This window comes from Vulpes lagopus, chromosome 6 (assembly GCF_018345385.1).
Source record: "Vulpes lagopus strain Blue_001 chromosome 6, ASM1834538v1, whole genome shotgun sequence".
NCBI classification, from domain to species: Eukaryota; Metazoa; Chordata; class Mammalia; order Carnivora; family Canidae; genus Vulpes; species Vulpes lagopus.
Genome location: NC_054829.1, coordinates 55,129,835 through 55,201,923, shown reverse-complemented (window position 1 = coordinate 55,201,923; position 72,089 = coordinate 55,129,835). Strand labels below are relative to the sequence as shown.

General features: G+C 33.5%; 2 protein-coding genes across 2 annotated transcripts; both read left to right on the top strand.

The window, feature by feature from the left end:
- The first annotated feature begins 11,509 nt into the window (after positions 1-11,509).
- LOC121493857 (elongation factor 1-alpha 1-like) lies at positions 11,510-12,448 on the top strand. Its single transcript, XM_041760175.1, has one exon. It carries the CDS (start codon positions 11,522-11,524, stop codon positions 12,446-12,448), a length of 927 nt encoding a protein of 308 aa, XP_041616109.1. The 5' UTR covers positions 11,510-11,521.
- A 27,275-nt stretch (positions 12,449-39,723) lies between these two features.
- On the top strand, positions 39,724-40,164 carry LOC121492561 (transcription factor 7-like). Its single transcript, XM_041757812.1, has one exon. The coding sequence runs from the start codon at positions 39,724-39,726 to the stop codon at positions 40,162-40,164; it is 441 nt and encodes a 146-aa protein (XP_041613746.1).
- The last annotated feature ends 31,925 nt before the right edge of the window (positions 40,165-72,089 follow it).

Genomic DNA, 72,089 nt, shown 5'->3' with positions numbered 1-72,089 from the left:
CAAATAAGAAGCAGATCTATCCAGATAAAAATGTGAAGCATTTTCCCTTCTATAATCTATCATGTAAAATTTAGAAATTGTATTGCAGGAAAAAAGAATGATTTAGTCATTGATCACAAAAGGCTTAATGTTTGTGTAGACATTAACATACCCTTGTCCATACATAGAATATATTTACCAATATTTTGATTTGAAGTGATATTGCTGACCAAGATTAAAGTTAATTACATAATGATGATTTTGAATTATTGTAGGAAAACAATTAGTAGAAAATATAAGGAGCAAAATACTGTAGTTTTAGCTTCTGAATGTGTTAGCATGTGTGTGCACACACACACGTGCACTCACTCATGCCTTGTTCATCAGAATTCATCCCAGAACAATATTTTCAAGCAAGTGATTATCTAACTCACCTAATTATGTATGAAAATAATATAATTTCCCCTAAAGGAAATTAAAATAAAGAGGTATTTCTACTAGTAGGGTTTTCAGATGTTTGAAAGATACTAACATATTCATTGGTAAGTGAGGGAGGCCTCTGTCTGGATATTTCAAATCCAAAACAGTATCAGAAACTGAATGTGGCTAGCACACAGATGAAGACTTCGATTTGTGAATTATGAATTTGAGATCTTGCCCTTTATGTTTGTTTGACAAATGCCAACTATTTTCAGTATGACTAAGATTACATCTCTCCTCTGAGGGACTGGTTAAGGATTCTTTTTGTTGCTCTGGAATAGCAAACCCCATTTAGGGATTGTTATAGTGATAACTAAAGGACAAGTGACAGATCCCTGATGAGGACCTAGATGTACACTACAGCAGTCATTTATAAAAATGATTAAGCAATCATTTGGCCATCTTGTTTTCCACTTGTTCAATGTTGTTTAGTTCAGAATTGAGTGGTTAACTATTTGTAGGATTTCTTGTTAGTTTAAATTCATATTGTATGATACAAAAATTTATGATTTGGTCCAAGCTAAAATAGAATTGTTTTATAGTTATTAATGAATGTTCTTGTTAACATCTACTTCTCTTTACTATATGCATCCTCCTTTGCGTTAACTGATTTCTCAATCAGCCAAGATAATTAGCTTTGGCTACCCCTCATCATGCCTGTTCCACTTCATATTTTCATCACTTCTTTCAACAAAAATTCTCCAAAATAGAGCAGGGGAAGCGTTAACATATGAAATGCTTAAACTTGTGGTTTGTGACTTCAACATACTACCTTTTTTCCAACAAGCATATTTTTTCATTAGCCATCTAATTACTATATTAGTGTTGCAAGTGAAGTAAATTAGATAAATACACAGAGAAAACCAACATAAAAGCAAATAATATTTTACCTCAGACTTTAAATCAGTGAAAGGAAATGCAGTTTCAAAAAATGAAAAATGCATAATTAGACTGTCAACATATCACATGATAAAAATATTCTAAAATATGTTTATTATCAAATTTAGCAAGTAAGTTAATGGAAAAAATTATAACAAGAACAATATAATCTCTCAACTCAGAAATAACATTTCTATTATAAAATAGAACACAGTAGATGTGTTCAAGTTGCCAATAAAATTAGGACCTTAATGTATTAATATCATGAGTTTATAAGTCTTATGGTGATTAGGACTAAATATAACAACTTAAGTTTTAGAATTATATATCTAAAAAACAGATAAAGTAAGTAAAAAAGGTAGAACAAGCTGCCTAGAGAAAAGGGATTTGTTCATTTCTCCAATTTTATGTTTTACATAAATTTAAACCTGTAGTCTTTATTTTATTTTTTAATTGAGTGTTTTTGACAATTGTGAATTCTACATATTTAATGTGTACAATTTGATTATTTCATAGAAATTTACCATGTGAAAAATAAATCACCACATTCAAGCTAATTAGCATACCTATCACCTCAGATTGTTACTTTTTTGCTGTTCTTTTTATTTCTGTAATGAGAATATTTCAGATTTACCTCCTGATAAATATCAAGTATATAATAAAGTGTTGCTAAGTATAGTTTGCATTGTTGTACATGTGATCTCAATAGCTTATTCATCTTGCATAACATTTCACCAATTTCTCTCTCCCACAGCCTATGATAACCATGACTCTATTCTCTGTTTCTGTGAGTTTGGTTATTTCATATTCCACATGTAAGTGAGATCTATGATTTTTAAATATGTGTTTGCTGGGATTCAGAAATGCATAAGCCTATTTATGAGATAGATATAGGTAATTTGAAAAATTATTGCTTCATTAGGTTGTGAAAAATGAGCTAGTAAAAATCATCAGAAAAAATTTTTTGAATACTTCAATTTCTAGAATGATATAATTTGATATGAACTAACTTTCTGGTATAATTATTAAATTATTTGAAATAACTAACAAAAAGTTATTAAGAAGAAAACAAAAATGAAAGAATGAAGTTGGAGAAGAACCTGAAAACTGAAGCGAAAGAAATTACATAATTTATTACCTTGGGAATAGAAATCTATGGATTATTAATTCTTTCCTCAGACTCTCAACTTGCTTAGTTTTTAGTCATCATTATTTTGGTGTCAAGCCTAAAAATTCAATGCCTAGTTAAAGATCTTGATGATTTTTTTTCAAAAATTCAGTTTTGTTTTATATTTGTCCTGAACCATTTTGATTTTATTTTTGTGTAAAATGTGAGGTTTAAGTTAATGTTTCCTTTTTGTGGGTGTTTAGTTGATCTAGAGACATTTGTTGAAAAGGCTATCTATGTATCCTTTCTACATTGAATTTATTTTACACCTTTGCCAAAATCAGTTGGATATATTTATGTGGGTCTGTTTCTGAGTTTTTAATTTTGTTTTATATTCATCTATGTGCCTTTTTCCTCAACCAGTAATTGTCTGTCTTGACTATTATACTAGGTAATAGGCTTTAAGAGCAGATAATTATTTCCTCCTTATTATTTTTTAGTATAATTTTACCTATCCTAGTGCCTATTCCTTTCTATATAAATTTTAGAAATAGCTTGTCTATATTTGCAGAAAGTTTTCTGGAATTTTGACAAGAATTGCATTAGCTCTATAAATCAATTTGGAAATAATTGGCATTTATACTCTGTTGACTCTATGAATACAGTATGTCTCGATTTTTTAAGCCTTGATTTATTTCAAAATAATTTTGTAATTTTCAGCATATAGATCCTAAATGCTCTGTTAAGTTTATACCTAAGCATTTGATTTCTTTTGGAGTAATTATAAATGTGTTTGCATTTTAAATTTGCTTTTACACCTTTTCATTATTAGCACTTAGAATTGAAATTGAATTTTGTGTATTGATATTGTGCCCTATTGGCCTTGCTGACCTTACAGTTCTAAGACTATTTTTGTAGATTTTGGGGGGATAGTCTATGCATACAATATCTTCAAGTAAGAACAGTTTTACTTCTTTCCAATCTGTATGATCTTATATCATTTTTTTTAAGTTTTTTTTTTATTTTATTTATGATAGTCATACAGAGAGAAAGAGAGAGAGGCAGAGACACAGGCAGAGGGAGAAGCAGGCTCCATGCACCGGGAGCCTGATGTGGGATTCGATCCCGGGTCTCCAGGATCGCGCCCTGGGCCAAAGGCAGGTGCCAAACCGCTGCGCCACCCAGGGATCCCCATCTTATATAATTTTTAAAAAATATTTTATTTGAGAGAGAGAGCATGAGCTAGGGGAGGGGTAGACTCCCCACTGAGCTGGGAACTTGATGCAGGGATCCATTCCAGGACCCCAGGATCATGCCTTGAGTGAGCTGAAGGCAGACACCTGGCACCCCTCTGTGATCTTATTTCATTTTTATGCCTAATTGTAATGGCTAGTATATTAGGTACTTGGTTGAATAAGAGTGATGAAAACAGACATTCTTGCTTCTTCCTGATATTACAGGGAAAGTGCTCAGTCTTTTATCACTAAGTATGATGTTGTTGGTTTTTGTACATGATCTTCATCAAATTGAAGTGGTTCTCCCCTATTCCTAACTTGCTGAGAATTTTTATCATGAATGGTTGTTGGATTTTTACCAAATGCTTTTTCTGCATCAACTGATATTATCAAATAATTTTTCTTCTTTAGCCTATTGTGATGGTGGATTACAGTAATTGATCTTCAAATGTTTAATGAACTTATTTTTCCACCCCTATATTCTGGGCTGGCTCATTAACCAGTGATAGAAGCAACCCTTTCCATTGATGTCACATGGACACATACAGGCTAGCTAGTGGGGTGATGGAGACTATGTATACTAGAGACATAACATGCCACCTGTGGCTTTCTTAAAAGCCAAATCCCACAAAAGCAGCAGCTGTTTGAATGAACTTATTGAGAGTAAAACAACTACCTGCTAACCTGCAGACTCCTGAGCTATTAAATGCTTCTTGTTTTAAGCAATTGAGTTAGGGGTAAATTATTATGTAGCATAGTATACCTGATGTAACATCAGCCTTGTAAAAACAGTATCAGAAAGTTTGTTTTCAAAATAAACTGAATTTCAATAATTTAGATAGTCAAAGAAAAAATAGACAAAAATTATCTACATGCCCAAGATGATTTGATGTTAATAAGTGTAAGATGGATAAAAACATAGTTTCCATACATATTTTCTCTTCTTTTGTGGAGCCAATATGGAGAATCATTTTAAATTATTAACTATTAAATCCATCTTATAATTTTTTTATTTTTATTTTATTTTATTATTTTATTTATTTTTTGAGAGAGAGAGTGCAAGCAGGGGGAGGGCAGAGGGAGAGAGAGAGAGAGAAAGAATCCCAAGCAGGCTTCACACTCAGCACAGAGCCCATCAAGAAGCTCAATCCCTGAACACTGAGATCATAACCTAAGCCAAAATCAAGAGTCAAATTATTAACCGATTGAGCCACCCAGGAGTCCCTAAATCCACCTTATAAAAAGCAAACTAAATTCCTTGACAAGGTGAAAACATACATACATGATTTAAATGAAGTAATATCCAGGTTCAGATGTACTACATTCTCAAATACTAAAAATAAATCTGTTCTCATCACGAAACCTTTATGATGAATGTAAAAGGCAGGAAGATAAGCAAAGAGATTAAGACAGAAAAAGGCATTAATATCGTAAAGCCATAGAAAGGAGACTGAGAAAACTGTAGACTTCTTACTTGACATTAAAAAGAAAAAAAGAAAAATCAATACAATACTTAGGACAAGCTTATTGATTTTTTAAACAACCATTATTGGGATGCCTGGGTGGCTCAATGGTTAAGCATATGCCTTTGGCTCAGAGTATGGTCCTAGGGTCTGGGGATTGAGTCCTGCACTAGGCTCCCTGCGGGGACCCTGCTTCTCCCCCTGCCTACATCTCTGCCTCTCTCTCTCTCTCTCTCTCTCTGTGTGTGTGTGTGTGTGTGTGTGTGTCTCTCATGAATAAATAAAATCTTTAAAAAAAAAAAACCATTATTTATATACTAATTTCTGTGTTCTGAAGCGCATCCACAAAATGCCATTGGAGCATCACAACTACTCATTAACATATTATTTTATCCCCATTCATAAATTAAGGTACTGATAGTTTACGGGATTTTGAATTGCCTAAAATGTTATCATATTCAAGGAACAGAACTGGAACTGGATAGAATTCAAGTGTTCCAAACCGTATCCAGTGTAATTTGTTTTGTCAAATTTCCTACATCTGTGTCCAAGTTGTTTTTTGAAACATTTTGTGCAATGAATCAGAACCAATCTTGGGACATATAATATTAACAAGTCAAATATCCATTGGGAATCTATCAATCTATATCGATGTATGATTAAAACTGTAGGAAATAAATACACTCACAAGTTTTGCAGGAAATCAGCCAGCTTGCATTATTTGTATTTAATTTTATTTAAATGAGTGTTTTTTTTTTAAGATTTTTAATTTATTTATTCAGAGAAAGAGAGAGAGAGACTGAGAGGGAGAGACACAGGCAGAGGGAGAAGCGGGACTCGATCCAGGATCACACCTGGGGCTGCAGGCGATGCTAAACGGCTGCGCCACCGGGGCTGCCCATGAGTGTTCTTTTTATCTTAAAACATTTTCAGCTAATTTTTGCATAGAAGAGACCACATTTAATTGATTTTATTGATTTCATATGAAAATAATATAAACTCACAGCATGACATTGTGTTTAGAAATATACACATGTGCGGAATAATATACTAAGATTAGGAAATAGAAATTTAGAATTCAATGAAGGGAGTTGCAATTTATAATCTGAGTAAGCTACAGCTGGGATGCAGTGTTCAGTTCTGTATACTGCTAATAGCTTTTAAAAATAGTCTTTACATCAAAATCTATTAACTAACTAATGTATATTAGTCAGTGTGTCACTAGGTAAGTGTACAAAGCAAGACAAAACAATATCCTTGTTCTCAAGATCCCCATGGTCTAGTTGTGATGTTGGGTAGAAATGCAAATCTTTATTTGTGAAATGATATTAAAAAATGATATTAATAGGGGTTTAGTACCTGATTAAATTAAGTAGAATGAATTTGGGTCCTCATACAAATAATTATATGGAATATGGAAATAGTTAATATATATTGTGAAGATTGGCAATTGCCTTACAATTTAAAATATTTTCATATAGAAGAAAGCTTATACTATGTAATGCTAGCAGCTGGAAATTTATGAGTTTTGTTTGTCTTTGTTTATTTTATTTTTTGTAATTAAGTACAAAGATGTTCTGGGAGGTCCCTAGGCCTCAACATAATGGAAGATATTTCAAACAATCAAAATGCTCCTGAATTCATTAGATTACTATTAGAGAGAGTAAGCTCTCTGACAAGGGTCATATTCAGAGAGAAACTGAATTATCTTCTGATAAAGAAATTACAAACTGAGTTAGTGCTTGGTCTGGGTTATATTGAAAGACTCTTCTAATTCATAAATTCCATGAATCTGGTAGACACTTGCAGGAAATCCATTATGTCATTTATTATAAATTAACAGGCCGAGAGCTGAAAGATTAAATGACTGTCAATAAATTTGTCATATCCTATTAAGAATGACAAAAACAAAATGCACTTCAGGAAAAATATGTGAATCTTGAATAATATTTCAAGTTAATGAGTCTATAAGGGGCTGTAAATATTGTTAATTCTATCCTTTGTTTCCTCTTTCAACTCACTCAGGAAAAGTAAACGCATAATTGACACTGACTTAAGAGTTTTGAATGAGTATAGTTAGTCAGAATAATTAAACCAGCCTGAAAAAATGCATAGTTGATCCTTGAACAACACAGATTTGAACTGTGTGGGTCTACCCAAAAGAAGATATTTTTTTTTTACAGGACTCTGTAAATGTATTTTATTTTCTTATGATTTTCTTAACACCTTTCTTGTCTCTTATTTTATTATAAGAATACAGTAAACCATGCCTCCTTTTGCCTTGCATCTTATATATGTCTTTATTTTATTTTAGTTAAAAAGTAATGTGTGCTATACAAAAGAGGCCAAAAAATACATAAAGAAAATATCAATCATCTGCTTTTTCTATTCTTACAATCCCACATCTTTCAAATTAGCCAAAAATTGCCAATCCGTTTACTTTAGTATTTTTTCTCATGCTTTTTGTATATGTGTATTATATGCATGAACATATGTATTTTTATTTACTACAATTTTATTTCATAGTAATAAGTACATTCTTCATGCACTCACTAGCAACTTTTCACATAATTTAACAAAATACCATAAACAAAATTTCACTTGGGCAAAAATAGTAGTAACTAATTATTCTACTTAACTAATTTTTTGAGAAGGCAAATATAATATTATTTAATAACAGTTCCCCAACAATCAATTGTTCCTTTTTTTCACACCAAGAAAAGTTCCCTACTGCAATATTTTTTAGTATGAATTACAAAACTGGGATTATTTGGTCATAGTACATATGCATTTTTAATTTTTAATATTGTTTCCATTTGTTTTACAAGTGTTTTAGCTTTTTAATTAATCCACAAACACCTTTGCATAAGTCTATTTGCCCTTTATTCTTCAAGAGAACATATAGTAATCTGAGATCAGCACAGAATTTGATAATTGGGGCAGCCCAGGTGGCTTAGCGGTTTAGCGCTGCCTTCAGCCCAGGGTGTGATCCTGGAGACCGGGGATCGAGTCTCACCTTGGGATCCCTGCATGGAGCCTGCTTCTCCCTCTGCCTGTGTCTCTGCCTCTCTCTCTCTGTGTATCTCTCATGAATAAATAAATAAAATATTAAAAAAAAGAATTTGATAATTGAAACCCATGATACATTTGGGCACACTTTTAATTTTTTTGTTTCTTTTTTAAAATTTTATTTAAATTCAATTAACTAACATATAATGTATTATTGGTTTCAAAGGTAGAGGTCTGTGATTCATCAGTCTTATATTATACCCAGTGCTCATTACATCACATGCCCTCCTTAATGCTCATCATCCAGGGATCCCATTCCCCCCAACCCCCTAGCCTCCAGCAATCCTCAGTTTGTTCCCAATGATTAAGAGCCTCTTATGGTTTGTCTCCCTCTCTGATTTCCTCTTGTTTTATTTTTTTACTCTCTTACCCTATGATCTTGTTTTGTTTCTTAAATTCCACGTATGAGATCATTTTGATAATTGCCTTTCTCTGATTGACCTATTTTGCATAGCAAAATATCCTCTAATTCCATCCATGTTGTTGCAAATGGCAAGATTTCAGTTTTTTTGAAACTTCTTTTAATGTAGTTTGTTGACCTTGTTGTTGTTTTTTTAACTATAGCTTGATTGATTGATTGATTGATTTTTGTTTTTATTGAAGTTTGATTTGCCAACATATAGTATAACACCCAGTGTTCATCCCATCAAGTGCCCTCTTCAGTGCCCGTCACCCAATCACCCCATCCCCCCACCCAACTCACCTTCCACAATTCTTTGTTCATTTCCCAGAGTAGGAGTCTCTCATGTTTTGTCACCCTCTCTAATTTATCCGACTCATTTTCCCTACTTTCCCTTAAATCCCTTTCACTATTTCTTATATTCCCATATGAGTGAAATCATAGAATGATTATCCTTCTCCTATTGACTTACTTCACTCAGCATAATACCCTCAAGTTCCATCCACGTTGAAGCAAATGGTGGGTATTTGTCGTTTCTAATGGCTGAGTAATATTCCTTTGTGTGTGTGTGTGTGTGTGTGTGTGTGTGTGTGTGTGTGTATACATACCACATCTTTATCCATTCATCTGTGTTGGGGTTAGATGTAGACTTTGGGAGCTGTTACCAAGAGGTGTTATTTTCTCTTTAATTACTTTCTGTTATTCAAAAGCCTTGATAATATCTTGAATATCATGAAGCAGTTGCTCAATAAGCTCCATTGAATTACTGAAAATTGATCACTTGCCCTTAGTAAGTAAATTCCCATTACAAACAACACAGCTTATTATGGTCAACTATTAGGTTGTTTTGACTAAATATATTGGTAATAGGGATCCCTGGATGGCACAGCGGTTTGGCGCCTGCCTTTGGCCCAGGGCGCAATCCTGGAGACCCGGGATCGAATCTCACGTCGGGCTCCCAGTGCATGGAGCCTGCTTCTCCCTCTGCCTGTGTCTCTGCCTCTCTCTCTCTCTCTCTCTGTGACTATCATAAATAAATTAAAAAAACATATAAAATATATATTGGTAATAAGTTTTAAGCTTAAGTGCCTTTTTTCAACATGAAGGGCTACCCTGATCTATGAGTCCTTTAGTTCATCTTGCTTGAGTCCTTTATAGAAAGTTCAGAATGTAATGTTTTAAGAATATTTTATTTTCCATTTGCCACCATGTTTTCTTCAATTGGAAATATAATCTTGGAATTTTAATTTGAGAAACTTCTTCATTTACCAGATCATCTCTGTTTTACTTTACTTTTGTTTTTGTTATTGACAATATTTAATCATGGGTAAATTTTCTAAATACATTGATGGGAGGAAATGATGATGGCTATGTTAATAAGTGGTTCATTGAATTTTTGAACCAGCAGAGCAATAGCACATTATAGCCTATCTCTGGAAGAAATATATCAAGCACCACAGGTTACAGGTGTGAAAAGACAGCAAGTTTTGATATTTGTTGGGTAGTTGGTGGGGTGGGAAGAGGGCATGAGTAGGGGTGAACCAGTTCACTACCCAGGTGTGATCTACCATTGAGAATGAAACCTGGAATCATGAATTTTTGGCTAAAGTGAAATGAACTCCTAAAATAGAGATGCTGTATCAGAACAAAAGTGGCTCTGGACAAAATCTACCTCCAGTAAATGTCTGACCTAAGGCAAATTATCATGATAATTTTCTTCATTGTGATTCTGAGAGCCCTGTAGACCATTATAATTCTAAGTTACCTAAAATCAGTTATTACATTTAAAAAGTCATTTTCTAAAATAGACCTAGAGTAATTAAGCCTCTTTTAAAAGCAGGTATAGTTATGATTTATACAGAAACATTATGAACTAAAACTTTTTTAGGAGGTAAAATGTTATATTCTGTGAACCTGTTGGAACCCAAAAGCTGCAGGTGTTTCTTTGAAAAATGACATTTCCATCATTTACCTGACAAGCAGAGCTGAAATATCAAAGTTATAAACATTCTGCTTGTGTGCCAGCTGCTGTTTCCGTGGAAACAGCCTGAGTTGTAAAAGGAAGGTAAATGTCTTTAACATAAAATTTCGAGGTTTTGAATATTTTACTAAATATGTATTTGGATATATCTGACATTTTTGAGATAATTAAAACGTTTATTTTGATTATTTTATCCACATTTATATATATGTATATAAGATCAAATATTATTAAACTATTAAGTAAGGGGTGCCTTGGTGGCTCAGTTGGTTAAGTATCTGTCTTTGGTTCAAGTTACAATCCCAGGATCCTGGGATCAAGCCCCCATATTAGGCTTCCTGTTCAGTTAGGAGGCTCCCTGTCCCTTTCTCTCTGCCCCTCCCCCTTGTTTGTGCTCTCTCTCTCTCTCTGTCTCAAATAAATAAAATTTTTTAAGCCAGAAGGGCATGCTCACGGGTCTGCCCATTCTTGGAGATACCTGCTTCAAATTCACCAACACCAGCAGCAACAATCAGGACAGCACAGTCAGCCTGAGATGTGCCTGTAATCATGTTTTTGATAAAGTCTCTGTGTCCTGGAGCATCAATGATGGTCACATAATACTTGCTGGTCTCGAATGTCCACAGGGAGATATCAATGGTGATACCATGTTCACGTTCAGCTTTCAGTTTATCCAAGACCCAGGCATACTTGAAGGAGCCTTTTCCCATCTCAGCAGCCTCCTTCTCAAATTTTTCGATAGTTCTTTTGTCGATCCCACCACATTTGTAGATCAGATGGCCAGTAGTGGTAGACTTGCCCGAATCTACGTGTCCAATGATGACGATGTTGATGTGAGTCTTTTCCTTTCCCATTTTGGTTTAGGTTTAGCAGTGGTTTTCATGACATCTGTGTTCTGGCAGCAAACCCATTGTTGGTGTTAACAAAATGGATTCCACTGAGCCACCCTACAGCCAGAAGAGATACAAGGAAACCGTTAAGGAAGTCAGCACCTACATTAAGAAAATTGGCTACAACTCTGACAAAGTAGCATTTGTGCCAATTTCTGGTTGGAATGGTGACAACATGCTGGAGCCAAGTGCTAACATGTCTTGGTTCAAGGGATGGAAAGTCACCCGTAAAGATGGGAATGCCAGTGGAACCACACTGCTTGAAGCCCTGGATCGCATTTTGCCACCAACTCTTCCAACTGATAAGCCCTTGTGTCTGCCTCTCCAAGACGTCTACAAAATTGGTGGTATTGGTACTGTACCAGTGGGTCGAGTGGAGACTGGTGTTCTTAAGCCTGGCATGGTGGTCACCTTTGCTCCAGTCAATGTTACAACTGAAGTAAAGTCTGTTGAAATGCACCATGAAGCTTTGAGTGAGGCTCTTCCTGGGGACAATGTGGGCTTCAATGTCAAGAAGGTATCTGTCAAAGATGTCCGTTGTGGCAACGTGGCTGGTGACAGCAAAAATGACCCACCAATGGAAGCAGCTGGCTTCACAGCTCAGGTGATTATCCTGAACCATCCAGGCCAAATCAGTGCTGGATATGCACCTGTGCTGGATTGTCACACAGCTCACCTTGCTTGCAAGTTTGCTGAGCTGAAGGAAAAGATAGATCGTCGTTCTGGAAAGAAGCTGGAAGATGGTCCCAAGTTCTTGAAATCTGGGGATGCTGCCATTGTTGATATGGTTCCTGGCAAACCTATGTGTGTTGAGAGCTTCTCTGACTATCCTCCTCTGGGCCGTTTTGCTGTTCGTGACATGAGACAGATGGTTGCTGTGGGTGTCATCAAAGCAGTGGACAAGAAGGCAGCTGGGGCTGGCAAAGTCACCAAGTCTGCCCAGAAAGCTCAGAAGGCTAAATGAATATTATCCCCAATACCTGCCACCCCAGTCTTAATCAGTGGTGGAAGAACGGTCTCAGAACTGTTTGTGTCAATTGGCCATTTAAGTTTAATAGTAAAAGACAAGACAAGATAACAATGCTTCGTAAAACCTTCAGAAGGAAAGGAGAATGTCTTGTGGACCATTTTTTTTTTTTTGTCCGTGTGTGGCAGTTTTAAGTTATTAGTTTTTAAAATCAGTACTTTTTAATGGAAACAACTTGACCAAAAATCTGTCACAGAATTTTGAGACCCATTAAAACAAAAGTTTAATGAGAAAAGAAAATCTTTTAAAAAACTATTAGATAACAAATGCTTTTATTTTAATTTTAATCTTGCATGATATAATGTCTAACTTATAAAATTAATTGTACTAATCACAAATATGTTGATATTGATTATTTAAATATTAGTAAATATTCATCAAAATCTTAGAAAACAGTGGAAATGGCATATGTAATATTTTATATTGTTTATCTAGATTATTTATTTTTATTTTTTTAAAGATTTTTTTTATTTATTCATGAGAGACACACAGAGAGAGAGAGAGAGGCAAAGACACAGGCAGAGGGAGAAGCAGACTCCATGCAGGAAGCCCGACATGGGACTTGATCCCAGGACTCCAGGATCATGCCCTGGGCCAAAGGCAGATGCTAAACCTCTGAGCCACCAGGGTTCCCCTAGATTATTTTTATGAAGAAAGAATCAAATACATTGTTGGATTTTTTTAAAAGATTTTCTTTAGTCATGAGAGACACAGAGAGAGGCAGAGACATAGGTAGAGGAAGAAGCAGGCTTTCCACAGGGAGCTTGATGTGGGACTCAATCCCAGAACTCTGGGATCACCACCTGATCACCACACAGGTTCCCCCCATTGTTGAATTTATGTTAATGGAGTCCAATATTTTCATCTTCTATTTCTCTGCCAATACACACAAAGTTTGATATAGGCAAAAAAGTTATGGCATGATGTCTGATGCAAAATAGAAGCTAAGTATGGAGTAATCTTGATATTTTCTTGACCTTTATAAAATTTAAATTTGTAATATGTGATAAGTCAGTGAAAGACTTTTGCCTTCTTCAATATACCTTCTTTTTTTTTATTTATTTATTCATAAAAGACACACAGAGAGAGGCAAAGACATAGGCAGAGGGAGAAGCAGACTCCTTATGGGCAGCCCGATATGGGACTTGATCCCAGGACCTTGGGATCATGACCTGAGCCAAAAGTAGATGCTTAATCACTGAGCCATGCAGGCACCCCAACATATCTTCTTATACGTGGAATTTATAAAGCAATAACTTTTATAACTTCAGGAAAGATTAAAGTATAACTTTATGATGCCCTTTATGTATAAGAACCAAGGATATTTAAAGTAAATATATGTGCCAGGCCCTAAGAGCATAGCACTGGGTCATATTATTAAAAGATATGCTTTACTCTGTTATCAATAAGGCATTGTTAAATGTTGCTTCCATTATTGCAGTTACTTGGGAGATGAGTTTTTAGTAGCAATGACAGTTATTTGAAGAGTTTCCTAAAGCCCAATAGATTAACTTCAATTTCAAAATTTATAATCATGGATGGGCCGAGCCTCTGGCAGACTCTGTATCATTATCAATTCTTAGTTAACTTTGTTATAATCCAAAACAGTACATGTATTCCTCTCATAATATTTGAAAAGGAATTGGTTCTATTGCCTCTTGTTAGGTAAACTAAATGGAAAACATATTGATCTTGGATTAAAGCATTTTTAAGTTTCTTAATACTGTTCATTAATATTTTCAAAACGCTGGGATAAAAATATATAGTATTAGAATTATTAAAAATCAGATAAACATATACATATAAACATTTTAACTACATTGGGTGATTTTTAGTGGCTGTGTTAAATATACATTTTAAAATAAGATGTTTAGAGATGCCTGGGTGGCTCAGCAGTTAAGTGTCTGCCTTCAGCTCAGGGCGTGATCCTGGAGTCTCAGGATCGAGTCCTACATGGGACTCCCCGCAGGAAGTCTGCTTCTCCCTCTGCCTATGTCTCTGCCTCTCATGAATAAATAGATAAAATCTTTAAAACAAAACAAAAATAAAAAAGATGTTTAAAATGAGTAAAGATTATTAACTTTATAGCAATGAATTTTCTTATTCTTCAGGTTTTCTATGATTACATCTAATTCTGAAAGTGCTATAAGTTAATGTTTCTGTATTAACTCTGATTCTTTTCTCTACTACATTATCGAGGTATAACCTGTATCTTAGGTTGAGAAATGTGAATTTGTTGTAGCCATAGCATATAATTCAGCAGCAATTAGAAACTCAGTGAGATTCTACATGTAATATTATTTTTGTAAATCAGCTTAGGTTTTATTAGGAATAAATGTCATAAGACTTCTACCTTTTTGACCTTTTCTATGCTTTAATTAGTTAAGATCTATTTCTTTTTCTCTTCCCACTTTCTGTATTTTCCCTTCCCGTAATAACCTGGAATAATGCTTTGACCCCACTCTGAAAAAATAAAATAATATTACTCATTTTCAATCTGTATTTCATATTACTGATAAAAAATAAATCATTTATAGATAATAGTGTTGGTGGAAAATATAAATTGCAAGTTTTCATTATCATCCAAAGTTGTTATATATTAAGTATATCATGTGGCTCAATCAGTCACAAACCATTGTTTCTGCTATCCCCTTCCTTCTCTATTCTTACTCTCTATTATAATACAGTAGCTTTGGAATGGCTAGATGGCTGGTCACTTCTGAACTTGGATGGCTACAGTCCCCTCACTCCCAAACCATGTCTCAGCCCTTCTTACCTTCCTACGTGTATCCTCTTCTCTACTTTTAGTTGTGGAGATTGTTCTGCCAGTCTTTGAGTCATTTCCTGGATTATTTACAATGATATGAGCATTATCTAGTTGTATCCCTAGGATGAGGTCCTCCTACTCCACTATCTTCCCAGCCTGTTATATCTCATATTTTAGCAATCATCTAAGTTCACTTGATTTTTAAATTTTTATTTCTTAAGGATTTGATTAGTTATTTTAGGGAGAGAGAGAGAACACTGCAGTGGAGGAAGGGGTAAAGGGAGAGAAAGAGAATCTCAAGCAGACTCCCCTCGGAGCACAAAGTCCTGAGATCATGACCTGAACCAAAATCAAGAGTCAGGTGCTTAAAAGACTGAACCACCCAGACACTCCTAAGTTCACTTTAAAACTAATGTTTGTCTTAGTTCTAACTTGATAATTCATTCTAATATGCACATATTTTATGAAATTATAGTTGTCTGCAGGATTTTCATTTTAAAATTAACAACTAAAGAAAACCTTAAGAACTCATCACAATTACATTTGAATATGAACTTAGGTTTGTTTTCTAGTTTTTCATTTCACTAGAGATGTCAATTTGTTAACTACTCAGGGTTAAACAGAAGGAATGATAAATAGTGTTCTTTGTTGTGAATATCTGAAAAAGAAATGATTTTATTATTAGAAAACTCACAAACATCCTATTGTTTTCAACCATGAGAGTAATCTACTTAATAGAAATAGAATTGTCTGTGTGTTGATTATGACTTACTTGAATGCAATCTGCATGACAGCAGGTTTCTGTCAATTTTGTCCACTTGTTACATCTAATGTGCCTATAACAGTGTCTAGCATCTAGGAGAAATTTAGTAATTTTTGAATGAATGAAAAACTCTATAGTTTTAAGTTATTTTGCTAACTATACTTTGATAGATGAAGAATATGCTATGAGCTTAGTGTATTTATATATACATATACTTGTTGCATGTGTAACTTATACACACACACACACACACACACACACATATATATATATATACACTTTCTTTTCAACTTTGGGAAGTGAAACAACAAATTATTGAGTTAGAAGTGACAATCTAGGAAATTAAATTATATAAATCAGATTTAAATGGACCAGGGGGATTATTGATATGGGACAGTCTATTTTTGAGCCAATGTAAGTCTTACAAAATAATTCTCTAATGTGATTGCAAAATGTGTCTTAGTTTTTGCTTGTCTCTAGTTAGTGGTAAAAAAAAAAAAAATAACATCTAGTTGATGAATCACTATTCTATAGCATGCAGGGAAATTTCTATTACATGGTATCATTTAATTATCAGCACATATAAAAAATAATTAATCTCAAACCCCACAGGCCTGAATTATATTTCCATATATTATATTATATCATATGCTTAGTTCCTTATAAATAGCTATTTAAATATTGTGAGAGTCTAATCCATGACAATCTGAGTTTCTGTTTAATATTTTGAGTATCATAGATACTGATTGAGACTAACAGGAAACTCAGGAATTAAAAATAAATAATATATAGAGCATAACGTCTGACATGATAGTTTGAGGAGCTACAGAAACCCTCTGCTCAGGGAAAGTAGTGAAAATGATTAAAAATACGAAAAACATTGAAAAATCTATGGAAAAATCTTAAGGGCAAAAGGCAAATGAAGAAAATCTATTGAAGAAACTTTCAAAATTCAGTATGAAAGTTGAATCTGCAGTATTTGAACAAAGACCATTTGTCTTCTCCTTCAGCTCAAAAAGCAAAGACCCTAATCCAGACTAATGCACATAAAAGCACAGGACTTCCTTTCTTCTCAGGTCTCAGTTGGAAGTCTTTCTTCCCAAGTAGAGGACAATGTTGGTGTTTCTTTTCTTGCCCCCAGCTATGTGGTGCTGAGGCTGTCTTAGATAAGTTCAGTTAAGAAATGGGATTCTTTTCTTTAACCAGCCATTATTCATGGAATGGAGGCTATTCCTTGGGTATGGTGCCCTGGGAATACTGGGGCTCTAATCACTCTTGATCTTGCTTTTGAGGCTGTTATTCCACACCAGAAGAGATGAACCAAAATGACCTCAGAGTGTTGCTTCTTCTCCAGCAAGCAGTCAGCTCCTAGAGCAGATGTGACCATCAAAGAAAAGCTTGTCATTGTCAACCTCAGCTACAGAACTTAGTGATTTTACTGGTCAGAGAAGAATGCCTTAAAAGAGAAAGTGCCCTGATCTTTTACAAAAGGAACTTATTTCATTTTCATCAAGGTATGGAGAAGTTTAAATTTAAGGGTGCTCTCAAGCATAGTAGAGATTATGATGAAAGGCAATTGGGAAGGGTTTAAGAGACTGGCTAAACTGTAAGCCCAGTAGTTTCAAGAGAGAACTAAGGGATATGACAACTAGAGGAGTCCTCCTGGGTCAAAGTAAATATCAAACACTGAATTCAGAAACCATCTCTTCAAAGGAACCAGAATTTGATGGAATTACTTTTTAATTTATGCCAGAAGGCATTGTTGAAATAAGAGAGCAATTAGCTGGCAGTTAGTGGAACTTAACAGCTGTGCCTGGTCAGGGAAAGAGGAGAGGAGCCCTATCAAAATCACCGTCAGCCCAGAGTGAACCAGATTCACTAAAAGCTCATCTCCCAAAGGAAGAATATCAGAAGTTTAAGACTATGTGTGTGTGTGTGGGGGGGGGGGGGAGGTAGGATTGAGTGTTACTTCACTAAAATAATTCAACCAGTCAGTAAACAAATAAAAAAACAAATGACAGTAAAAGTCCCAGGAGAGAATGAGACCAGTACCCAGAGTTACTACAATGTGTTATCTAAAGTGTTATGTTTCCAACAACTATAACAACAACGACAAAATAGGTTGCATATACAAACAACAAAGTAAAACCCATACACTGGATAAAAAGCAGGCAATCAAAACTGCCTGTAAAAGTGACAGATACCAGACTTAACAGAAAAATACTCTAAAGAACCCATTAGATTGACAGAACTAAAGGAAACCATGATCAAAGAAAAAAAAGAAGTTATAGTGAAGATGTTGCATTAAATAGAGAATATCAATAAACAGAAATTATAAAAAGTTAACTAAGTAGAAATGAAAAGAGTTAAATAGTGCAACAATTGAAATAAAAAATTCCAGAGAGGTTCAACAGATTTGAATTCATAGGAGAAAGAAAATGTGAACTTGAGATAGAGTAGAGGCCATGCAAGCCAAGAACAAAAAAATCAAACAAAACAAACAAAAAGAATGAGGAACTTCAAAGAAATGTGAGGAAGAGGTAGGCAAACCAAAAAAATGCAAATTGGGTATTCCAGGAGTTGAGAGAGGAAGGGGAGGAAATAATGTTTGAAAACTTCCCATCTCTTTTTGTAAAATAATAACCTTCACATCTATTAAACTCAACAGATTCTAAATAGGATAAATGCAAAAAGAGCCACAAATAGACACATCATAATAAAAATATTGAAAGTCAAAGACATGGAAAAAAATCTTGAAATAAGTAAGGAGAAAAATCATAGATCACTTACATGGGAATTTAAAAAAGACCCAAAGCCGACTTGAATAGAATATATCAAAAGACAGCGGAATAACATATTTGAAGTGCTCAAAGTAAAAGAAAACTATCAAACAAGAATTCTGTATCTAGCAAAACTGTATTAAAAAAATGAAAGCTAATCAGTGACTTTCCAAGATGAAGAAAAAAATAAGAGAATTTGTTACTAAAGGGCCTGTCTTATAAGAAATATTAAAGAAAATTTTTCAGGTAGAAAGAAAGTAATCTGATGTGGTAATTCAAATCTACACTAGTAAAGGTTACAATGTAGATACAATGAGCAGTAAGAATCTATACTTTTTCTCTTTTCTTCTCTTTACTGTTTAAAATGCCATTGTATAAAATTATGTATAAAATTATGTATATAATTTGTATATACATATGTATATAATTATATACATAATTTTATATTACACATATAATATATAAAAAGTATATACATGATATATAAAATATATAATACTATATAATGCATAATTATAGCATGTCTAATTTCATATTAATATTTACACAGTATATATAGTGTATATAAATATGTTGGGCTTATAACATAGAAATATAACATACAACATATTTGGCAATAACAGAACAAAAAAAAAAACACATGTAAGCAAAGCTGGTTTAGCCTAAGGAAATGACTAGAGATAGTAACTAATAATTGAAATGATGTATTGTTGGGTTTGCACATTAATGCAATATGCATAATGATAATAACACAATGAGAGAGAAATACAACAGAGATATAAAAGTATAATTTTGTATATAACACTAGAATTAAGGTGGTATAAGTTGGAAGCTGATTCAGATAAGTTGAATGCTATGTGGTAAATCTTAGAGCAGATAGTTTAAAAAAAACCTCAAGAATACAGTTTAATTACTAAATAAATTAAAATGGTATGTTAGAAAACATTTACTTAATGCAAAAGAAGGCAGTAAAAGGGAAATAGAAGAACAAGACAACATAAGACATATAGAAAACAAAAAGTAAAGTGGCAAATGTAATTCCAAATATATCAGCAATAATGTAAAAGATACAAATGAAGGGGGAGTAAAAATAAAATATAAAAAGATATTTCAAACAGCAACCACAAAAGCGCTAGAATGGTTGTACCAATACCAAACAAAATAGACTATAAAACAAGAAATGTTTCTATTGGTAAAGAGGAACATTTTATAATTATTAAAGTGTCAATATAACAATGGGTTATATAACAAGGATAAGCATATATAGCATTGAAAAGCCCCCCAAAAATGTGAAGCAAAGACTAAAATAAATGAGAAAAAATAGACGATTCAATAATAATATTTAAAGTCTTCAGTACTCCATTTTCAATAATGGTTAGAACAACTAGACTGAAGATCAACAAAGAAATAGGAGAAACAAAGATATTATAAACCAAGTAAACCTAACAAACATCTATGGAACATTCTACCCAAAACCAAATATACTTTCTTCTCAATGGCACATGAAATATTTTTCAAGATAGAACACATATGAGCCCATGAAACAAACCTCAACAAATTTAAAAGTATAGAAATAATACAAAATGTTGTCAGAAATGGCAATAACTCATTTTTTATGGCTGTGTAATATCCCATTATATACTTATACGTACATATATATCACTTTTTTATTCATTCATCTATTGACGGACACTTGAGTTGCTTCCATGCGTTGGCTATTATAAATAATGCTGCAATAAACATAGGGGTGCATACATCATTTTGAATTAATGGTTTCGCTTTCTTTCAGTAGTGGAATTCTTGGATCATATGGAATATTGAAACTATATAACATTAAATGTAAACTGTATTCAAATTGAAAAAAAAGCAAAAGAAATTGTACAAAAATGTTGCATTTGATCACAATGGAATGAAATCAGTAATCAATAGCAGTAGAGAAAGTGAGGCACTTATAAATACATGTAAATAAAACCACATGCTCCTAAATAACAATGGGTCAAAAAAGAAATCAAAGGGAAATAAGAAAATCATTTGAGATGAGTAGAAATGAAAATAAAATATTTATAGGATGCAGCTAAATCAAAGCTAGAGGAAAATTTAGGGTAGTACATGACTACATTAAGAAATAAGAAATATTTCAATAACCCACTTATTGAGTAGAGTCTGATAGATATCTCTCCAGAGAAGGTAAGCAAATGTCCAATAAGCATGTTTAAAGATCCTCAGAATCATTAATCATCAAGAAAATACAAATCAAAGCCACTATAAGATACCACTTCACATCCACTGAATGTATATAATCAAAAAAAGCTATCTCCACATTCTCACCAACACTTGTTCTTTTTGTATTTGGTTTTCTTTTATAATTAACATACAGTGTTATGTTAGTTTCTAATGTACTGTTTAATGATTTAACATTATTCAGGGCTCATCAAGATAAGTGTATTATTAATCTCCTTATATTTCATCCATCCTCCCACCCACTACCCCTCTGGCAACGAACAGTTTGTTTTCTGTATTTAAGAATCTGTTTTTTGTTTTGCATCTTTTTTCTTTGTTCATTTGCTTCGCTTAAATTCCATATATGAGTGAAATTGTATGATACTTGTCTTTCTCTGTCTCGTTTCACTTAGTGTTATACTCTCTAGGACCATCCATATCATTGCAAATGGCAAGATTTCATTCTTTTTAATGGCTGAGTACCAATCCCTAGTATGTGTGTATACATACGTCACATCTACTTTATCCATATGGATTTATATTTGGATACATATGGAGATACACACACACATATATATACATATATATATACATATATATATATATACATATATATATCACATCTACTTTATCCATTTATCTATGGATGGACACTTGGGTTGCTTCCATATCTTAACTATTATAAATAATGCTACAATAAACATAGGGCTGCATATATCTTTTCGAATTAGTGGTAATTATACTTAACAATTTTTAAGGAACATCCATATTATTTTCCACAGTGGCTACACCAATTTCCATTTCCACCAGCAGTTCATGAGGGTTCCTTTTTCTTCACATCTTTGTCAACACTTGTTATTTCTTATGTTTTTGGTACTAGTTATTCAGACTGGTGGGAGTAGATATCTCAGTATGGTTTTCATTTGCATTTCCTTAATGATTGATTAGAAGCTGGGCGTCTTTTTATGTATCTATTGGCCACCTATGTCTTCTTTCAAAAGATGTCTGTTTAGGTCTTCTGCCCATTTTTAAATAAGATTATTTGCTTTTTGGGTGTTGAGTTGTATGAGTTATTTATATATTTTGATATTAACTCCTTATCAAGTAGATCATTTTCAAATATCCTCTCCATGGTAAACAATACTTATTGTGGTGAGCATTGCATAATATATGGAATATAAAATCATTATTTTGTACACCTGAAACTAAAATAACATTATGTCAACTGTACCTCAACAAAAAACAATGTTATTATTAAAATAAGCAGAAAACAAATTTACACTTTCCCACATCATGTGGCAATAAGCATCCATTTCCAAAAGGACTCCTCCCTGAACCATATAGATAGGTGGGTATGAATATTTTATGAACACAGTGTTTTGAAACCTGGCATTTTGTCACAAAATGAATTATACATCTTTTGATATCAAATATAGTGTGTACCATAGTGGCATATGTCATGGCTATAGGCTGTCTGGCTCCACTATTTAATCTGACTCCAGTTCTTAGGTAAATTACCTAAAAAGAAGGAACACCCCTTTGAAGGGATCATTTGCTTTAAAAGAGTATAATAATTATATGTCATTTAATTACATTGAAAGCACTTGAAATGATATTCTGACCAATCTTCTTTGTTACCCAAGTTTATATTACTCTATCTTCAAAGAAATTAAGCTGACATAAAAAATAACAGATATAATCATTGTTGCCAGGATGTGGAGAAATCAGAACCCTCAGACTTTGCTGGTAAGACTCTAAAATTACACAGCTGCTCTCAAAAACAGTTTGGCAGAATGAACAAAAAATTGCCCTTGAACGTTAGTAGCAGCATTATTCATAATTGCCAGAATTTGGAAATAGCCCAAATGCCCATCAACTGATTAATGGATAAAGAAAGTATTCCCTACAAGGGAGTGTAATCTGTCCATAGTGATAATGAACTTCTGATACATACTAACACATGGATGAATTCTGAAAAAAATCATGCTAATTGAAAGAAACCAGTCACATACACCTACTTATCTGATTTAATTCATATCAAATATCCAGAGTATAGAAATATGTATAGTATGTTTGGAAATGTATATGTATGGAAACATATATGAAACAGACATTTATATATGGAAATATATATTTATATATACATAAATACATATGTGGGAATATACATTTATATGTGTATATATGGAAATAAAAATACATATGTATATATATATATATATATAGACAGAAAGTAGATTAGTGATTGCTTAGGAGTGGCTGGGGTGTGGAGATAAGGGGGAATAGCTACAAAGAACGAGCTTTCATTTTGAGATTATGAAAACATTTTAAAATTGGTGAGGATTACATGTATTTGTGAATGCAGTAAAACCATTGAAGTTTTCATTTTAAATGAATAAATTGTATATTATATGAAGTAAATAAATAATGTGTCGAACTAGTTTTTTAGAAATTTTATATCTAATTTTATGAAATACAATGTTATCTGTTTTCATATAATTTACTGAATATTCCTTATCTCAATTTCTTGCTGGTGACAAGTATACAGAATTCACAACTATTCCTGGAAGCTGATAGAATTCCGGAGTTCAGTGTCCTACCTAGCCTAAGACATTTGATTTTATGATCTTGACCCGTTGTCTAAGTAATGCCAAAATTTGCTTACTTATTAGGCTTATTGAATACATCAGAGGAAATGAACAGACCAATCTTGTTACAAGAGGGATTGTACCTGGCTCATCTTATTCTAATTTGTTTTCCTTTTCAAATTAGTGAATCATATGTTATTTTTTTTTTTGTCCTATGTGATACAGGTAGCCACAGTTCAATAACTTTTCCCAAAATTTTGAAGACCCAGGAAAGAACAAAATCATGCATATATAAATTATTGTTATTGTAGTAATCTACTCTAGAATTTTGAATGCTAGTTTTAATGCTTATTATTAAAAGTAACTGAAAAGGAAATAATTACTATTATATGAAATAAGTTATTCATGATAATGACTTTATTTATATCTTTTAATGGTACATTGATCACAATACCTCTGTTTAGGGAACTAACTGTATACCCTTAGTATGTACTTAGAGAGGGCATCCTACTATAGGGTATATAATATGTGGCCTATTTGGGGCCAAGGGCTAATGAGAAAATGGTGTAGAGCAACACAATGAGAAACTAATATAGAGTAGTCAGATTTTCATGTAAATAAGGAAATGTCTGAGATTGTTAGTAGAGCTAATGTATGAAGAAAGTTGTGTTATCTATAGGAATATTAAATTTATGGAAGAGGGGGAAGCCCAGGTGGCTCAGCGGTTTAGCGCCGTTTTCCACCCAGGGCTTGATCCTGGGGACCTGGGATCGAGTCCCACATCAAACTCCCTGCATGGGGCCTGCTTCTCCCTCTGCCTGTGGCTCTGCCTCTCTCTCTCTCTGTCTCTCATGAATAAATAAATAAAATCTTTAAAATAAAATTTATGGCACCTGTTTGGCTCAATTGGTTAAGCATTTGACTTTTAATTTCAGCTCAGAACATGGTCTCAGGGTCATGAGATCAAGCCCAGTGTCTGGCTCTGTGCTGAGCATAATAGTCTGCTTAAGATTCTCTCTCTCCTTCTCCTTTTCTCTCCCCACCCCCATCCCTTTCCCTCCCAAAAAAAAAAAAAAATTATGGAGAAGAAATTAAGAGTAAATAGAGACAAATAGTATATAGAGAGGGAAAAAAGGAAAATGGACAAGGAAAAGGAAAAGTCAAAATTCCTGAAGGGGAAACCATATGACATATGAAAAAAATATAGCCAGATACATCTTGATACTATAAAGATTATCCATGTAAATCTTGACATTATTTGCACTTCAGAAATGAGCAATAGGCTTCTTTATATAGATATTTGACATTTAGTTGGAAAAAAAAAATCTTTGAGAATCATATTAAGTGAACTTCTCAATAAAAACATGTTAAAATTCTCTTTTAAGCTTTTTTGAAATAATGGATCCAGAAGGTATTTATTTCTTTAATAATCTTTCTTTCAGAAGTCTCTAAACATTGCCATGTCATTTAACTTATTCTTGACATCTTGACCTTTTTCCCTTTAACAACTATCTCTATTACGAGCAGCAGTTTCACATCAATGCTTTCCTAGCCAGAATGCCAGAAAAGGTTTAATCTGAAGTTTGATTATTTTGAGAGCAATGGTTACAATTCTCTAAATGATATAGATCTTGAGCTTTCATTCATGAAATAATGTTGATTTTAAGGTAATATTTCCAGTTAAGTATATACAAAGTTGAAAGTACGTTAAGCAATGTCAGTGCTCTTCATACATTTTTCTTTTGTCAGAACCCTTGCATTTTCTCCCATAGATCAAAACAGTGCTTGTGAAACAAATCACCATCTTTATATAACAAAAATTTAAAAATGTTCTTAATAATTCCTAATAGAAAAACGATCAATTTAAGTGTTAATAATTTGGCAAGATTACAATGCTTGCTATATTTTCTTCCATTTTGTATTAAAATATATGCTAATTATATATATATATATATATATAATGAAATAAAAGTATTGAATAATATGGGTAAAAATGGAAATGTGAGGTTTAAAGTGTTATATTTGCCTCAGTATTTCGGCATTTACATATTATTTTAACTCAGAATTGTGAAATATGCATACAGCACACCTAAACCAGAATAGCTACATGGCAGATGAGTAGACTAGAAACATTCTTACCCTTTATTTCTTCAGTTCACAGACATAATACCTACCCTTTTCAGAAACTAGGATATCAACTGTCCAATCAAGATAAAGATAAAGATAAAGATAAACCAAGATAAAGATAAGATAAAGGTCAGTGGAATATTTACCCATATCAACAAAGACCCATAAAATGTCATTGTGTTACTAGAGTATCATGTAAATGATGGCTCGCAAGAGAAAAATACCTTTCCAATTACTAGCCTATACTTTATGCATCTCCAGAAAGTAGAAGGAAGAGAGAAACAAAAAAGATCTATAGAAATTATTTCCTAAAACAGGAAAAAAGAAAACCTGCAAACTCTTCAAATGAATAAATCTACTATATGTTTAGTTAATAAAAAGGAATAAATATAGACTATTATGTTGGACATTTAGAAACTTAGAGTGAAAGAATTATCCCCCCCAAAATTCCAAACAATTGAAATTAAAAATATACTGCCATCTACAAATGGAATTCAGTTTGACTACAGATTTCCCATAATTAATGAACTAGTCAAGAAAGCAGTAGATTAGTATCTTGAGGAAGTTCTTTGTAATTTAGAAAGATTATAAAATTCCTGAAGAAGAGACAGAAATTTATGAAGGCCAAACACTAAATATAGGCTTATTAAAAGGCCAAGGCATAATCCCAACATTATAGAATGGTCTCTCCTCCATACATTAATCCTACAGTCTAAACCTCCAGTATAAGAACAGTGGATTACTAATAAAGATTTACATCACATAGATTGTCTCCATGTAGCAATACATATGGAAATCCAAAAGCTTACAAGTAAAGCAAAAACAAGGACAGTAAAGAAATTTGAAATCTCTGGTACCTATAGCTACAATAAATGTTAAACGTGTCTCAAATTCTAGTCAGATTATCATAAATCCTCATACTAAGGGCCCATTTACCTTACTATCTATTATCTTCTGTAAAACATCTTAATTTAATTTTATTTTTTTTAAGATTTTTTTAATTCATTTATTAGAGAGAGAGAAACAGGCAGAGGGAGAAGCAGGCTCCATGCAGGGAGCCCAACGTGAGACTCGATCCTGGGTCTCCAGGATCATGCCTTGGGTGGAAGGCAGTGCTAAACCGCTAAGCCACTGGGGCTGCCCAGCATCTTAATTTTAATTAAAGAATACAATGACACACCAAAAGGTAAGAATAAAAGATGAAGAGACAAAGCAAATAGAACAAAACTCAGATATGAAATATAGATTGGAATTATCAGTACAAGAATTTAAAATAACTATTATTCAGGGTGCCTGGGCAGTTCAGTAGGTTAAGCACCCAACTCTTGATTTTAGCTCAGGTCATGATCTCAGGGTCATGAAATCAAACCCTGAGCGGGTTCCTAACTCAGCAGAGAGTCTGATAGAGATTCTCTCCCTCTCCCTCTACTCCTCTCCCAACTTGTGCTCTCTGTCTCTCTCTTAAAAAAAAAAAAAAAAAAATATATATATATATATATATATATATATATATAATAACTATATATCATGGGTCTAATGGAAAAAATAGACAATATGCAAGAACAGATGGGTAATGAATGACATTAGGGACATGGGAACTCTAAAAAAGAATAAAAATGAAATGCTAGAAATCAATAACTAAGTAGCAGAAATGAGTAATCCCTTCAAAGTGCTCATTCATTGACTAAGGCAAGTATCAGTGAACTGAAGATACGTCAATAGAAAACTCCCAAACTGGGAGAAAATATTTACGTAGTTTATGTCTCCTATAAGACTGATCCTAAAAATATACAGAAAGTTGTTCAATCTCAACAATAAGAAACAAAAGCCTAATTAAGATAGAGTCGAAAGACCTGAACTAAAGCTAATTCATGAAGATAAACCAATGTCAAATAAGTATATGAAAAGTAACTCAATAATATTTGTCAGGGAAATGCAAATTTAAACAACAGTGAGATATTACTACATGTCTATCAGAATGGCTAACATTTTTTTAATGAAAATACAATCACTTACAAGAATATGAAATATGAGGAATTCTTATTTGTTGCTGGTGGGAAGGAGCAATGGTATAGTCCCTCCGGAAGAAAGTTTGGCAGTTTTTTGCAAAGTTAAATATTACCATACCAGCAATTTTGTGCCTGGATATTTGCCCAATTGATCTGAAAACCTGCATGTGAAAATTTATGGTAGTTTCATTCTTAATTGTCAAAAGCCACACCAACCAAGATATCCCTTCAGTAGGATGAATACATAGATACTGCTATGTCTGTATGGAATACCATTCAAAGATAAACATTAATGAACTATTACCATATACATCAACATGGATGAGCCATAAATGCATATTGCTAAGTGAGACAAGCCTGTCTGAAATAGCTGCACACTCTATGATTCTATTTATGTGACATTCTTGAAAAAACAATCCAGACTAGCTGTTGCAATGTGCTTGGTGAGGATTTGAATAGATGAAGTTTCAATAGATGAAGCTCAGAGGGAGTAACTGTTAGTATGGTAAAGTCACTCTGATAACTCTAATAGTCATTACATGACATTATGCTTTTGTTAAAACTCATAGAAATTTATGGCACAAATAACTTAATACATGTGAATAAAGCAAAATTAATTAGGGAATTGGGAGACCTCAGGATGGAATGTGGAAGGTAACAAAAGAATTTAACTGTGTTAAAATGTATGGTACAACCTCACTTAATGGGATTGGGGAAAAGATTTTATCTCTAATTAAGTTTGGAAATAAGTGAACACTTTAAGGGCAAAAAGAACTGTACATTAGCATTGTACTCTGGTTATGAGGTTATTTCTCATGGGTGTGCTGGTTTACACATTACATGTATACTGAGATTTTTAAAAAGGAAGTAAATTGATGGTGAATGGTGGGAGCCAGGTTTCTGGTGACACGGGAGGTGATAAATAAACAACTAGGAAGGCTAGGAAGAACCATGTAGTACTAGATTAGGGGTGGATACTTCAGTATGAATTCATTCAAATTTAGTTCTAGATTGAAATAAACATATGTGAAAGCATATAGATAGAAGCAATAAGCACCCCCGGTACCCAGATCTTGGTTTCTAATAACAGTATGAAAATAGAGGAAAATTGACAACTTGACAGTAGAATAACCTGATGAACATAACCTCTATCAGGTCATGAAAGTTATCCTTAGTAACCTATACACTCAATGTAATGTAATGTAAGAAAAACATTAGACAAACCCATATGGAAGGACAGCCTAAAAATCACATTATCAATATGCCTCAAAATGATCAATGTCATTAAAAACAAGGGGAAGCCTTCAGAACTGTGACTACAAGGAGTCATGATGGCTATAGATAATGTGGTAGATTGGATGGGGTTCCAGAAGAGAAAAAAGATATTCAGTAAAAATTAAGGACATCTAAATAAATTAGGGTTTAATTAATAATCATGTGTCAATATTCTTCATTGTGTTACAAGTTTACCAAACAAATGTAAGATATTAACAAAGGGGAAACAGGATATGGTGTAAATGAAAACTCTGTATTATCTTTGCAATTTTCTATAAATGTAAACCCATATGAGCCAAACCATATGATGATTGTCCTTCTCCGGCTGACTGACTTCACTTGGCATAATACCCTCCAGTTCCATCCATGTCGAAGCAAATCATTGGTATTTGTAATTTCTAATGGCTGAGTAGTATTCCATTGTATATATAGACCACATATCCTTTATCTATTCATCTGTCAAAGGACATCGATGCTCCTTCCACATTTTGGCTTTTGTGGACATTGATGCTATTAACATTGGGGTGCAGGTGTGCCAGCGTTTCACTACATCTGTATCTTTGGGCTATCTTTCTTTTGATATATTTCTTTTTTTAGTTCATTACCTTGATTCTCTATTACCCAGTGGTAAACTTCATAAATAATCCTGGGCTGCAGTTAAGGTTTGACCTGAATACAGATGTACTTGTGAAGAAATTACTAATGCTAAGACTTTAATATGTTGTATCATGTTCTACTTGTATTGAAATGGTTGTATTGTTCTAATAGAATTTCAATCTTATTTTTAAAAACAGCAGCCCTTGTCAGTTTGTATATCTAATTACATTTTAGGCTTTGGAACAGAGGGAAAGTATTTTAGTATAAAGCCTTTGTGCAGAACATCACCTCTTTCTCAGAGTTCTGGAAAACACAGTAGAGACTTCCATTAGAAGTAGTTAAGAGGCTATCATACATCTGACATGAAACAGACAGAGGTACAAATGTTACTGATTAGGCAAATTACAGTAAAGTCAAAGTGCTGGTTTCTTGGCCAAATTAAATTAGAAACAATTTGGAATATACACATATAATGTTGATGTAAATGAAAATATCTACACCTAGTAAAATAATGAGGAAGTAGAGATGTTTGAGAAGCTTTAAAATCTAAAGGCCTATGTTTCATAAATGTTGCTAGAAATCTCTGGTTTTTACAGTAAAAGTTAGCTAGAGGTTAACTACCCTGAAGATTTAACTACCACTAACAGAGATCAGGTACCCTTGGGCAAATTAATTTAAAAGAAGCAAGAATACAACTTGGGAAAATTATAAAATATTTATGTTATTTTTTTACCCTAGATTTCTATTTTCTTTATTATGCATTTTATTTTTGTAGCTACTTTTATTAAAAAGTATCATTTGCTATTTTTGTTGTTGCTATTTCCCTAGCATTAGTGGCTGAACAGAACATGAGGCCATTCCAATTAACAAGATGACCAATGTCACATTTTGTTATTCTCAGTCTCTATCCCATCCCTGAAAAAATTTGCCTATCACTTTCAAAATACTCACAATTCTTCAGCTCCCCATTTTTGCCATTATATATTTTCTTTACATTTTGGATTAGCACATTTGTCTGCCAAATTTGGCAAAATCGGCAGTTCCTCCTTTTTCTACACATGACACATCCACCAATCAGTCTATCTCCTTCATGTTATTCATATTTGTTCCTTTCATTTCCATTCCCATTGTCACGGTATTGAATATTTGTCATAGAGTCTCAGTCTGGTGCTCTAGAAAAAACAAACAAATAAATAAAAGCTAAAAGAAAGATGATTATTTGTAAGGTTAAAAGCAAGGACAGTGAAAATGAAGAAAAGAGAAAATGAGGAATAGAGGCACATGAAGCAATGTGAAGTGGTCCAATATGGAGGTTCCTTCTGCTTCATAATGAGCTGAAAATAAAGAAACAAAATATGTTTTTTGGCAGATGTGTATATCTGGATTTAGAGGTTGTGGTGGGTAAAATTAGGAAAATGCCCCCCCCACCCAACACACACATAGCATTTTTCATACCTTGTTATTCAAGTAAACATTAGGACACATGAATTTCTCATCATGTGGTCTTCTCCATCTTCAAAGTTAGATACAGTGCCTTGAATAGATTTTTATACTTCAAATCTCCCTGAGTTAGTCTTTTGCTGCTAGTTTTCAGAGGTACACCTTATTGGATAAGGTATAACCACATAATCTTCACATCTTAAGTCCAGCTGGCTAGCTGTTTTACTTATGTCACAAAATAATTCTCTCACTAAGTGCTTTAATGTTTACTTGAATAACAAAGCAATTAACATGCTATGTGTATGGGGGGGTGTCATTTTCATAACTCCATCCACCACAACCTCTAAATCCATTTAGTAGAGCCCAAAGTTTAAAAAATGAAGGAAGAATTTGCAGTGTATTAAAAGGGATAATTATGAGAAGAGGTAATACCAATATTATCCCTCTATTCCCAGACCCATGAATCCAGAGTATGGGAGAAATAGGACAGTATATTGATTCTTAGTATCTATCACACCAAGGAGGATATTATCCCAGCTCTACTGGGATCAAGCCAGCACCATGCCTAAATTTGCAAAGGGTACATTCCACTATTTATCAGGGTGGTGGGGGAAAATGATAAGATCAGTGAATTCCATGAGCAAGAACTGATTAACACACTTCATTTTATGAACAATGAGTTCCTTGATAAGAAACAGGGATGTTGGGAAAACAGAAGTAAAGATCTTGACACAAACTTGATGTGATTTAGACTACATCAGTGACATGTTTTTTTTTTTTTTCTTTTTAGCAGAAGCATTTAAAGCAGAGAATGCAAATCAATATCCAAAGTAGATCTCTATTGTGTGAGAACAAATCACTCCACCTCCCATTATAGAATTAACCCAATATGGTCAAAAGGTCCTCTTAAGGAGTGGGGGCCTATTGTGACATCAGTGTTAGTCTCTGTTAACAGATTTGACACTCAATAGTGGCTGTAACCAAATGATTCTTGCTGAATGGAATGCCATGTTGCTGAACCCATCACCTCCATCTCTGCCCAAGACTACATTATTCATGAGTCCATCAAACAAGGAGAAGGATAGCTTAGAGAGAGACTAAACACTCAAGATACCATTTTCTGATTATTAAGATTTTCATCTGCTTCCATTGTTTTTTTCATACCTTTGGCATGAGGCACAAGTATCTTTATTAGAAATGTCTCTCTATATATCTATTTGTCAACAGTTTTCCGATCATATTTCTTCCAAGTTCCTGACTCACAAGCCAAACTGTTAGCCACTGCCTATTGGTCAATGCAGACCTAAAGTTATATGGCCCAGATTAACAACAAGATACATTGCTTGATAGAAGGATTTTGTCTAAAAATTTTGTTTCAGAGCTACTCTTAAGGAAGGTGTTAATGCTGTAAATGTCCATTATTGGGAGATACCAGAATATTATGTAGAACTATTTGTAAGCCAGGCCAAAGGGTCTGTCCTCCAAAAAGTGAGCATAAGGAATGCTTCATGAATCATAAGTATCAGTTGAGAAAGAGGAGGCACTATACTGGTAGGAGAAGTAATGGAAACATGAGCACCATCTCGTAAGATTTATTTCTGTTTTCAGTAACCACTTGAGCTTATTTATTTATACCACCTCCACTTGAAAACTGAGTGCTATCGTGCAGTGCCCACCCAGCTTAAGGCTTGATGGGTCATACAATGCCCAACTAATGATGAGCATATGGAATTGGTGGACAAAGGTCAAATGTGTAGTCTCTTATAGGGCCCCCAAACAAGCATGAAATTGCTTCTCCTCAGGAGAATAGTTCTCTAAGGATGGAAGAGCTTTGTTCCAAAATTATGAAAGTGTGTACTATGATTTACTCACAGAGGCTTGCCAAACATTCCAAACGTCATCCCTAACTTCAAATACTGTTAAATCTGTTGGGTCAGATGGGCAAGTGGCCTAACAGTTTCCACGGTAGCCTGGATTGATGCACAACCTCTTCTCTGTATTACACTCAAAACTGGCATGCTCTAAGCTAATTAGGTAAATAGATTGATATTGCAAACCCAAATGAAGTTTATATTATTTCTAAAATCTAAAGAGACCCACCAGGCACTGCTTCTCTCTTAAACGTAGAAACTGTTGTTTTTAGTTAGATATACAAGTTCAACTGTTACGTATTTCTATTTTCCAAACTTTCTGCGGGAGTGTTGCCAAAATTTCCAACACGGGGCACCTTTTTCTCTAGCCTCCAATAAAAATTTCCTCATTTCATTTCATCTTTACTAATATTCTCCTCAAGGCCCCTCTAGCTTGCACCTGACAGCTGGTCCCAAAGTTCATCCACGTTTCAGTTTCTTGTCACAACTGATCTAGTACCAATATTTGTTTTCGGTTATCTATGCTGCATAACAAATCCATTTGAAAACTTTCTAGATTAAAGAGCAGTGATTTTTAAAAAATCTCTCATGATTCTGTTGATTGTGGCTCAGCTGGGTGGTTCTTTTGTTTCATGTCATTGTCATCAGGTGCCACAGGCATCTGGAGTCTATACTGGGCTGGAATGTTCAAGACATTTAATTCATTTAGTTCTAATTAATGCTGGCTGGGAGCTCTTTCATGGATGTTGATGAGAACAACACAGTTTCTTCAATGTGACCTCTCCATGTGGCTTGGATGGCAAATAGCATGGTGATTGGTTTTTAAGAGGAAATGTTTCAAAAAGGTGAAAGTTGACACTTCAGATCTCCTGTGGAAATTACACAGGACTGTGGAATTTACACAGTCACTTCAGCTGCACTTTATTGATCAAAGCTAGTAAACAGGACAAGCCAGGTTCAGTAAGAGAGGACAACTCTCTTAGTGGATACTTAGTATAATATACACTAGTATACTTAGTGACTACTCTAGTATTCACTATGTGTGAATACTAGAAAGTCTCATTTGTTGGAGGCCATCACTGTGGATCAACTATAGTAGAAGTTTCAAAACACTAGTTGCCAAATATATACAATACTAATGCCTAAAATCCCCTCATCTTGAGCATTACAATATGTTCTGCTTAGTTCTCTTTAGTTTTCTAGTATCCAGTCCTATTTCTTACTGACTCCAGAATATTCTGTATAAAAGCAGATCATACATATCTTTCCACTACTCAATACCATTTAATGACTCCTTTTATACTTTAGAGTTTATGCTCCATATCTTACAGTGTTTTATGATTTTAGTTCTTAGCACAGGGTTGAGCAGATAGTGCAAATACAATTTTATAAATGAATTAATAAATGATGAATGAAGTAACATTTAGTGCAAGCTTCTCTAAATTGCAGTTCCAATTTTCAAAACCAAGAAGGCATATTTAATTTCTCTACTCTATTAGAATATGATATGATCAGCATCCTCAAATTCAAAGCTTAGTAAGAAAGACAGATATAGAAAGTGATAAGAAAAGTACATTATGGTAAATTCATGAAAAATACATTTAAAAAGCCTTTAAGAGAGAAATGGCAAAGTACTTAAAAAGAATATGTAAAAAAAAGACATGTATACATGCAAAACAATTTAATCTCAAAATTATTATTATTACTATTATTTTATGATAGTCACACAGAGAGAGAGAGAGAGGCAGAGATACAGGCAGAGGGAGAAGAAGGCTCCATGCACCCGGAGCCCGACGTGGGATTCGATCCCGGGTCTCCAGGATCGCGCCCTGGGCCAAAGGCAGGTGCCAAACTGCTGCGCCACCCACTGAAATCGATCTCAAAATTATTAAGTGTTCCTTTGATGACATGTATCTTTGCTTTTCCTATAAGATTTTAATTTACATAAAACTGTATGTGTATAAAGACATGCATGGGAAAAATTATTTAATAAAGAAAAAATAATATGTATATTTCTTTTTAAAATAAGAGATGCATAGGCAGGAGTGACTTATTTTTATATTGTGCACTCAAGCACTCATATATAATATAGAAATCAATTAGATTAATTTTCATCTTGTTTTGTAAAATGTATAAATAATAGAGTAAGCCATGTGCTTCTGGTAGTAAACTAATAATAATAATAAATCTATTTGGCATTTTAGTGTATACATTTTGTTTTCCTAATTATTTCTACACTAATCAAAAAAAATAAGATGTTGATTTAATTTTATTTTAACGTGTGCATAATAGGAAGAAAATTCCAAAGATTCCTAACTGACTTCTATAAACTTATTCTTCAGATAAATGATGATCTTTAGCAAATATATTTATAAATATATTTTCTTACTATAATCTGCACATTTTGAAATTGTCTGCATTCTTGTTTTACTTACCACTTGAAAAGGATATGGCTTCTTGATCTAGGCATGCTTATCTAGATATTACTTTGGACAGTGTGCAAAAAATCTGTTCTGCATCCTGCTCTCAGGATTGGTTATAAAAAGCTTCTCTCCAAGACAAAGTCCACATATTTTAGATATATTAAATGTTGGTGTTAGAAAGTCAAGACAATGTTTTCCATATAGATTTTACATGTTATAATAAGAGGCATTTGTGTGTGCATATACATTTATACAAACGAAGATTACAACATGTTTAACTTTGTGTACAACCAAATGTAATAGGCTTAATGCTGTCATTTTACTATACTGTATATTAACTTTAAGAGAGTCTACTTAATTTCTTCATGTAGATTTGGATGTGATTGTGTACATGCTTAATTTTGATTTTTTAGAATTCTTTTACCTAGAAGCACTTTCTTATATGATCCCCCAACCCCATGTAAGCATCCTTCTCCATCAAGCAATCTGTGTTAACAATTGAATATGTATTTTAAAATATTTTTTCTTTATGCTCATGGGATCAGGAAAGGAAAGGCAAGCAATAAGGGCATGTCCTCAAGTGACTTAACCATGTAAGACACTGGAACATGTAAGCCATTGTGGAACTTGAAGGGTCAGTATAGCACATGCACCTCAAATTATCTCTCTAAAAGGAGCAAAAGAAATGGGGTACTTTTCCACCAGTTCCTCTCAATTATTGTTTGAGGGCTGTTATTGAGGGCACTGCACAGCCTGCAGTGTCTGCAAGCAAAGTGGGTTCATATTGTCAGGGAAAGCCCTCAGGCAAGTGATGCAAATGCTGGTAGTTGGAGAACAGACTGAAATACTCTGCACTGCTAAGTTCCCTGGGGCTGTGGACAAGATGATGCCAACAGTTGCTGACAGAGAATCACCTGCTGATAACACAGCCCTTATCAGCCTGTGTTACTGAGTAACTGTGTGGAACCCCTACTCCAACACTTTAGATTGGACTTTAATAGAGCAAGAAATAAAATTATACATGTTGAAGAATGGAGACTAGGGGTTTATGTGTTACAGCAGCCAATGCTAATAAATGCCTAATGCTTCTCTGACTCTGAAGGACCCTAAAAATGAAGAATCAAATTTTCAAAAGCCTTAATCCTTTGTTGGATACTGTTGCCTCCTTTGTTGGATACTGTTCAAATCCATTTCAAACACTTTACGTAAAATTCTTCAAAAAGGGGGGGCACCAGGTTAAGTCAGTCAGTTAAGCGTATGACTCTTGGTTTTGGCTCAAGTCATGATCTTATGGGTTGTGGGATGAGCCACATCAGGCTCCCACTCAGGGGTGCGTCTGATTGAGATTCTCTCCTTTAGCCCCTCCCCCCTTTCTTTCTGTCTCTAAAATAAATAAATAAATCTTTAAAATTCTTCAGAGGTACTGAAATTTCTTTGTTACTCTCATTCTGCATTGCTATGGAGTGATGCATAAGTGATGCATAAGTGATGCGTAAGATGCATATATTTGATTTGTTTTCAATGTGACAATGTCTTGCCTGCTAATGTGTTACTAGAATCATCAGAACTTTTGAATCTATTTTCATTAATTACCAAGATATCGATAGACTTCATCATCAGTCAATCATTCTTTACCGTCTCACCCTTCCTTTAAACATCACTTTTAGCAAGAAATTTTAAGCTCCTTCTAGATATTATGGTAAGAACAAACAGCAGAATAAAGATTTTAAAATTTTAAAATATTAAGAAAAATCCTTAATGATTTATTCTCACTTGGATTTTTATCTATAGTACCTCCTCTCATTTGTTGCCTGCTTTTCCTGCTTGCCTAAGACTTACCATGGCAAGTCATTTTCAAAGTTCTTTATCCCTTTGGGTCTCAAATTGTGTGAATGAGTTAAAAAGCAATACACTTTTATTATTCTATTATCAACTACCTTTATTGCATTTGTTGGAATTAATTGGTTACTTATTAAGCACAGAGAACTTAGAACAACAGTTCATATATATTGTACATTTTAGTTATTATAAACACATTATAGAATAGGCACTAATATTTTGATTGATAGATGAAAATACCAAAGCTGATGTTAAAGGTTTCAGAACTGTTAAGTGACAAAACCAAGTTTAACTCAAGTGTAGCTATGCCAATATATTCACTTTTGTGTACCTCCTCTCTCACTAGATTTATTGTCTACTGTCTCTGATACCCAATGTTACAGCAACAGAAAAAATAGATTAAGATCCCATAATATAAAACATCCTTTGAGATATTTACCATTGAATTCAAGGATTAAGAACATTTCCTAATATTGAAAATATTTGTGGATGTGCCTGTTCACTTGTAATGCTTATTTTAAGTTACTTTACAACAATAATGAACTGGACAAATTTTTTTTAAAGTTTTATCACATGCTTGTTCTCAGGTTATAAGAAGATAAATCAGTTGCCTTTAGTAATTTATTCTCGGTTCAGAATAAACACTATACATATATTTGGCAGAGTTCTCTATTTGTTGTTATCTGAAGAAATATATTAATTTCAAAAGTGTGGCATATTTGAGCAAAGTAAGAGAAAATAATTAATGTGGTACAACAACATTGTGTGGGATTTACTCATATTACTGCCAAGATTTGAGCAGAATGTAAAAAATAAGCGATGATCATCAGTGTCTCATGATTTCTTTCATCAAGCTAAATCACAGTCACATCTGGAGTCTTTAATTGTGCCTTACAATAAGTTTGGCATACTGTAAGTGCTAATTAAAAGAATTGGAAAAGGCAACATGAGGGTAAGCAATTTCATGAAATAATGTATTTCTTTTAAGCTACTACCAGCATATACAATTAGTTATAGAATTACTCTTTTATTTCCATTGTCTTGTACCTAGGAACTTTAATGTAATGATGTGCTTTAGTAAATAGACATGCTCTTCCTTTTCCTTTTTTTCATTGCTTCAATCTCATTTGCTTTCAAATTCTTATTCTTTAAACTTATAATTTTTATTCACATTGAATTATTTTATTTAAATATTTTCTTTCTTCTCATTCAGAGTGAAGGTGGTAATTTGTTAGGAGGCAGGTATGTGGGGGTTTTTTTTGAAAAAGGATTTAGGTACTCTTAGAAAAATGCTGTAAATAAGCTCTGAAGGAAAGAATCCTCTTTGGGAAAACAACATAGAGCCGTGATTTCCAAATATTAGTATGCTTGTGTCACCTGGACAGTTTTGAAATTTTTCAGTTTTTAGGACTCCACTTTAAGATGCTTTATTTTCATAGGTGGAGAGAGGAAGCAGGAAAATAAATTTTAATCAGTATATTGGCAGATCTGATTTAGGTGGTCTCGTAATGGAGAATCATTTATGCGGAATCTAAGAATAGAAGGTCTGATACAAATATTGTTGAGGAAGACTTTGATTATCAGTCTGTGTTTGTTCCTGGGAGGGAGACATCTAATGTCTAAGCCACCACATTTCATTGTACTCCAGTGGGTCTGATAATAATCTACAACCCCAGCTAGGAAATCTTTCCTGTTGCCAGAACTTTAGAACAGACAATAGTTAGATCTGTCCATCATACGTCAATATACTAGCAGGTTTTTCATGGGTCTCCCAGACTATCTCATCTCCTCTGAGATAGAGGGCTGAAGGATAGTGGTGCTGTCCAGTTTGGCCAAAGCACAGAGGCAAACAACTCAGCTGTCCAGCACCTGCCTCTGAATGGCTGACAGAACTTTCAAGTTAATGGTTCAAGAGCACTGAAAGCAGAATGTGAAAATTAGTTTTTCCTGCTCATAATCAAGTAGCCTTGCCTATGTGTAATACTATCCTGGATATATATTTTAACAGTAATCCTGGTTGAAATGGTAGTATTGAATTTGATTATGTTACAAGCTTCTTGCTTCTTACCTGAAATAATTTTATTTCTAATAAATGGAATTTTATTTTTGAAAGAAATGAATAATTAAAAAAATATATATAAGCTTTGCACACAATGAAAATGCTTTGCATCTACATTTGATTATTCACATTTATGCTTCATTTACTTAATCATGATTCACTGACCAAAAGAACCTTTAGTGACCACACCAGAACCTCTCATCAAGCTTCCAGTTTATAGACCATAATTGCTCCAAAATGTCTCTGTACATCTTTAATATAAAAAAATGTGTTTTGCAAATATAAGAAAATTTTGTTAACATGGACACATATTTTAGAAATTATTATAATTTGGCTAGTTTTCTGTCAAAAACGTAGAATGAAAAGTGGCATTTATTATGTAAATTTACTGTTTTTAAAAGCGATAGAGTTTTAGGCAAACAAATCTGAAAACAGTATAAACTTAGACTGTTAGATGTATCAGGGGCCTCTGCAGAGCCCTGACCTCTCCGGCTTCTACTCTCTGACGTCAGGCAGCATGGGACAACTCCCCCACACCGTGAGCTGGTTCACCCATCCATCCCTGATGCTGGGCTCTGGTGTACCTGGTCACCCCGCAGCCATCCCCCACCCGGCCATCGTACCTCCCTCGGGGAAGCAGGAGCTGCAGCCATATGACCGCAGCCTGAAGACACAGGCAGAATCCAAGGTGGAGAAGGAGGCCAAGAAGCCAACCATCAAGAAGCCCCTCAACACCTTCATGCTGTATATGAAGGAGATGAGAACCATTGCAGAGTGCACACTCAAGGAGAGTGCTGCTATCAACCAGATCCTGGGCCGTAGGGTGAGGCCAGGGGCAGGTGGGCTGGTGGGGGCGGGGGTCCCTGGCCAGCTTCACCCCAGTGGTGCCTGTTAACTCCCCGATGCCCCCCATCTATCCCTTCTTCCCCACACAAAAGAAGAAAAAAAATTAATTGATTAATCAATGATTAGCCTTTTTTTTTTCAGTTAAAATATTGGGATGCCTAGATGGCTCAGTGGTTGAGCGTCTGCCTTTGGCGCAGGGTGTGATCCCGAAGTCCCGGGATCAAATCCCACTTGGGCTTCCTGCCTGGAGCCAGCTTCTCCCTGTGCCTGTGTCTCTGTCTCTCTTTGTGTGTCTCTCATGAATAAATAAATAAAATCTTTAAAAATATATTACTTATAGCATATTCTAGGCAATGTTTTGAAGAAAAGCTAGTTTTCAAAAGTGTTTGCTGTTCTAAAGAAGTGAGAAGTATTTTATCTAAGAGATTCCGATGGTGGTATTGTATCCTCAGCACCAGTTGAGTACAGAAAATCCTGCTGTATGTTTCTGAATTTTCAGGCTAGATTTTCTCCATTCATTTTTAAATAATTTCAAATTCACAGAAGATTTGCAAAAAAAAGTGCAAAGACCACTCATATACCCTGCATTCAATTTATACAAGGTAGGATTTTGTTCTTTTGTCTCCAAATGCTTAGCATAAGTATTTTAACACCAATGACATTTGTTTACTGCACATGTAATTATTTTAATTATTATTCCTAGTCCACTATGGTGGATGAAGTTTGATCATCCGGTCAAATTATTATCCACCAGATTTTCCACTATAAAATTAGCTTTCCTTCCTTCATAAGTGATATGGGCAATAATTTTTTAGACAACTTTTCATTTACCCAGTAATCTTGGTCTCTGTTGATAAATCTTACCTGAATTACTACTATGATATTCGTGAAATGTTAATTTTCTCAATCTATTATTCCATGCTTATGATTTAATGTTCTATTGTTTCTTTTCCTTTTCTCCGATTTTTTATATCTGCCCATCATTTATCTTTCAGCTATCTATATCTATTTTTATAAGTACTGACTAGTGGAATAGTAATTTATTCAATGGATCAAAATTTAATATTTTTGTTATTCATTTTGATGTTCAAATCATGCTGGATTGGACAGTATTAATAGAGCCTTCTGCACTATTCCCGTGTTCCTTTTACATGATCCCATCACCTTTTTTTCAGGATTTCCTAACTTTTGATTCAAGACTTTTAAGGCTCAGAATAAATATATTTCTTGCTCTAGCACTGGCATCACTAATCTTTACAAGATTCCAAGGAGACTTGGGTTAACTATATTGGTAAACGATATTTTACAAATACATATCTGGATCTGGGTTGTGGCTGTTTCTACTTGGTTGTTATTGCTCCTGTGCCCTTTAGGTGGACAAAGACAAAGTACAATGTCATCAGTTCAGCCCGATATGTGGGGATACTTCTAATTCTAATCCAGTGCAGTTTTCTATGTACTTCTCAAGTCCATGTCTTACATCATTCCTCCTTCAAGGGGAACCAGAGTTCCAACACCTTCTCAAAATTGGCTCATTTGCTCTTCTACCAAATAGTTTCAGAATGGCTGTATAAGTAAATATTATACATTTTTAAATTTTCCTTGTTTTTAACCAAAATGTCACTGTATATGTGATTGTAAAAATAAATATATATTCAGTTGTACTTCTTTTAAAAGTCATAAATCCTAGAAATCCATCCATTTCATTTCATGGAGATCTTCCTTACTATTTTTACAGATATATAAATTATATAGTTAAAACAGAGTGCTTTCAAATGATTTCTTAGTTTTGGAGCTTAAGTTCTTGTCACTCACTTATTTCCCATTAAAATTATCATTGTCATGGATATCTTTGTATATATATTCTTTTGTACAATTGAAGGCATATCTTTAGAATAAATACCTAGAAAGGAAATACTTCAGTTAAAGAATAAATGCATATGTGATTTTATACTTTGTTAGAAACTTTCAAATGCTCTTGGTTAAAAGTTGAATTTGCAAGTCTCCTATTATGAGTAAAGATGAATAACTTTTCTTAGGGCCATTTTTACAGTTTTCTTTTTTAATGAATAGATTATTCATGTCCTTTACCCAAGTCCATTTTCCCTAAAATTTTTACTTTATACTTTTCCTCTGTTTTAAAGATTCTTTTTATATTGGGGATGTCGGCCTTACATTGGAATTATTTATTTATTTATCTTTTACCATGCAAATATTTTATTTACTTATATTTCATTTAATTAAACTAAGTCAGCCTATTCCCATACTCAGTTTATAGAGTAATTAATCCTAGGTTGCTTCCAGGATTTGTATGGCTTTAATATTAACATTTAGATTTGTGATCCATATTGAAATTTTCTTGTGTATAACTGAATTTTGTTAACTTTTCCTTTATGAATTTCCATTTCCTGAGGCATCTTTTTTGAAGTCCATTTTTGCCTATTGATGTGAGATGCCACCTTTATCATATGATAAGCCTCATTATGAACTTAAATTATTTTTGAATTTTCAATTTTATTTTATTAGTATTTCTTTTTATCTATGTGCTACTACCACACTGTATTAATCAGAAAATTCTTTAGTATGATTTAATATTTATATGTAATATTTTACTTTTGAATATTTCATAATTTATTTTCAGTTTTCATTCTATTAGATGTGCATTTATATTATTTCCAATTTCTAGCCATTGCTCTGATATCCCAGTTGATATTCCATATGATGACAGGGGCACATGAATTTATGTTGGGTATAAATCTAATTTCTTCAGTCACAAAGGGTTTACTCTTCTAGTTAGTCTTTCAGATAAATTTAATAAGTATTCCATGTTTTCCTGATACGATGTAATCTATCCTTGTGAGGATACCTGCTGTGCACCTAAACACCTCTCTGGAGTTATTATGTACTATATCAATCCATTTATTTCATTCAGGTTATAATTTTCTCCTTTTGATGAATATTGATATTGTATGTATCCTACAATATTTGCATGGCTAGATTTGTGATGCAGGTCATATTTTTCTTCCTTTGATAATCACACATAAATATTGTTCCTGACACTGGTTTGTAGGGGGGGGGAAAGGAAGATGTCTAAAGCAGAAATTTTGGTAAAACATGAATTAAGTTATTTCTTTAATGCTTCAAAGGGACTCTAGAGTAGGAAAGTGAAGAAAAAAATGATCAAAATATAATTCCGAATCAAGAACCAGCATGCCTGTATCATAGAATCTTAGAAATTTGGTTTACAGTCTCTAGGAGTGTCCAAATTTATTGCTCTTCTATTAGGATCAAGGCATCCAACATATGTTCTGAAGAGTAATAAGCAGCCTACCTGAAAATCCTAGTTATAACATTTCCGAAACTGTAAGCAAATACCAGAATCATCCAATTAGTTGGCATACCTGCATATATGTAAGCCAGTAGGGTGCCCAAAGATACTAGCTGGTTCCTGTTGCTCCCAGCTTTTGGATAGAATTTACTAGAACTATATTGACTATTAGTTAAATTTTAAATTGTATGTAACTCACTATATAATGAAGATGTTTATACATTTTCTTCCACTAATGTATTAGCAAATAAAAAGCCCTTTGAGAATTAATGATAAAAATGCATTTGAATACACTGATCATGCATTCTCATATTTCAGATATTTACAAAAGATCAAACTCAATTGTCTCATCACTGTTACCAATTAAAAATTTCATGGAGTCCATAAATTTTGATTATCAGTTTTGTAATCATTTTTAGAAAACAAAAACTAAACTAAAAATTATAAAAAGCATTGGCTAATACAATTCACTCATGGAGGATAATGTCTGCTGTCTTTAATTTCCAATTGAGAACAGAAAATCTGAAAAAATCTTGAGTCATTGCCTATATTAAGCAGCAGTAAATAGAAAATAATCAGTGTAATCCAGTGAATGATACCATGTGTTTTATTTTTTAAAATGTCCATATTTTTTCAGTTTTATTGATATATAATTACACATAATGTTGTATAACTTTAAGTGTACAACATATGATTTGATATATGTATGTATTATGAAATGATTACATAAATGTTTAGTTTACCACTACCTCCCATAGTTACAATTTTTCTCCTAGTGATGAGAACTTTTAAGGTTTATACTCTTAGCAAATGCCAAATATACAATACAGTATTGTTAACTATAGTCAAGTTATAAATTATATCTTAGCACTTATTTACCTTGTAAATGGAAATGTGTACCTCTAGATTACCTTCACCCAGTTTCCATACCCTCTCACCCTTCACTCCTGCCATTCACAAATCTGATTTTCATAATTATGATTATTACTACTTTTTAGTTTCCACATATAAATGAGATCATATGGTATTTGTCTTTGACTTATTTCACTTAGCATAATGCCTTCAAGGTCCATTCATGTTGTTGCAAATGGCAGGATTTCCTTCTTTATATGACTGAATAGTATCATATTGTGCATACATACCACTTTTTCTTTATCCGTTTTATCTGCAGTGGACACTTAGGTTGTTTCTGTGTCTTGGCTATTGTAACTAATGATGCAGTGAAGATGGAGGCATAGCTATCACTTCAGAATAGTAAATTCATTTTCTCTGAATATATATATATATATATATATATATATATATATATATATATATATACCAGAAATGAAATTGCTACATTGCATGGTAGTTCTCTATTTTTAATTTTTTAAGGAAATTCCATACTGTTTTTCATAGTAGTATATTAAATTACATTTTACTAACAATGCACAAGGATTCCTTTTCCCTATATGCTTGTCAGAATTTGTTTCTTTTGTCTTCTTTGATGACTACCATTCTAACAGATGTGAGGTTTGTTTGGTTTTTTTTTTTAAGGTTTTTATTTCCTCTTTGAACTCATTTTGTTCATGTACTGTTATTCTAATTTCATTTAGTTGTCTCTGTGTTTTTGTAGTTCACTAAACTTATTTAAAACTATTTTTTTCTGAATCATTTGTCAGATGGTTCATAGATACCCATTTCTTTAAGGTAAGTTATTGGAGCTTTATTACTTTCCTTTGATGATGTCATGTTCACCTGTTTTGTTTTGGTTTTTTTTTTTTTTTCATGATCCTTGGTTCCTTATGTTGGTGACTGCATATTTGAGTAAGCAGTCTCTTCTTTCAGACTTTACAAGTTTACTTTGGCAAACAGTCCTTCACCAGTCAGCTCAGGTTGTGGTTTTGGACTGATCACCTGGTAGCATTCTTGAGCAAGTGTCAAAGGCAAGTGTCAGAGCTCTGAGGTTGAGAGGGTTGCTGCTGGCTGGGAACAGTTGACTAGGACTTCCAGGTTGGTTCCTTACCAAAGTTTGGCTGTAAGATGAGTGTTATGGCTGCCTGGATTCTCTGGTCAGGCTTCCTAGTCAGGCCAAACAGCATACTATACTCAACAATAAGTGGGGCTGTGAATTAGCTTCCCTTGGCAGGGTGGCAGAATGGATCCTAAGGTTGGTACAGCTTGTTCTTTGGGGACCCAAACTGGCAGAATTGTGTAATCAGTTCTCTGGCCAGATAGAGCTGTCAGCTGGACTCTTCAGAAGGGTAGAGCTAAGTCTGGCCTCTTTGCTCAAGTGCTGCTGGGATAAGCAGCTTTGAAAGTGCTCCAGCCAGACTTCCTGGTTAGCAGAGGCCAGAGGGATACATTCAAAAATAAGCAGGGCTATGAATTAGTTTCCCTACCTTGTTAGGGTGATCGAATAGATCCAAGGCTAACAAGGCTCAGTGTTTAGGGTCTTAAATCAGGCACAACTGAGCACCAAATACCCTGATCAGACAGGGCTATCATCTTGGCTCTGAAGATAGACAGAACTGTGTATTGAGATTTCTACTTGAGTGCTGCTGCGAGTAGGAGTTCAGTCAGCCAAGAACTGAGTGCTGGCTGCCGTAAGCCTTGTCCCCTTTCTCCATCACATCTCCAGTAGTCAAGCCCCTCAGATTCTCCCTGCAATCCCCATTAGATATGACCTGAGTGGGCTTCCCAAGAAGGAACTCATACCACTGGGGATGCTAAATGTTCACCTCATGCTATCTTTTTCTTACTGGAGACTCTAGGCCCAGGTGGGCCCACTTGGTGCAGTGTGGTGTTAGACTGGGGATGCAATAATGCAGTCAGTCTTACCCCCTTGATCTAGGATCTTTACAATGATGTCTTGTTTATGGATACATGCTAGTTGGTCTTCTATTGAAGGGGGCCGAAGTCAGAAACAACTTATATCACTATCTTGATGATCTCACACGTTTTAAATAGGTTCCCTTCCTTGTGCAAGTTAAACAACTCAGTAAATCTGTAAATTCTGTTTTCAATGCTAAATGAAGGGAAACTAATACATACTAAGTGCTTACTATATAGCAGGCACTTTGCTAGACAATTTGTACAGTTATTCAAATGGTAACAATCACAAAATATATGCTCTAGTTTTATGGCTTATAAAAATAAGTACAGAATTCTACCATTGGAAATTTTGCAAAATAAATAAATCAAAACTCCTCTCTTGCAGAATGCCTAGAAATGCTGAATAAATTTGATGATTCTTTAAATTCCATATCTGAATTCTCAAAAAGAGAAATTCCAGAAGCCAGTAACAAAGAACAAAATAAAAACAAGAACAGTAAATAAATATTGAGCTTTGGTAGCTTTGAGGTGTTATTACCTAGTATGATATCCAAGAGTCAGTGATTTTCCATTCTCTTAATTATAGAAGAAACCTTGAGCATAAGCTAGCTGGAGAATAGCAAATGAAACTTCTTGATTAGGCCATCATCCCGAAAGGGCTAAATGTTTGTTAAAAGGGTCCACCAGACACAAGCAAAAACATATATTTATATATTACACACTCATATATAATATAGATATATTTTCCCCCAGTGGCAAAGAATGAGAACAAATCAGACCATACTGACCTGGTTTTGAGGAAGGATAAAAGAAAATCTCCCTTGAGATTTCATAACCACATGTTTTCCCTCAGATGTGATTGGGATTTGAACTGAAACTCCAAGATAATGAATTAACATGAAATATTACCCTGAACAATACTAGGTCTGAGGTGATAGGAGGAAGGAAATACAAACTTCTTTGTGAAGGCCAAACTCAAGGAACATTTGATTTCCATATTAGAATGAATGTAAACTCCAAGATCACAAGATTCACAACTAAAACAATTCTTCATGAGTTAGAATTAGTAGAAACAAAACATCAACAAGGCTTCTAAATATAATTTACATCCAATAGAGTTGTTTTATAAAAAACAGCAAAGAATTACTGAAGATCATTTATAATTATAGGATGTTTAATTTCTTCTGGAAGATATAACACTTTTAAATATTTAAATAGTAATAGGGCTTCAAAATATATTAGTAGACAAATTCATAAACGCAGTGTGAGATTGTAATACTACTCTAAAATAGATAAGAAAGAGAAAAAGAATGCACATCCATACATTATTGTCGCAATAAAATTGGGTATCGCTAAAGAAACTGCAGTTATCAAAAAGTTAAAGAGGATGTTATTAAAACTCTATGACAGTATATCTGAAACTTTTTGATGTGTTAGACTAATTCCAAAAATTAAACCATCAAAAACCGGTTCAAAAATACAGAAAACTCCACTATTTCTGCAAACAATGAATACATAGAATAACTAATTTTCTATAAATAATTTTTTCTATTAAAAAAAACTAAGGATCCAGGAAATCCTGCAAAGTTTTGCTCATAATTGTTTAACAGCCATGAAAAGAAACATTTTTCTACCCACTTTCAAACTATAATCCAGAAAATTGAAATGAGAAGTTTTTCCTATCTCTTTGTAAGAAGCAAGAAATCTTTTGACACCAAAACTCAAAATGAGAGCTGACAAAAATAAAATAATCAATACAACATTTCTAAACAACAAAGCAAAAGAACTTTGCAAACTAAATGCTGAAACCGATAAAAAGATAAAAGCAATAGGGCACTAGAATATTACTTTGCATTTTACGATATATTGCTTCATATTTGTAAACTGCAGAAAAATAATGACAGATCTTTCTGAGTTAAAACCAATTTGAGACATTTTAAAAGATTTTAACAATTGTGAAATATGAAGAAATGCTTAGCAAAATTGATTGTAACTAAATTTAGAAGTATAAAAATAAAGTTTAATTTTTGTTCAGTGTATGGATATAAGACAATGTTTCTTTAAAATTGGAAGCATGGGGCAGCCCAGGTGGCCCAGCGGTTTAGCACCGCCTTCAGCCCAGGTTGTCATCCTGGAGACCTAGAATCGAGTCCCTCGTCGGGCTCCCTATAGGGAACCTGCTTCTCCCTCTGCCTCTCTCTCTCTCTCTTTCTGTGTCATGAATAAATAAATAAAATCTTAAATAATATTAAATAAAATTGAAAGTATGTAACATTAACTAAAAATTAATGTTGATATTTCACTTTCAAAGAATGTAAACTATGTGTTGCGACTATAGGTGTATGTCAAAGTTACAGTTCTGTGCTGCTGGCATTTACATTTTATAAATGCTGGGACTTACATATTCTGGTGAGCCTGAAAAAAATTTAGGCTTTAATCCTATTCTTTCCCTTAGAAGAAATAAAATAATATGTAATTTCATATTACTGTCAAAGGAAATTGAAAGATATAATTCTCAATGCTTTTAATGTAATATGGAACTATTCTATACTTTATTACATTTATGGCTCCACATATACTTTTGTATTGAATCATTTAAATTTCATTACAAAATTATGGCTGGATATTATGAATATGTTACAATTTTGTTTTTTTTGGTTACAGAATTTGTCATAAGACAGTATAATTTTAATATTTTATATGCTCTGCAAATTGCAACAGAATGGAGTATTTTCATTTATATCTAAGTTTGATTTTTGAGTAAATTTGCACCTTCCATTTATAATATTATACTAAAATTAGCAAAAATCAGAAAATGCTTAAAATAATGTAAAAATTATGTATATTTTTTGTCAATCTTCCTGGCTAGTAGTCACTCTTAAGTTTTAAATGTAGATAATGTACATAAAGAAAGAAGACAAAATGCAGATCTATATAAACCTGCCGGGTTTCAAACAAATCTATAGAAGTTTTGATATTAGTTCATATTTCAGTCAAAAAAATCTACACTTCTAATGCTGGCTTCAGTCACAATGATTTTGAATGCAAACAATACTAGATAACTGTGTGTATGTATGTGTGTGCACACAAATTTTATTAAACAAAAATCAATGGCATTAATTATTTATAGTCACTGGTAAACATACTTTATAATTTTATTATTTATTTATTTGTATATTTTAAGATTTATTTATTTATTTTAGAAAGAGAGAGATTGAGAGAGAGAGAGAGAGAGTACACAGGAGCAGGGAGGGACAGAAAGAGAGAGCCTGAGAGTCTTAAGTAGACTTCTAGCTGAGTGCTGAGCCTGAGGCAGGGCTCAGTCCCACAATCCTGAGATCATGACCCCAGCTGAAATCAGGAGTCTGACGCTTACTGACTGAGCCACCTAGATGCCCCTCTACTTTATAAATTAAATTAATTAATTTTATTTCATTCATTATAGCAGGAGATACTTAAAATTGATATTTTAAAACTAAATATATACTTGGTAATTTTTCCAAATAGCACACAAGCATATGTAATTATTATAAATTATGCAGTCCATGTGAAAGCACAAGTTTCCAGAGAAACTATATTCTTTTATTTTTATGCAAGCAATCTTCTAAGTTTTTTTTAAAAAAAATCTTTTGTTATTATTTAATTTTTTACTTTATGACAAAATTGGTGTTGAATTAAACATGCACAGTTTGAAAGAGCATGGGAGAATTATTTTTCAGAAAATGAACATACTTGGGTAATACCACTTAAATTAAGAAAGAAAATATTACTAGCACTTAGAAGGTATTCTCCTAAAGCTTTGAGACAGCAGCATAACTGGAGAGCTGCTCCATTTAGTCGAAATGTGGTCATTTGAACTTCATACACCAATAGCCAAAGAATTTAAAAAATAGTTTACAACATTCTTTCATGAGAGTAATGGTGAACATAGGGGAGACTGAGGTGAATGCTAAGCAAGGAAGAGAAGGAGATGCAGGGATAGAACTCAGGGAATCCTGGGATACTCCCCTCATAATCTCTTGCTCATTGAAATGTTATATTTACCCTAAAGAGGTAGGACTACCAATGTGTTATACCTCTCAGGAATAAAGGTCATATCACTAGATAAAAACTTTAGAAATATGGAGAGAAAAAATAAAAATATGGAGAGAATGCTGAGACAAATGAGAATATGAGATACATATATGGATGGGAGAAATAGATAGATAGTGATACTCAGGAAAACAATCACCTTGATATATATCAGATTTAGGAAAGCACTCACCTCATGTGGGAAGAGATGTTTGATTAGGTGTCTATCTATCTATCTATCTATCTATCTATCGTCTATCTATCATCTATCTATCCATCCATCTAATCAAACTCTTAAGCTCTTCCCACGTGAGGTGACTGCTTTCCGGAATCTCATATATCTTATTTAGTGGCTTTTAATAATAGGTATTTTTCTTCTAAATTTTAGTTGATGTTAACTGTACAGGAAACATCATAGAGTTAAAAGGGTTAGATAAGTGTCACCACAGTGTTTGTTATTAGAAGGATAAAGTTGTTATCTGTTTTATTGAGATATAGCTGACATACAACATGGTATAGGCTCAAGGCATATAGCATAATGTTGTTTTTAGAATTTTCATAGGGATGTATAATTATGCCCAGTTTTGTTTATGTACTCATATTGAGATAGATCATTATTTCAAAGTATTCTATGTTTCCTCTCTCTCTCTCTTAATTTCTTCTAGTTCATGTATGGTTTTTCAGTGAAATAATAAGAAATCTTGGGATGCCTGTGTGGCTCAATGGTTGAGCATCTGCCTTTGGCTCAAGGTGTGATCCCAGGGTCCAGGATGGAGTCTCACATCGAGCTCCCTGGAGACCTGGAATTGAGTCCCATGTCAGGCTCGCTGCGGGGAGCCTGCTTCTCCCTCTGCCTGTGTCTCTGCCTCTCTCTGTGTGTCTTTCATAAATAAATAAACAAAATCTTTAGAAAAAAAGAAATAATAAGAAATCTTGATTCCTATTATATAAAAGGAAAAGGAAAATTTCCAATATCTACTTATTTCATACTTATATCATATTTACATTTACCTGTGACAATCAAACATCCTAGTGGAACTGATAAAATATTTTCTAAAAAATTATATATTATATAAATCTGCTATTAAATGATGAACAGTATTTTAGTAATCGTTATAAAACTTTTTTGCATACTATAACAATTGCCTTATCCAATTTGGCAACAGACTATAACATATGGGGCTATATAAGATTTTTCATTTTTAGGTGAATATAAAAAAAATAAGAATACTTGACAAAAATTAACTTTGCTTTATTTCATCTTCCTTGCATGATATGCATGATATTTAATCAAGGCTTTTTATCTTTAGCAATTTGTGAATACATGGTTTGATACTCATTATAAAATATATCTTTTCTGAGCATTTCAACACCTGGGATGAATTATGATAATTAAATACTATATCATTATGTTCCTACTTTTCCTTTCTGGCCCCTACTGTGAAAATTCAATTTCCAGATGCTTTTGATGTTTCCAGTTTAAAGGTGTGAAAGAGATCTGTCTTTTCTAAGCTCCTAGGTTTGTCATATTGGAGATTTCATTTTATAGCACTCTTTCAGTGGTTTCTTGCTTCTCTAGCCAAATTAGGTCATGCATTTTTCAGGGGAAAGAAAGATTCTGCATGGATAGATTGGGTTTCATTGAAAGGATTTTAATATTTTAAATTTTTCTGATCAGTATTTTTGAGAAAACAAGAAGGAATTATAATTAAAATTACATTGAATTTGTTATCTGAAAACAAACGAATTCCAGCTGTGTAATCTTTAGTGGGTCATTTAATCATCTGGTCAATTTTTCCCCTTTTTGTCAAAGGAATACAACCACTTTCTAATGTAAACACAGTAAACATTAAATGAAATAACCAATATAGTGCATCCGATAACTATATAGCTCTATTTAAGAAATTAAGGTGGTATTGCTATTGTTGTATGATCATAATTTTCTTAGATACATATTTCTAGACTTGATCCTTGATGTAGAAAAATACTATGTAGTGTGTTTTATTTACAAAATATATAAAGGTAATTATTTGTAAAGGGCCACGAAAAGGCAAGGTATATAATATTCTGAGGTTTCTAAATTAGCGTGAAGGAGTTACAGAGTTTTCTTTATCTATTCCTTACATTACAGGCCAAATTTTAAAGGGAAAATATTTAATAATAGTTTTGTTTGATATTCTATTGGGGCTCATACAAGAATAATTCAAATGCAAATGCATAATAAGTGTTTGAGTAGTTGTGTTTGTATAAATATACATAAGACATATAATTATTTTTTCTTATATCAAGAATCTGCATATAATGTGGCTGAAACTGTCTGCCTCAGGATTGACAAGTGGCATTTCTGAAAAACAATATATAGTAGAAAAACTAGAAATAATGAGAGAGATTTAAAAAGTGTGTAATTTGATGCAAGTGTCACTTATTTTCAAATTTGTTTTAAGATATTACAATGAGATTCAGTTAAAGGAAGCAGGATACTGGTATATTTTATTTTGTTATTTTAAGTAAGCCATTAGTGTGTAACTTTATATTCTATAATTTTAAAAATTGTGAAGAAAGCTGTCAATATATATTTTTTAACTTTTAAACATAAGTTGGAAGTTTATGACAAAATGGAGTACATTATTGGGAAACGGAAATGAAGAATTATAATTATTATTTAGTATGGGAACTTAGAAGAAGACAGAAAATCAAAAAGAAGAGAGCTCTAGAGCAAATATTAGTAAGTCACTCTTCCAAACAAGTGTTTATACTAGAAAGATAAGATAACAAAATGGTTAGGACTTTGGAGCCAGAACGGTATTAAAATTCTAATTTTATCATTTTCTATTGTGTGACCTTGAACATAAAACCTCTCTGTGTATTACTTATTAATTAGGAAACAAAGATTAATTCAAACAAATTTAGAGACCCTGTCCAAGATAAATTAGGTTTTCAATCTTTCAGAATGTTGTCCAATGTGACTCAAGTGGAAATAAAGATCATTTAAGTTATCTATCAAACTGTCCCAATCTTATGATTTATACAGTAAAATGGATCACTCACAAAAACATTATCTAAAAACTCTGGTTCTGTAGATTGCAGAAAAACACTGGGGACTAACTCATGACTTCACAAAATGTCAAACATTCTGTCCTGAACCTGATGTTTGAGTTGGATTTCTAATACTCAGAAATGTGATATTGATAAATCTTTAGGGGGTTCACATGGAGGGAAGGCAGAAAGACAAAGGGAAAATTCAAAAAAAATCTATATTTAAAAGAAATCAGGGCACCTACCAGCTAAGATAGAAACACCACTACCAACAACAAGAAAACCTCACTCCTATATGTTGCATATCTCACTAATTCAGTCCTAGGGCTAGTTTGGGTCCAGAATTTATCATTATTGAGGGGCCAACAGTCCCTAGTTTTTAGTCAATAAAATTAAACTAGAAAGAAAATTTTCTAAATTAATGAGCTAAATATTTAGCATAAAATATTTAGCATAAAGACGTTAGAACTAGAAAAATAGTAGAAGCCTGAAGAAAGTGGAATACAGTTAATAAAACAGGTGATGAAATTAAGAAACCAAAGAAGTACTAAGTTGTCATGGCCACTTTTATGTGACTAGGCCATGGAGTATACAAACATTTTATCAGAGATTATTCTGAGTATGTCCTGAAGGATGTTTCTGGATAAGATTAGCATTTGAATTGGTAGACTGAGTAGATTGCCTTCCATAATGTTTTGACTCTCATTCAATCCACTGAAGTCCTGACTAGAGCAAAAAAGCTGACCCTCACAGGAGCAGGAAGGAACTCTTCTTGGCTGACTGCTTTCTGACTGAGACATTGGGGCTTTTTTATCTCCAGACTGAAATTATAGACACCATTGGGTCTCCTGGTACCTTTCTGACTGGGACATTGGGGCTTTTTCATCTCCAGACTGAAATTATAGACACCATTGGGTCTCCTGGTACTCAGGACTTCAGACTCATACTGAAACTACACCACAGAGTCTTCTGGTGTAGACTTTATGGTGTACACCATAGAGTCACAGACTGAAGATATTGAGATTTTTCAGCCTCCACAATTATGTGAGAAAATTCCTGTTAGTAAATATCTTTACATATGTGTATATGTATGTGTATTTTATATATGTATACACATATCCTATTGATTCTATTTCTCTAAAGAATCCAAATTCAAGAGTATATCAATAAAAATAAAATGCTTTCTCTATAAAACAATAACAACAACAGCAACAACAAAAAGACAAACCTCTGGCAGAGATAATAAATAAAAAAGAAAGAACGTGTGCAAAAATAATTATAGAAATGAAAAATACATAGGTTTTATAGAGATACAGGATTGCATCAATGCATCTAGAAAACACTAAAAATATAGAGAATGACTTTTAGAAAAATCTTTTGCAAACATTTTTAATATAATTAGCTGAAATCTCCAATTTCCTAGGCAAATACAAATGATAAAACTAACAGGATAAAACAGAAAACTAAATAGTGCTGTAATCATTATACTTTGCATTACTAATTAAATATCTTCCAACTAGGAAAACACCAGACCCATTTGGAAAAGAAACTAATTCTACCAAATAATCCAGAAATAGATCATTTAAATCTTAAGTAATTAATTCAGAGATGAAATAAAGACCGCTCATCCCTCAAATTATCTTATAAGTTTGATATTAATTAGATCTCAAAACAAGATAAGGACTGAATTAAACTGAGATATGTGTCAAGTATTTTTTGTCAACTCAAATGAGAAAATACTAACAATAATTAGTCACTCACTGCATTTCATAAGTGTAAGTTAACAGACCTTTGCTATATTCACCTTATTCCAGAAATTTGAGATATTTATGTATTATTTTTCATATTAGTTTATTTATCATATTAACTTATTAAAAAATAAGTGCAAATAATCATCTCAATAGGTGCAGTAAAATATTTATAAAGTTCAGAAAGGGGGATCCCTGGGTGGCTCAGCAGTTTAGCACCTGGCTTTGGCCCAGGGCATGATTCTGGAGTCCCAGGATCAAGTCGCACATCAGGTTCCCTGCATGGAGCCTGCTTCTCCCTCTGCCTGTGTCTCTGCCTCTCCTTCTCTCTCTGTGTCTCTCATGAATAAATAAATAAAATCTTTAAAAAATTTTGTTGTTGTTGAGATGTAATTGACATATAACATTGTTTAAGTTTAGGGTGTACAGCATAGTGATTTGATACATACATATATTGCAATATGGTTGCAACTCTCTTGTCAGCTAACACCTCTATAATGTCACAAAACGACTTCTTTTTCATGGTAAGAACAATTAAGATCTAGTCTTTCAGCAACTTGGAAATTCATAAGACAATATCATCAACTATATTCACTAGAGTTATACAGTAGGTTTCCAGAAATTATTTATCTACTAGTCACAATTTGTATTCTTAAACACCTCCCTAACTGCCCCCCACCAAGGCCCTGACAACCATCATTCTATTCTCTACTTTTATGAGTTCAGCTCTTTTAGATGCATATATAAGTGATACCATGCAGTGTTTGTCCTTTTCTGTCTGGCCTATCTCTAAGTGTCCATCAACCAATGAATGGCTAAAAAAAAAAAAAAAAAAAAAAAAAAAAAGGTGTATATATACAATTGAGTATTACTCAGCATGAGAAAGAATTAAATTCTGAAATTTGCAACAACATAGGTGGACCTTAAGGGCATTATGCTAACGGACATATCTTTTTTTTTTTTTTTGACATATCTTTTAAAATCCCTTTGTGAGTGTACTTAGAACTTGAACTTGAAACTTTTTTCTCTCAATGCCAAAAATGTAAAGATTAGATTTTTCATTGATACTATATATATATACATATATAATATATTTTAATGAATTTGAATTCATACAAATTGATTATTCATAAGTAGGATCATATTGTGTGTGTATGTACATGTATGTGTGTATAAAACATTTTATTTCCCAGTCTCCATAAATTGGAAGACAAGCAAATTCACAGTATTACAATAATTTTTTTTTTTTTTTTATCAAAGACATGCTTTTCTCCTGTGTATACAAATATGTTTAGGTCAGAGCAATTATGTAAATTTATGTAGCAAAATTATTGCATTAAGTGATTTAGTCATCAAAACACTAATTTTGTTATCACAATATAAATATGAAATTGATTACAAATATCCAAGTAAAGCTATTTGCAATGGAAATGTAATTGAGGTGATAAGACAAGGAAATTAATGTTGAGGTAAATGAGGTTATTTAAACTACTTAGGTTGTGATTGCTTTATTTTAAATTTCACTTTCATTTGAAAAATTTAAATATGCAAAAAGATGATACTTAAGATATCTGATTTTCATTTTTTGTGACATTTCTAAAATTTTAAATAAACCTATCTCTAATCAATTTCTTTTTGAGAAACATATCCAAGTCTCAATTTGTAAAGAAAATCTGCATTTAGAGTATTTGTTGCTCTCATGTCCCTCCTCTCTAGTGAGCTATATACTCCCTTCACAGGCAACTTGAAAAAAATGTAAGCATGCCTATGATCACAATTCATTACTGTTGAGTAATATTAAAGTGTTTTAGTATGGCTTACAAACTTTATAAGTTAACCTTTCTTGTTTTTTTACTTGATTCAACCCCTTCCCATTTACATTAATTTATGTACTCATTCATTCATTATATATTTACCTACTGTCTACTTTATGCCATGGATACTAGAACATCTATTGTTATTTTGAAGCCCATATTGAATCACTGCTAAATGCCTCAATCTCTGAATATATCATGTTGTTTCATATCTTAATGCATTTGTTTGCTCCAGTAGCACACTCTTTACTGTTTACCACCATAGTTATTTGGCAGACATTCTATAAATTATTCAGAACTTCAACCAGCCTTAGTTACTGTGATGCTTTCTGTAACAGCGTTCATTATTTATAGGCATGTATAATTGCTTAATTTTACATATGCATCCAGTACAAATGCTTTAGTTTGCAAGTATAAAATCTACTTTAAAAAATCTATTATAAGGCTGCATTTCTTCCACTTAGAGAAACATGCAATCCATACAATGCCTCAAACTTTTAAAGCAGAGAGAAAAGCCCTTGCATCTGTCATTCTATTATAGTCGTTGTTACTCTTTTTCCTTACTGACACATAATATCAGTGTTTTATGTGGTCTTCTGACATTTGGACAGCAAATCAGAGCCACACTAGAACTAAATCCTGCAGATCCAGCTGTCAGCACAGATCAGGATGATTTAAAGGAGAGAAAAAAAATTACTAAAGATGCTTCTCTCTCAGTATTACATTCCACATAGTGTGCTCTAACCTTAGTTTTTCAGTCCATAGCTCTTAAGTTCCATACAATCATTTAGATAACTCTTACAGACATTGTCTTTTGAGGTCATGACACAGAAGTTCTGTCTCAAAAGTAATTTAGATGTTCATTTCTATTAAAACCAATGAATATTTTTTCCAGGACCTGGGTCCCACCAGAATTTTGGCTAGTTTCCTTTTCAACTCATGAAACACAATGGGATCTTAAAACTTTTCTCCTTGTCACAAGTATTTGATTACTCCAATGGAGCAAAACATTGGAATACCAAAGTGTTGTCTTAAGGTGTCTTTAATTACTTAAGTTTTCCTTTTGCAAGGTCAGTACAAATGGCTCATTATTCCTGCCTTCCATGTAGCTTATCTACTCCATACTTCTACCTCCCCAACACACAATCTAATCTATGGTTTGGGGAAAACTTCTATTAATCTATGTTCATGTGACCTCTTATAGATGGCCAAGTTCACAGCTTTGATAGAACAGAGAGCAATAAAGTCAACTCCATTATGTTTAATGTAGAGAGCTCCATTTTGCTAAACATATTTTAGGTTTGTACTTAGGTAATATTATATTTTTATGTGGCTGGCAATCTTTCCATGTGAAGTCTTTCAAGCCAGGAGCCACGTTTATTTATCACTGTATCCCAACTTATAATGATATGGGTTGTTGGGACTTAGTTTTCATTTTCTTCTATTAATATTTTATTGAATTCATGGGTAGCCAACTATTATAAATTCATTATAAATAAAGTTGTATAACTCATGATTGAAGCTCAAATTTTAAACATGCATTTCAGAATCATAGTAAGACATATGTAGGTTGAATCTATGACTATTGCTAAGATCACACATGAGGATATGTACTGAAAGAAAAGACCAAATATGGACCCCTGGAAAATGTCAACATCAGTGGAGTGGTAGAGGGCATGATTCCTGTAAAAGAATAAATGTGGACAGAGGTTGAGAACCAGGAGAAAATACCAGCACAGCAATCTTGTAAACATCAAGTTTAACAATGTTTCAATAGTGGAAAATATGGCAAATTGTTAAGTAGGATCAAAGATGTCGTTAGTTGGTACTTACCTTGTAATTAAAAATATTCAGAATTATAATGACAAGAGATTTGGAAAATGGGATGAGCTAAGGAATTATTAGAAATAATGAAATAGGGGATCCCTGGGTGGCTCAGTGGTTTAGCACTTGCCTTCGGCCCAGGGAGTGATCTTGGGTCCCGGGATGGAGTCCTGCATCGGGCTTCCTGCATGAAGCCTGCTTCTCCCTCTGCCTGTGTCTCTGCCTCTCTCTCTCTGTATCATAAATAAATAAAATTTTAAAAAGAAAAAAGAAGAAATAGTGAAATAGAACAAGATAAGAGGAATACCAGAAAAATATTTTTAGATATTTCCAGAAGTTGAGATAAGAGAAAAACAGTGTTCTCAGAATGCCTACAAAACCCACTTTGCCATGCATGTAAGCTTTCCAAATCAAAATCCTTACCAATATAGATTGGTTTCCTACATGGTTTCCTACATTGCTCTACCCATTCCCATACTATTTCTGATTTTATCACAGGTAGGTACCTTACACAGAGCATGTTGGTTCTTTTATTATGTAGATAATTTGCACTTGTCTAGGTTCACAAAAGAGTTTAAACAAATAGATTATTACTTTCTTAATTTTGAATTAAGACAAAGACTGAGACAGTAGGTCACAGGCTAAAAAGATGACTTGTGAAGTAAGACTGTGAGACAACAAGCACAACAATATGCAGGATAGAGACATAAGGGTACAGAAACAATGAGAAAATGGTGGATGCCTGTCAGAAAGGAGAAAAAAAGAAGAAATGTTGTAAGCCATAGTGAAAATAACCCATGAGAGCATACTGTTGAAAGAGTGGCTGCCCTTAGAGATGGATTTCCTTATGAAGCTTTTGTTCCAGCTTACTCTAATCCTTAATAATAAGTTAGTTTGAAAAATTTAAGCTAGTGTCTGTTGTGTGTAGTTTTTTTTTTTTTTAATAATGTGGGAGAGGATTTCTTTTTTTTTTAAATTAATTTTTAGTGGTGTTCAATTTACCAACATACAGAAAAACACCCAGTGCTCATCCCGTCAAGTGTCCACCTCAGTGCCCGTCACCCATTCCCCTCCAACACCCGCCCTCCTCCCCCCTTCCACCACCCCTAGTTCGTTTCCCCGAGTTAGGAGTCTTTATGTTCTGTCTCCCTTCCTGATATTTCCCAACATTTCTTTTCCCTTCCTTTATATTCCCTTTCACTATTATTTATATTCCCCAAATGAATGAGAACATACACTGCTTGTCCTTCTCCAATTGACTTATTTCACTCAGCATATTTTGCTTTGTTTTGTTTTGTTTCATTTTATTTTTGTTGAAAGGGCCAAAACAAAACACATAGTAAGATTTGAATGCAGTTGAAAATTCATTCACTTTCTAGCAACAGGTATTCTTCTCATGGATGTGTTTCATTTCCTCATTTCTTAGATTTAGAGGAAGTATGACACAATATCAAATATAAGCTATAGGTAAAGAAGAACAAGATCTAGACCTAGTTTCCAAGAAATGGGACTTTATCACAGTGACACAGTAGAAATAGTAGAAACAGCACTAAGAAACAAAGCATGAGTGAAAACAAAAAAGGCTACCATAAAGTTTGATTTCCATGCCTTTTAAATTAAAATTTTATTTTATTTTGTATTCTAAACCATTGATCCTGGTTTGAGCCCTCAGCCGGAGAACTGGAGATTATTTTCAATGGAGAATGGACCTCAGTTCTAGGAATAATTGTATCTGTATTTGTATACAGATTTGTATCTATTGTTGATAATGCTATTATAAACATTGGGATGCATGTATCCCTTCGAATCCATATTTTTGTATCCTTTGGTAAATACCTAGTAGTGCAATTGCTAGATCATAGAGTAGCTCTATTTTTAAATATTGAGGAACCTCCATGCTGTTTTCCAGAGTGGCTGTACCAGTTTGCATTCCCACCAACAGTGCATCCTCACCAACACCTGTTGTTTCTTGTGTTGTTAATTTTAGCCATTCTGATAGATACAAAGTGTTATCTCAGAGTAGTTTTGATTTATATTTCCCTGATTATGAGTGATGTTGAGCATCTCTTCATGTGTCTGTTGGCTATCTGGATGTCTTCTTTGGAAAAATGGCTTTTCATGTTTTCCATCCATTTCTTAACTAGATTATTTGTTTTTTGGATGTTGACTTTAAGAAGTTATTTTTAGGGATGCCTGGATAGTTCAGCGGTTGAGTGTCTGCCTTTGGCTTAGGACGTGATCCTGGAATTTTGAGACGGAGTCCCACATGGGACTCCCTGCATGGGACCTGCTTCTCCCTCTGCCTATGTCTCTGCCTCTGTCTCTCATGGATAAATAAATAAATAAAAATATTTTCTTAAAAAATAAGTTCTTTTTAGATTTTGAAGACTAACCCTTTATCAGATATGTCATTTGAAAAGATATTCTCCCATTCCATAGGCTGCTTTTCCATTTTGTTTCCTTTGCTGTGCAGAAGCTTTATATCTTAATGAAATCCCAATAGTTCTTTTTTGCTTTTTTTTTCCTTGTCTCCAGTGGCGTGTCTAGTAAGAAGTTGCTCCAGCTGAGGTCAAAGAAGTTGCTGCCTTTGTTCTTCTCCAGGATTTTGATTTTTGATGTTCTCCACACATTTAGGCCATTCATCCTTTTTTGAATTTATTTTTGTATATGGTGTAAGAAAGTGTTCCGGATTCATTCTTCTTTATGTTTTCCCAACACAATTTGTTAAAGAGGCTGTCTTTTTCCCATTGTATATTCCTTTCTGCTTTGTTGAAGATTAGGTGACCATATAGTTTTGGGTCCATTTCTGGGTTTTGTATTTTGTTCCATTGATCTATGTATTTGTAAACAAGTTTTTAAATGAAAATATATAAAACATCTCCATATTTTTTTAGAAAGCTAGGATTTCTTAAACATGTCACAAAAATACCAGGCACAAAGGAATAAAATTGTTAATTGGACTATATTAAAATTATTTTATATTAATTAAAATACAACATAAAGGTAGCAAAAACCCAGCTGGCAGATATTTCAAATACATAGATCCTATAAATATCTTGTTTCAGATTATAGAGTCAGCAAAAGACAATCTAATTGAAGAACAAAAATTCAAATGAAAATTTTACAAGGATAAATTAGCTCATGAAAAAGTATTCAACATCATTAATCACCTAGGAAATGAAAATTAAAGTATAATGGAATACTTTTGCATACCCACTAGAAATGCTGAAATCAAAATAATAGACAATGCCAAGTGCCAGTCAGGAAATTGAGCAAGTAGAGCTCTCCTACATATCTGGTGAGAAATTTGTTTGTCAGGTATATGCATAGCCTATGACCCAGTAATACCATTCTTAGGCATGTCTAACAGATACATATACACATGTTTATCAAAAGACAGGTAAAATGCTGAAATCAGTACTTTTGTTTTAAATCCCAAACTGGAAAATATACAACTGTCCATGGAAAAGCACTTTGGATAAACAAATAGTTGTATATTCAGACAATGGAAAAATTTACAAGCACTGTGTGAGAAAGAATTATAATTGTAAGAAACAATATGGTTAATCTCACAAAAATAATATTCAGTTAAGAAAAAAGCCAAAGACAAAGAGTTATACAGTTTCATTATAGTTACATGAAGTTCCAACAGAGGACACTAATCCCCGATTTTATAAGTTAGAATAGTAGGGGCTATAATGATTAAGAAAGGAACGACTTGTTCTGAAAATCTGGTAACATATGAATTACACAGGTGCATTCAATTTGCAGAAATTCATGATCTCTGCACTTGTGATTTGTGCATTTTTTGAGTGCATATTGTACTTCATTAAAAATTTTAAAATGCAGGATGTCTGGGACACTCATTTGGAAGAGTATGTATGTTACTCTTGATCTCAGGGTTGTGAGTTTGAGCCCCATGTTGGGTGTAGAGATTACCCAAATAAATAAATAAAAGTTTTTTTGAAAATTATGGTACATATATATTTTACAGATTTTTCAGTATTTGTATGATTTTTTAAAACAATACTTAAAAGAATAAAAAGAAGGAATTGCCAACAGTTTTTGTCAGATAGGAAAAGATTACCATTGGATTTGGCAACAAATCATCAGTGACCTTGACAAAGAATATCTTGCTAGTGGTTGCAGATGGGTCTAACCCAAGAAAACTAAGGAGAAAATGTGGGATGGGTAGTTTGAAGGTGTGTTTTAAAAAACCCAGAATTTTCCTATGAAGAGAAATTGAGGAATCTTGTGAAATACTGTTGCGTCAAGACACTGATTTCTAATGATAGTTGCTCTTAGTAATTTGGTATGCTAAAGAGAATGATCTAGTATAAAGCCAATGGGTGGTAATATACGAGACAAGATCTTATTTTGTTGGAAATGTTCTAAAAAATGCCTAAAGGAAAGGGACTTAAACCCCAGGTTGTTGTCTAGATCTATCTTTTCATAGGAATAGGGGAACTTTAGGTGTAATAACAAAGTGAAAGCAAAAATTATGGGTATACTTGTGAATAGATTGGTAGTTTGGGTGGTGAAAAAAGGAGAATATTATAGTTGTGTTTATAGTACCTTCTCTACAATATATGACACAAGGACATCAGTCAATAGAGGGTTTTAAAATAGGAAGATTGAGGAGAGAAAAGAAATAAGAAATTTTCATTTGAAAGAATAGAAAAGCAGACATCATAATGAATTGTGGCATTGTTCTTTTTGTTTCCCTTGGCCATGAATTGATGGTATACTAACCAATACAGGTTTGTGTTGCTTTTTCACCAGTACTCATCAACTTCTGAGTTAAGTTAAAATGTTGACTGATATTTGGTTTTAAACTGAGTTTGTGTCATACTTGCAGAGTGTAGATGAAGTATAATGTAGGGAGTCTGAAAGTGACTATTAGGAAGTAAAAATGTAGGATCGTATCCCATGTTTATGAGTTGAATGAATCAATATTGTTAAAATGTCCATATTGTTTAAAGTTACCTATAGATTCAGTGCAATTTCTATGAGGATTCCAATGACATTTTGCAGTCATAGACAAAAACAATCCTAAGTTTCATATGGAAACATAAAAGACCCCCAATAGCCAAAGCAATACTAAGAAAGAACAAAGTTGAAGGCATCACAATTCATGATTTCAAGCTGTTCTGTAAAGCTATAGTAATCAAAACAGTGTGGTACTGGCATAAAAACAGAACCGTAGCCAATGAAATAGAATCAGAACCCCAAAATAGATCCATGTATATATGGTCAACTAATATTTGACAAGGAAGCCAAGAATACTCAATAAAGACAGCCTTGGGGAAAGTGGATATTCATATGTAAAAGAATGAAACTAGACCCCTGTCTTATTACCACTCACAAAAATTTACTGGAAATGAATTAAAGATTTAAATGTAAGACTAGAAACCATAAAACTCTTAGAAGAAAGCACAGGGAAAAAACTTGGCATGGCTCCCAACAATGATTATTTAGTTAGGACAACTAAAGCATAAGCAGCAAAATACAAAATAATCAGCTGAAACTATTTCAAAGTAAAAATTTCTGTGCAGAAAAAAATTATCAACAAAATAAAAAGCAACTCACAGAATAGAAATTATTTGCATATTACATACCTCATAAGGGGTCAATATCCACCATATATAAAGAATTCATATAACTCAACAGCAAAAAAAAAAAAAAAAGTAATCCACTTAAAAAAATAGGCAAAGGACCTGAGTAGACATTTTCCTGAATAAGATATTAAAATGACCAACAGACACATGAAAAGATGTTAGATATCACTAAATTATAAGGGCAATGCAAATCAAAGTCATAAAATATATTAAGCACATCTGTTAGAATGGCTGCCATCAAAAAGAAGAGATAAACACTGGCAAGAAAGTGAAGGAAAGAGAACTCTCTTGCACTGTTGGTGGGAATTCAGATTGGTCCAGTCACTAAGAAAAATAGTATGGAAGTTCCTAAAAAAATTAAAATTAGAACTACCATATGATACAGCAATTCTACTTTGGAGGATATAGCTGAAAGAAACAAAATCACCATATTAAAAAGATATCCATACCCTCACATTCATGGCAGCATTAATCACTATAGTCAAGACATGGAAATAGCCTGTGTCCATCAACAGATGACTGGATAAAGGAAATGTGGGAAATACATACATAATGGAATATTATTTAGCCATAAAAAGGAAATCCTGCCATTTGTGACAACATGGATGGACCTTAAAGATATTATGATAATAAAATGAGTCAGATAAAGACAAACAGATACTATATAATCTCATTTGTATGTGTAATCTAAAAAAACAAACAAACAAACAAAAAGAAACCAAAAAGAAACCAACTTAAACAAAAAGATCAGATTTGTGGTTACCAGAGGTGGGGGAGTTGGATAAAGATGGTCAAAAGGTACAAACTTCTGATTGTAAGATCAATTCTAGTAATATAATGTACATCACGATGACTATAGTTAATACTGCTGTGTGGTATATTTGAAAGCAGCTAAGAGAGTAGATCCTAAAAGTTCTCATTACAAGGGAAAAAAATTAACTATGTTAGGAGATGAATGTCCACTAAGTTTATGATAGTGGTCATTTTGCAAAATATGTATGTCATTATTATTCAGTACACCTTAAACTTATACAGAACTGTATGTCATTTATACCTCAATAAAACTGAAAAAAAAAATGTCTGCAGAGCTGCATACCTTCTGGAGACTACAGGAAAATAGATTCCTTGCCTTTTCTTGCTTCTACAGTCTGCCTGCATTCCTTGGTTCATGGACCCCTTCCAGCAATGGCATTTTTTTAACCTCTGCTGCTATGATCTCTTTTTTTCTGATTCTGACTCTCTTGCCCTTCACTAGTAAGGCTTCTGCCCACCAAGGTAATCCAGGACAATATGCCTATCTCAACACCCTATTGCATCTTCAAAGTCTCTTTTGTCATTTAATTTTGGGGATTAAGATGTGGAAATTTTTGGGGAGGCATTAGTCTACCTCCCACATCAATACCCAAATATAAGAGGCTAGGGAAGAAAGAGCAAAATAAATTGAAAGTAAGTATAAATATATAAATAAATAATGAAGATAACAGAAGTTCAGTTGAGACTACTAGCAATTAATTTCAAATGATCAACAGAATTTTCAAATCTGTAGCTAGACTGATCACTAAAATTAAGAGAGAAACAATTCATCAATATCAGGAATAAAAATAGAGATTTTCATCACAGATCCTACTGACATAACTCACATGATTGGATAGAGCAAGAAAACCAAAATAACTTGACATAGGGCCAGAGATATCTATCATTCAACAAAAAACTTTTAACTCCTCCATACCTCCCAGCACCCTAATTTGTGTGGGGTGATATGACTATTTCTGGCTAATAAATTCAATCTGAAATGACTTGTGTTATGGAGCCAGTATAAAGCACTTATATGGCCAAGCAAGTCTCAGTGTCCTTACTGTGTTAACATAATACCCACCAGCTAAGATGATGGCATCAGAAGATGGAGGCAGTCTGGATGACTGAGTCTAACAGTGAGTTGGCCCACACAGTTTTTCTTCCTTAGTCAAATCAGCTACCCAAACACTGTCTCTGGTTTCTCCTTCTACCTCTGAACTTGGATAGAGCACCACACTGTAGGACATTGGGTCTGGTTTCCTTAGAGTTTGCTCAAATGGCCAGGTGGATGACTTTCAAGCAGTGGAAATTAGGAGGTAGAATAGAGCCAGCATATTAATCCACCATTTTTCTCTCATTAAATATTCTTAACTTCAGTTTCCCAATAGTTAGTCTGGAGATGTCACACACGATCAAACAATATTTTGTATTTATTTAGGAGTTTTCATGAAGTGGTGCTCAGCATGGAAATGCATCATAATTTACTTCATATTCTTTGTTGCCTCTCATGCTTTTTCCATTACTCTGCCTGCCCTGGGATTGCACTTTACAAATAAATCTTTAGCAATTAATTCTTACTCCAGGTTTTTTTCCTAGTAAAGAGGGCTAAGGTTACTGACATTGAAAAATGTTCTAGAAACATACGTTCAGGATAGGATTTTTGAGTTGTTTTGTGCAGAACGGCAAAAAAAAAATGATATTCTGGTGATAAGTGGGGTAGTAATAACCTCTGTCAGGCAGTAGCATCACACTTACTTAAACTTTCCTCTGTTGTTGTTTAGGATGAAGCTCAAGTGGAAGGTAAAGCCTTAAGAGATAAAATTATACACTTATTAATCTGGTGGAATCCAAGATAATCACATACATTTTGAACAGAAAATCTGATTAATGGGACACATTTTGAACAGAAAATCTGATTAATGGGACTAAAAACCATAAAGAAAAGTTTAGACTCAAAGCATTGGTTGCCAACTGACATTATGATCTGAAACCCAGAGGGTATCAATAGAACCTTTGAAAATTACTTTTACCTTGTGTAGTCATAAGGCAAACTGTGCTGAAAATCAGAAAAGAACCTACCAAAAGGATTAAAGAGGTGAAAAGTTAAATGCATAGACTTGACATATTTCCTCTGTTAAATAAAGTAAGGATATTGATAGGAAAATTATGGGACACTAATACCTGGAATCAAGACAATTTTGAGAATTTTGAGGCCTCACATTTTACTGAGCCAGTAAAGAAACAACCTCCTTCTTTTTGCAAGAGAATATTTTTATCTTTAATGAAGAACATAGAATAATCTTACCTAAAGCAGGTACCTCAAAAGTTGAGGCATAATATTTTTAAGAAAAACTCCTACCACCTGTCAATGCATCCAGGTTGATAACTAGTATTCATTTCAGCAGAAAAGAATCATGTCACAGAACAAAAAATAACCTAAATGCTAAATATTTTGGGGAGAAATATATATATATATATTTCTCCCCAAAATATTTATGCTATGGAGCATTCTGCATACAATTCTCCATTCTCCTTCAACAAAGGAGCACTTATCTATAACTTTACATTTGATGTATTTTCAAGTACACTAGGTGCTTGAAGCTGGTCTAATATTCTGAGATATTAGGCTTTTTAAAATCTGAGAATTGTTTGGTATGCATAAGAATTATTTGAAGGTCTTATTAAAACACAAATTACTGGAGCCTCTTCCCAGAGGTTCTGATTCAGTAGGCATGGGTTGGGGTCAAAAATATACATTTCTAGCAGGACCCAGACTTTGCTGATGCTGATGGTTCTGGTACCATATTTCGAAAACAATAAAAAGTAAAAAGAACATAGATACTAGATATTCCTTCAGAGTTTTTGTGAAAACTTTCTGGAAATTCACAGAAGATCCATTCTATTTGAATGGGCTGATTTATAACCACTCCCAGAAGATGATTTCCAAAAGACCTATGGGGCAACTTCTTTAATAAAAAAGTAATAAATGAAAAAAAAAAGTAATAAATGTGCCAGTGATGAAAACACTAGCATATTTGAGAGCTTGGTAGCCCTTAATAGTGGCCAGGGTTGAGATTAGGAATGCTGCTATGGAAAAGGAACTCTTCAGTTTCTACAATGATGCAGTCCTGGAAAAAACAGAGGCAGAGTAGCCATACTTAAGCATTAAAGTAAGAGGGAATATAATTCCACTTATAAGCAATATAAGAATAGTAATCAGAATACCATTTGATAATTGATTGAGAGCTCTGCGGAAGATGTGCTTTGCTGAGCATTTATCTGTGCCATTCCGAAATTACTTTGCCACCAACTTGCCTTCATGTAACTTCAAAGGTCTTGGACATCAAGCCAAACTATTACCAGTTTCTTATGAATTGGTGAGATCTTTATTGATAGTCATTTCCTACTTCAAAGTAAGTAGACACCCTTAGGTACCAAAGTTTTCATCCATACATTTTTTTTTCAGATGTATCCCTGAGTGAGGCTCTAGTGCTTAAACAATCCAACCTATTCAGATTATGCAGCATACAATTACAATGTATAGTAATCTATAATCCATATTTAAATTTCTTTCTCTTTAGTCATCTAGTCATAAGGAGCTTCCCAGGAATCCATAAGCATGAATTGAAAGAAAAGAGGCAAAGCAATACAAATAAGTGTCAAAAGAGTCTGAATGTTCTGCTCATGCAATGTACTTTCACTTCTGGGTTTGCCTGTGCTCATTCTTTTATAAATCATTTTCATTTGATGATACATTGCTGCTACACATGCTCCACTGTTACAGCAGGTTCAATCAGGCAATGCTCAATTCATAATGGGAAGCTGAGGCCTCATGACTACTAGATCTTTTATTTTTAGCCATTGTCTCTACTTACTCATTAGCAAACCAGGGTTATTTGTCAAAGTGTCGATACTTGCAGAATAAGAAAGATATACCAGAGTTCTGTGCTATGATTTTCCTACTGATCTTTCCTGAGACTTCATATAACACTGACACTTCTATTCTGCTAGATCATAAGGCTCAAGTACTAGAGCAGTTATGCTGCAGGCTGGATTTGCTAGAGAGCCTTTTCTTGCTCTGGCCTCCTGGAAACTGGCAGCCTAACAGGTGAATTTGTAGATGGATTAATATAGTCCATACAACTGTGGTATATTTAGCCTCTCAAATCCAAAAAGACCTAAAATCATTGTCCCTTTTTCAGGGTAAGTGATGTCAGGCTCAAAACTTGTCTTTGGTGGGTCTGTCTGAATATGCTCAAAATCATAGAACTCCTAGCAACTTTATTGAGGTAAAAATGCTCTTTTTTTTTTCAAGTTCATATCCCATTGTCTATTCCATACATCTCTTATTAAATCATCTACAGCACTTGCTACTTTCTGTTCATCAGTCAAGTCAGCATATTATCATTAATACAGTGGGCTGTATTATGATGCTTTGTGAAATTTCAAGATTACAGATTTCTCTCTGGAGACAATTTCTGCCTTAGACCAAAATGGGGTAACATTAATCTTATTTACCCTTTTAAGACAAACAACTAAACTCCCAAAATATAGAAATGACCATTTTCAGATGTTAGATATCAAGCAGCCCAAGATATCAAGCAGCCCAAGATATCAAGCAGCCCAAGATATCAAGCAGTCAGGAATTCCTGAAGGAAAGAAATAAATGACTGAGTTCTGCTATTGCCACAAATTACAGCTAGGAGAGAATTTTCTCGATGTTGCAAAAAAAGGAGGAACCCAGTCAAAGCACATCAATAGTTTTGAGTTGAGGATATGGATTAAGAATCTTTGGGAGTTCAAGAAACAGAGTTTTCAGAACAGAGTGTCAGAGAATAGAGGTGTGCACACCAAGGGAGCTACAATGCCCTATTACTCCATCAGGGCTGGAAGAAATTTGGCAATGGATGATTTCTTAAATCTATACAAATGTTATTGAGCTATGTGCTGGGATATATTGAATCTTCTTGGAAATAGTTTGACCTCTTCACAGATTATTAGGTAGAAACAGAACAACACTAATCTGGGGCATATTATTTCTTCTGCATAACAACCAAATCCTTGATGAAATATATGAAAGAATACATTGAAATCATGCAAAGGACAGAGACCCTTGAGAGACAGGAAATAAATACTGTAAGCACAAAATCGCCCAAGTTTACTGCTTGAAGAAATGCAGGGTTAGGAGTAATCCCTGTCTCCACCAGTTAGAATAAAAAAAATTTCATTATTCATGAAATATCAGGTAAAGTGCTCAAAAAGAATTTTGCCTCAGAAGAGAAGAAAATTATTCCTTGAGTTAATACTGCACTAATCTCACCCAACAGAGGCTCATATTAGTCTGTTTCAAACACTTGGGCAAAAAGCCATTCATACGAATTTTATAGAATCATTTAAAATTTCCTTTTTTCCTATTTCTACTCAATATGCAAATATGGTCATGGTTGATACATGGTTTTCTTTTTTACATCATAAAACCTTTTCTTTCCACAACACAAAATAGGAATTTTTGTTGAAAAAACGTATTTACTTATTATACAAATCTGTGAGAAAAGCATGTTTTCAGTTCAAATATTATCTAGCTTTCATATATATTAGTTAAAGAAGATTTCTATATTCAGCTATAGTTTAGCATATCTAATCATTGTAATTAGGTTATGCTGCTTTATTTGGATAATGAGCTCAAATATTTTTACTGATGATATGTGAAAATTGAATTAAAATGCTCTGTCAAAGTTTGTTAAAACTCAACTGCATTGTACCATGGCATTTTAAATCTACTGCCAGAGATTTCATGCAGATAGTCAATTTTAAAAATTATATATTTAACTTATTATTGAAAACATAAAGTATTTTCTCTTTGAAAGTTTCATAACATTTAATTAAATTTGTATGTACATTCATTTGCCTTATTTTCCATTTATTTTCTAGAACTGACCGATAATATTTACCTTGAGAGTATTATTTTGCATTCTGTGTCTGTGAAAGAAATGTATTTTCAATGAATACAACAGCAACGATTTTTATATTTTTCTCTATGTAAGGAATCATCGCTTTCCTTAGATTCTCACATTACATATTATACCCAGATTACATTCGTTTTAATACTCTTAAATAACTACCTATAGCACATGGTTAAACTAACTCTTTGGGGATATACTCAGTTGTTTTCAATTGGAGTGAATTCCTGTTATTTATATGTCATTGGATTAAGTAATATAAAGACTCAACTACAAAATCTATGGCATGCTCACTGTCACAGAGTAAGTTGAGTAAGGATGATGAAAGTAACATTGATGACTACAAAAGAAGATAAAATACTGTAGGAAAGTTATTAATGATACAGGAAGATAGCATGGAGCTGCAGTTTATATAGGTAGAGCATTATAAGATACCTTCCTAAAGTAGGCTACATAATTTTAGAGTCTTGAGACTGAGAAGTATGGTGCAAATTTTCATTTATAGGGTGCCTGGGTGGCTCAGTTGGTCGTGTCTACTATTAATTTTGGCTCAGGTCATGATCTCAGGATCATGGAATCAATCCTCATCTCAGGCTCTGCACTCAGTGGGGAATTTGCTTGAGATTCTCTTTCTCTCTGCCCCCCTACTTGCCTCTCAACTAAATAAATCACTTTTTATAGAAAAGAAGTGTTCATTTCTACCAAACTCAGAGCTCAGTGGCAGGATGTTTAATCATGAGATCAGTGGAGATGGCATCAAAAAAAACAAGAAAGGCTTAGCTCAGAGTGAGGAAAGTGTTCACTCAGGATTTCGATCCACAGAAAGGTTGCAAAGCCAATAAGCTTCTGAGATTAGCCTATTGCAGTATCAGTACCTGAATGGGGAGAAGATGTTTTTTATCTGGTAGTGCAACCCAATATGGGATGTGAGAGTTTGACTAGGATAAGAAGGGCATTTATGTAAGG

What these genes read in the sequence shown, in the direction of transcription:
- LOC121492561 (XM_041757812.1), top strand. Translation starts at nt 39,724, where the DNA reads ATGTATCAGGGGCCTCTGCAGAGCCCTGACCTCTCCGGCTTCTACTCT.
- LOC121493857 (XM_041760175.1), top strand. Translation starts at nt 11,522, where the DNA reads ATGGATTCCACTGAGCCACCCTACAGCCAGAAGAGATACAAGGAAACC.